The following is a 72,089-nucleotide window of genomic DNA, read 5'->3' on the forward strand; positions in this document are numbered from 1 at the left end:
ATACCCTCTATTTTAAAAAATACTTTTTTATTATCATAAAGTTGTTGTTACTAACCTTCTAATTTTTCTCACATGCACCACATACATTACTTCCTTTCTCAAAAATCTGAAGCAGAAAGTAGCATCATCAAAACTGGGATAGTACTGAATTCCAGGTCTTCATCTTTTTATAAAAGCAACTAATAATGATAATTATACCATGAAAATAATTAATGCCAATGAATTATGCTCTTTCAAAGAGTTAAAATGGCAAGTTTTATACTATATACATATATATAATTTTAAAAATTCTAAAGGCTATATGAGATGAAAAAGCAGCTGAAAAAATGGCAAAAGTTGTCCTAATCCACATGAAGAACTCTGGAATCTAGTCAAAATGTACAACAGCCAGGGCAAAAGTAGCAGTGAAAGAAGCTGCTACACTGACATCCCGGGTTGCTCCTGTACCATCTCTTATTCCCCAGATCATTAGTGGTCACAAGGATGGTAGCATGCATTCCTGCTGCACAGGGAGCAAGATGGATATTATTCTCAAAGAATTGTGGTGTTTTGTTTTGTTCTCCCTGTAGATGCAAGGGTTTGTCTTTGTTTTACTCAACTGAGAATATTCCCAGGGCTTGGGAAGCTTCCTGGGCAGCATTTTGCAACAACATTTAAAAACAAAGTAGTAGCTGGTAGAGCCTTGGGTGGGATGGTTGTCAAACAAGCAATAGACTTGCTGAAAAACCAGGGAAGGCAGAGTTAGGGAAAGGGCATATGTGGAAAGATAAAGGCTTTTCAGCATGTTTAAAGCTCCTATATACTAGGGAATTGATAAGACTAGGCACTTGCCTAGATCAAGATAAATGCCTATGCAAGTCCTGAAAAGACCCTGGGCTTTCACCTCTGCCTGACCTTAGGACTCTGGACAGGCTGGAACGGAAAGCTAAGGCAGAGTGGAGCAATCGTCTAACTAAGCATTGAAGTTATACCCTCACACCGAGCCAATCTACAAAGACTAGAAGAATTTTTGGTTTTTTGTTTGTTTGCTGTTTTTCGTTTTATTCCTATTTCCTTTTTCTTTTTTTTTTTTCCTTTTTGGCTCCAGGCATTTGTGGAAATTCTTTCAAAACATTAGCCAATTGCTAAACAAACAGAACATGGATTTTGGTAGTCAAACATGACAAAGAATACAGGCTCTACAAAAACAATTTAGAAGAATCACTGACTAAACAACAACCCAAAAGTGGCAACATTAAAACCCAAGAATGGGTGAGAATCTGATTTCCAGAGCTTCTATGCTATACTATTCAAAACATCTATTTTTAAACAAGAAAACGTACACAAAGAAACAAGAAAGTGTGACCTATTCACAAGAAAATATATATAGAAACTGTTCCTTAGGAAGTATAGACATTAGACTTACTAGATAAAAACTATAAAACAACTTTCTTAATAATATTTAAAAAAAAAAAGATAAAAGACACAATTGACAAAGAACTAAGAGAAACCAGGAAAACAATCTCTCACCAAAGTCACTGCAGATTCGATGCAATCCTCACTTTCCAATTTCAAAAGTACTACAAAGCTTTGTGATTTAAACAGTTCAGTATTGTTATAGTTTAGAAATGAGAATTCCCCCAAAAACTCATATGCGAGACAATGTTAGAAAGTTTAGAGGTGAAATGATTGGGTTATGAGAGCCTTAATCTAATCAGTGCATTAATTCTCTGATAGATATTAATTGGGTGGTAACCTTAGGCTGGTAGGGTGTGGCTGGAGGAGGTGGGTTATTGGGGCAAGCCTTTATGGGTATATACTTCGTCTAGGGTGAGGGGAGCTTTCTCTTCAATGTGATGCTGGAGAACTGTATATCAACAGGTAAAATAATAAAATTGAACTCTGACCTCATAGCATATACAGAAACTAATTCAAAATGGATTAAAGAACTAAATGAAAGAGCTAAAACTATGAAATTCTTAAAAGAAGAAAATGGGTAAATCTTTATGAAAATATACAAATAGTATACCTATTTCATAAATAAAAAATGAATTTCTGTAAAAAAAAAGAAAGAAAGCATAGGAGTAAATCTTAATAACATTTGATTTAATAATGGATTTTAGATATGACATCAAAAGCCAAGAACAACATCAAAAACAGAGAAACTGGACTTCATCAAACTTAAAAAAATTTGAACATCAAAGGATGCTATCAAGAAAAAGAAAAACTGGCTCACAGAAGGGGAGAACATATTTGCAAATTATATATTTGAAAAGATTCTGTAATACAAAGCCGATCTCCCGCCCCTTCCGTTGCACCACAACCTAACTTGCCAGTCTGAAAGGTACTCTGCCGGCCCTTTAGGTTACAGGAATTTCCGGCCTACACTACAGCCATTTCCTGCTTTCCACGTTACATCCTAGCTTGTCAGTCTGAACATGCTAGCTAGCTATTGGTTCATCAGTCAGCTTGCAAGTATTCTCCTCCGCTATTGGTTCCTTCCAGCCTGGGAGATTCCAATATCTGGGAGAAGCTTCCACGCCATCTTTCTCTTTCCCTTCTTTTCCAACCCCAGACCAAACCCGCTAATCTTCCACATAATAAAGTCTCTTGCGTGAGGTCCTGTGTCCGTAGTGGATTTCTGGGAGCTATTTTTGAGCCACAACTGAGACCGGGCATACAGAGCACCAGTTCCGTGGAGGGACTGGAACTATCGTGGGTCCCTAGCTGAGCTGCATTTTTCCTTACAGAGTCTAGTACCCAGAACTTATAAAGAACTCTTACAACTCAACAGCAAAAAGACAATCCTATTGAAGAAGAGGTAAAAGACTTGAATAGACATTCCTCAAAAGAAGATACATATATAGCTAGCAAGCGCAGGAAAGGATACTCAACATTGGTAATCATTAAGGAAGGTCAAATTAAAATCACAGTGAGATACCACATCATACCCACGAGGAATGGCTATGATTTTTTAAAAATGGAAAGTAAATGTTGGCAAGGCTGAGGATAAATTGGAACTACTATACATTGCTGATGAAAATGCAAAAACATCCTTCTCTTATGGAAAATACTTTGGCAATTCCTCAAAAAGTTAAACATTGAATTACTGTATGATCCAGCAATTCCACTCCTAATTACATACTCACCAAATCAAAAACAGATATTGAAACAAAACCTCGTACACAAATGTTCATGGAAGTAGTATTCACCTAGCCAAAAAGTAAAAACAACCCAAATGTCCATAAACTCTTGAATGGACAAACAAAATGTGGTATATCTATATAAAAGAATATTATTTAGGCATAAAAAGGAATGAAGTATTGATAGACACTACAACATGGATGAACCTTTGAAATATACTAAGAGATGCAGACCATAAGGTCACATACTATATGATTCCACTTACATGAAGTATCTTTAGTCACAGAAAATAACTTATCAGTCAGGAGTGAGGAGTGGTTGCCTCCTTTCAGGTGATGAAGTCTTTCAGAACTAGATAGGGTTGATGGTTGCACAACACTGAAAGCATTAAATGTAACTGAAATGTATACATGCTTTAAAATGGTTAATTTTATGCTATGTGAATTTTACCTCAATTTTAATTAAAAACAAAAAATCCTGAAGTTGTTCTCTCTTGTCTCTGGAATTAAGTATGAATGCCTTACTTGCTTTCACCATTTTCTATTATCTGGCCCTGTCTCTTTCTAAACTCACCTCCTTGTACATCCTACTTCTACCAGCGATGTACTGTGATTGCTTGAGTTTTCTGTGCTCTCACTCACCCGAAGATTTTGTACATGAAATGTCCTTTTCTCCTTTGCTAGGCTAACATCAACTCTTTCCTGAGCTTTCTCTCTGGAAAGCATTTCCAAGTTCCCTCCCCCAGTCTTATTCCCTAGCTCCAGCTGGAGTATAGATCTCTAACCATGGGATCCCACAACACCCTTTGCATATTACATTTGTCACACTGTCTTCTAATTTTCTCCCCCTCCAAACTGTGAGTTTCTCCAGAGCAGGAATTGTGCTTTTCACCTCTATTAATAGTTCCTGGCGGTGGTCCTGGCACACAGCACATGCTCATGAAGGGTGAAATTGTTAAACTGGATCACAACTCTCTCCAGTATGATTTTTGCTCATGTCCTTCCTTGTTTGACCACCAGCATTACTCTGGGGGTTTTTTGTTTGTTTGTTTGGGGTTTTTTGGTTTGTTTGTAACCTCAGACCATAATCTAATATACTGTCCTCCTGCCTCTGTGAGCCATTGATCACCAGGACACCAAGGGCAGTAAGTATATGACTGCATGTGACAAACACGTGACCTTTGCACAAAGTGCTCAGCATTCATGCCTTTCTCAGGAATGCCATGGACATAAAGGAGGACATGAGGGCCTTGAAGTCAAAAAATAAAGTTCAAGTTCTTGTTGCACAATTCACTTGTGCAACCTTGGCCAAGTCACCCATGCCCTATAGATACATTTTCTTCATTTATAAAATAGGATAAAAATAAATGCCTGGTCTTATTCATGGAATCACTTCAGGATGCATGAAATAAAACAATGTGGTCACATATTTTTGTATTTTTAATATTGTATTTTTATCATATGTTTTAATATTTAATGTTACAGCCCTTAAATTTTCTCCCACTGGTAATTTTTTGCAAAACACAAAGATGTGAATAAAAATTATAGCATGGAATGGAAATGCGAATGATGATTCACCTCCTTAAAGCAGCATTATTGAGACTTATTCTTAGAAATCATAATGTTCTGGGGAGTTTCTGTCCCACAGACGTGAGTTACTGAGGCAATTGCAACAAACTGGAGGATCTGGTTAATCCTGCTATCCTGGTACCTCATCAATGACTTCATTGTTGAGAAATGGTCTGGCATGAAAGAACTAGGCCCGTGCTCATCACACAGGGAAGCTGCTTAACTCCTGCCCAGACAAGAAAAAAAAATTTTTTTAATTCCCAATAAATGCCTCTGTAGCTTGAAATTAGAGTTAAAAGTCTTTAAAGAACATATTTTACTATGTTGGAGAAATATTATTTTATACTTTCCCAATGAGTTACATTTTTTAAAACTCTATCCTTGCACTGAAATATTTTATAATTTCCATTTTGTGACTCTACCTACTGATGACTTAAGGGTCACTGTAACCTGTCTATTGATCATTAAAAACTCAGAGTCAACCAAGATTGGCCACCTTTCCTAGCTATGGTCAGTAATTTTTTTCCCTCCCTGTTAATGGCTAATAAAATGGACACATTATTAAATAAGGACAATAATTAAATTTTATTATAAGGACAATAATTAAGTAGCTAATTTGGGCTTTTTTTGTATTTGTTAGCTATAAAATAAAAATTGAATCCAGTTTAAATTAAGTGATTCTTGTCATGACCTATCACGGGTACACGACGCAGTCTAATAAAAAGTGCTAAGCCATGTGAGTCAGGAGAGCTTAATAAAGTAGAACCACTTCTACGAAGTAGGAGAAATATTGCCTTCTACTTCCAGGTACCAGTTTGAAAACTGTTCTCTTTTATCAAAACTAAGAGTTGCTTATATATCTTCCCACCTCTTCAGTCCCTGTCCCTACCAACAAAGCAAAGCATAATCAGAGAGACAAAGGTAAAAGAGACCCAGAGGAGAATCTTTCTTGGTTTGCCAGCAGCCGCTTACAATTGGCAGAGGATGTTCTGTAGGAAAGCTAACTTTAAGCCCCAGCTCTACCTGAATCTGTGAGGAAGTAAACTGATGATAGCAATATCTTGAGCAATGGAAATACAATGCGTTAGGATTCAATTAAATCTAAGTTTAGACACAAGTGTAAACGTTGAGCAGTTACTGACTCTGCAAAATTAATACTAAATCATTGTGTGAAACTGTACAGAGCAGGGAAGAACAATGAAGTAGAATGACCAAAGATGACAGATGTTTCTTTTGTGAATGAGGAGAAATTGGAAGTTAACATAAAAACTATATCACCTGTTATGTTTAAATAAAATGCTAAAGTAACAAAACTATGGCAGCTAAGGAAGGTTTTTCCAATTGATTCCAATTTTTTTGTCTCTGACCTTCTGTCCTGGCACCCCATCCCAACCAATCTGAGTCACACTGCTGCAAAATGTGCTTTTACTCAGGGCATATCCTTAGCAAATCTCTACTTTTTCTTCATGATCCAATTCATTTGTCATCTATTCTGTAATCCTTCTTTGATTCCTCAGACACTTCACTTAGCGGTATCCCAGGACTTTATTCACTTCTCTGTTTAAGCTCTTATTACATTGAATTGAATTTCCTTGGATTTCTTGACTTTCCCTTGTCTTTTATATTGGTTTGTTCCTTGGACTTAGCAAGCTGCTCAGGGCTGAGAAGTGTCCACAAAGGTTTACCAAACAGATGAGTGACTCTCCCATTCCCCTTCTGAGCAGGCATCTACCTCCCTGACAACCTTGAAATTTCAGTTCTTATTTCCTACACAAAGCTCAAGATTGTAATTCTCTCCAAGATACTAGCATAGGGGCCAGAAAGTGAGTTTTGAGTGGAAAATCTTAACAGCATCATGAACTGAGGTTAAAGGAGAACACGTTAATTGTCTAGCAATGACCTTGCCGATTTTTCTACCAGGGAATTTACAATCAAATGAGACCAAAAGGTAGACAGGTAAGTCTGAAAATACATTTGTATAGGCCTTGCTCTACTCACTGATGATAAAAAACAAATAAAGCAACTAGAAAAAACACAATACTACCCTGTATGTTTTAACATTCCTCAGTAGAATTTTATTGAAGATATATTATAAGGGTTAATATAGAAAATGTGAAGAAGAGATAACAGATTTGTTACAAGTTCCTTTTTGAACAATGACATGCACTCAGTGGGGTCCACTGTTGCTGAAGCATGCTCGTCCATTTCCTGCCCTACTCTCTGCCTTGCTCTCTGCCCTCAGAGGTTGACATGAATCACTGCCACCAGGTCGCCTTGCCTTCTGGCTTCCAGGTGGGTCTCACCAGCTAGGATAAAGGGCAAGGACAGAGACTGGTGTCAGTTTCCGCTGTGTGTTCCCACCCAGGGTGCCAGCAGTATTCTATAGTAGCCTCACTTCCATGGCTCTGGCTCTCTCCAGACTCAGAATCCTATTCCCAGCAAAGTGTGCCTTCTGTTTCTTGGAAAAAGCCTGACTGATATACTGGTCACCCGCCCACAACTGAAAAATATGTGAATAACAGAAATGCTGCCTGGGTGCTTCCACTTCTTGCTCTAGTATGTCTTCCACTGAGCAGTCCCTCTACTAAAACTTATGATACTAGGGGAAACTGTGAGGGTTGAGAAGGGCAATCAATAGCAAGATATTTCAGTTATAAGCCCATCGATTTTTGCCATTTTAGAAAGATCACAAGCTTTCGTAAAACAATAGACAATTCCTGCTGGTGATTGTTCTGAACATTGACGATTAGACTTCACCAGGGGCACTGTCTGAAGTCCACCTCTCACTCCTACCACTGACCTCCTCAGAGAGGAGCTGTGTAACTGCAGCTCCCTTTGGTTCGACTCAATAAATCTGCTTTAAACATCTTCAGTCGTCCATTATTGTCAAAAAACAAAAGCAAGAAAAGAGTGAATGTCTAGGGAGGCTTGGAGAGCCGTGTGTTTTCTGTGTCAGATTTTACTTGTGCTCTTTTGTTTGAAAACACTTAGGATTCCCTCAAGATTATTATGCTGCAGAACCATATTTTCAAAAAAGATTCCTCACTTCTTGCCAGTAAGAGTAGCTCACCTGATCTCTGCTCATTTTCAAAATGGCTTGAGTTTCCTCGTTACTGGCATAATCTCGTCCCTCCCTCTCTGGTTGCCGAATGCTCATAGCAGATTCCGCAGGCGTAAGGAGAATGTTGTCTGTCACTTAGAGAAAGGCAGATTCTTCTGGGAGTTAAAGGCAATGAATTCCAGAAAATGTTTTTCAGATGTTTGGGATTTAATGAAACACAGGATGTGCACTGCCAGGTAGCACCAATGTTCATTTTCAAGCTTTCCTTATGTTACCATATATTTGCCCAAAACACTGCCTTCTGTTACTCTGCCTTTCTGTTTGCCTACATTTCTGTGCAGCATTCTTAAGACTCCAGACTTTCCAAAACCCTTTTAAAAAATAGCCACTAACAAAAGATAGATTGGAGAAAAAAAAAAAAAAAAAAGAGCCCTCAGGCAACTACATTCAGGTAGGAACAAAGAACTTAATTTGAGGCTCAGACATAATGAGGCTTATGGGAATTCCAAACATGACCCAGTATTGTGTGCTTAAGGATTCCTTTATACCAGTGATCTTGTTGTGTTAAAATAACAGTTTGAGATATAAGTGATATCTATAATATCACTTGTTTTCAGCGTCATAAACTCTGGTCTTATTGAGCACAGCTGTTCTCAACTTTAAGCTTCTGAAAACCTGATTTTTCTGGAGGCTGATGTCTTCAGGTCAGCAGGTACTGTAGCAACCATTATTGCCCCAACTGCCTCCAAGGATCAGAAGACAGTTTCCTTAGCTCTTGGTCTCTCTCAAGTTTACCCTTAACAGTGCTATAGTATGATAAGAGGAGAAGAAGAAGTAGCACCCACTGCCCTTGGGAACATTTAAGAAGTCAGGAGCCTTTCCAAGAGAGTCGGTGAAAGCTGGGTTCACATAAAGGAATTGCCAACCAAGAATGCAGCCTAAAGGGCCCTATTGCATACTCCATACCACATGCCTGCTAATAAAGACTGGGATCAAAATAAATTTGAGTCCACTTTATCATGAAGCCCTTCTATACTACCACGGCTGGAATCATGTTAGTTTACGATCATGAGGTCCACTGGAGTCCATATTATTACCTTTCAACTACCTTACACTGTAAGTTAATTAAGCAGTTATTGAATCTATGAAATAATATCTACCGAGCCCTGTACTAGGTGTCTGAGCGTAGGAATAGATATAAATAATCAAATATAGTTCCTGACCTCAAGTTTGCCACCTGGCTAAGAAAAGAAATCGTAATCAAATGATCATGGGTTGGGGGGATAAATAAGTACATGCCCCTACATACAAAATGACAGCACATGTCAACTCCATTGGAGCTGAAGTAGACAACTACACTGTAGTGAGAGTGGGCTTGAGATCCAGTACCTCTGTCACTGAACCATTTGGTAGTATAAGTTGCAAATCTCAAGCAAAAGTTATCTGTGAAAATTATACCCAGACCTCTTCTAGGCCTTCCAGAGAGGTGAATTAGTACAACTGTTGTTCATTCTTGCTGGGATGCTTAATTTATATAAATGCTTTCTCTCTCTTTTTAAAATGATTCTATGTACTCAGAACCCAATGCCTTTAAAACCTGGTTCAAGATCTTCCAAAGCTAAGGAAATAGTTCTCAAAGTGTGTTTCAGTGACCTCTTAAAAAAAAAAAAAAATCAATTGGATGCATCCTAAAATTCAGTTTTCCTGGCTACCCCACCCCCAAGACCCATTATGATGATTAATTTTAGGAGTCAATCTGACAGGATTAAGAACTGGTAAAGCATTACTTCTAGGCGTGACTGTGAGGGTGTGTCCACAGACTGACATGTATCTATGGACTGAATATGAAAGATCCACCCTCAGCTGGGCACCAGCTAATCAGCTGGGGCCCCAGATAGAACAAAAAAGGCAGAGAAAAATCTCCCCTCATACAGTTTTGGAGGTTGAGTTGTCCCATATGGAAATGCTGGTGTCTGACAAGAGTCTTCTTGCTGTGTCATCCCACAGTGGAAAGTAAAGGGAGAAAGAAGGAGATGGAGAGCAAGAGAGGGCCAAACTCACTTCTATAAGAAAAACACCAAAAATAACAACTTCATCTCTCAACAGTGCTGTATAGGTGATCAATTCCCAGTGCGTGAACTTAAGGGGCCACATTCAAACCATAGCACCTACTACTCTCAAATGTCTAGGGGGAATAGCTCAAGAATCTTAATTTTAATAGGTATACTGAGTTATTTTTGTGTTCCCACCACCATCAATTTAAGAAATACCAGGTTTTTGTTTTTTTTGGTGGTGCTGGGGATTGAACCCAGGGCCTTGTGCTTGCAAGACAAGGACTCTACCAACTGAGCTACATCCCCAGCCCAGAACTACCAGTTTAGAACTGCTGATTTCTGGAGTATGCTCCCAACCTTATTATTGACAATGAAGTCTGTAATAAGAATCATCTCTTCTAGTTATGTTCTTGTATGTATGGCAGGAATTCTTATCCCTGGGTCCATGGATTCCTATGGAATCCCTAGATGAGCTTTGTGGCATGCCTAAAGACTCTAGAATGCATGTGCACAAAAGTTGACAGGTGTGTGCTCTTTTGAAGGGTAAGAATTCATAAATATCCCCATCCCTATATTTGGTGGGATTGAACTCAGGGGCACTCGACCACTGAGCCACATCCCCAGTCCTATTTGTATTTTATTTAGAGACAGGGTCTCACTGATTTGCTTAGTGCCTCACTTTAGCCGAGACTGACTTTGAACTCTCTATCCTCCTGCCTCAGCCTCCTGAGTCACTGGGATTACAGGCGTGTGCCATCACACCCTGCTCTCCATCCATATTATCAGAAGCTCCAGAAGACAGAATTGCCAATCCATGCTCAGCAGGACTGACAGTATACAAATTCTAGATGCCCACTGCCGAAATTACGTTTCTCTCTGGAGTCAATATACACATGAATACTAAGCGACATAAGCAAGAGAATTCATAGGCAAAGTAATAGAATTGCCATTTGTTGACGATCCCAGTGAGTATGATGCGCTGAATACATATTCATTCCCTACAACAACACTTTAGCCCTCTAGAGTGGTATGTATCATTATCTCCACTTAGGTTTCCAACCATAATAACAACAAATATGACCATTAACATTTACTGAGCACTTACTATTTATCGGTACTATTCTAAGCACTTTACATATAATAGCTCATCTAATTCTTACAACACCTCTATGAAGTGGATTCTACCATTACCCACCTGAAGAAACTGAAACTTTTCATAAAGTCCCCTTCTCTCATCTCTGCATTACAAATAATAACTAGCCTTCATTGAGCTCATTATGTGCTCGACATTATTATAAGCACTCATTTTATTGAGGAGGAATCTAAGGCACAGAAAAGTAACTTGCCTAAAATCATTCAGTTAGCAGGAGGCAGAGCTAACACTCAAGCCCAGTCATGCTCATGTAGAGTTCCAGCTTCTACACTTTTTTTGATAATTCTTGATTCTATAGGCCTAAGTTGCTGTGGATACCTACCTTTAATCTACAGATTTCTTTTCTTTCCCTATTGTAAAGCTCTGTTTGCCTCACGGACTTCTGGGCATAGTGCTCCATTTCCGCATGCATTCCCATGGCCACCCTGTGCTGCATGTGGATCTTGGGTGACAGTGTGCCAGGCCACCCTTACTTAGCTCTGTTCCGGTTCCCAGACCACACAAGGTCAACCAGTCACTCAGAGATGTTGGAACTCTCAGTTGCCTTTTATGATCACAGACACAATAGGACCTGACAGCTCTGCTGGCTTGCAGGAGAACTGGGCAGTATCACATTTCAAATATTGCCTCTGTGTAATGTTCTGAGACCATTCAGAGCCCGGTTAAAAAAACACAGTCCTGACTCTCCTCTGTGCTGGGCTGTTGATTTTGTTAGGTGAGATCACTTGAGGAATATAAAACGCAAGAGAAAAAGTGGCAAAGAGGAAAAACAATAGACAGATATATAGGGTCAAACAAAAGTCACCAAGCAGTGAAGGAATTGCCTGACCACTGTGTTCCGCTCAGTTTAAACCTGGGGTTTCAGAACTTGAGGAATTAATCAGTTTCTACTTCTTTCAATTCCTTCCCAATCATAAAATATTTACTTGCACAGTGGCTTTCGACTTATGGTATGTGTGTGCAAGCAAGCATAAAAAAAGCTAAACTATGAATCTCTTTAAAAACCTGACAATAGCCGTGTTCCCCCACTCAGCACACACACATCACAAGGTTTTGTGTTCAAAGCTCACAGCATTTGTATGCCTAGTCATCGATTTATGCCGGGCTTTTAATGTTATGCAAGACTTCTTCCTTCCTTTACTCACCACCGAGTGACTGTGCTGATTCGACATTTTACAGATGCATCAATTTTCCTTTAGAAGCTGTGCCGAGAATGTGTGACTCCCTGGGCCAGTTTCTTATTGAAATCAGATGCAAAAAGCAATAGCTCACATTTCAGTGATAGACTGCCCCCTAGTGAAAATTTTCAGCTACACATGCAACCTCCGAATTTACTGTGACCAACACTGCAGAGGTTTCTTGATACAGAGGATAAATGTCCTTCAGTTGAGAAAGACGTGAAAGTATTGTGTAACTCAAAACTGAACCTGTTTTCTGAGCCCTTCATTATTCTATAGAGTTTTCATTAATAAGGCAAAATGTCTCTGTTTTAAAAATACACATACAAGGGACTGGAGTTGTGGCTCAGTGGTAGAGCACTTGCCTGGCATGTTTGAGGCCCTGGGTTTGATACTTAGCACCACATATAAATAAATAAAATTAAACAAAAGATCCATTGACAACTAAAAGTATTTTTTAAATTACACACACAAAATATATTCTTTCCTAAGGCTATAAAAATACCTTCATGGAACTCAGTGAAGGCCACAGATGACCAGTACCCTTCCCAAGTGAGTTGTGAGTTCTTTCCATTTGCACTTATTACATTTGACTATTTCATGGCAGTTTTTCCTATCCAGGATAACTGCAAAAATGAGTAATTTTGTCTTGTCATCATTTTAAATATTTCAGTGTTCAGTGTCTCTATTTTCTGTAGATATCTGTCCTCATGCAGATCTATGAGATAAATTGTATGAAGCATTTTGCATAATCCCTTACTTGGGATTCATTCAAAATAGTCATTGCCATTATTACTATACAATTATTCATTTTAGACAAGGTTTGTGTTGTTTGTAAAACAAGAATGCAGTTGGTGTTTTGCTCACAGGTTATTCTACATTGTATACAGAGATGAAATAATTTTCATGACAGAGTTAAACATTGTCTTTCTATAAAAAGTTAATATTTAGACACTTGAAATCAGGGAAATTTATCCATCCCCCTCCCATCCATATAACATCAGTAGAAGATTCAGGATGTTGTCTGAATTAACCTTTTCCAAACTTGCATGTGTAAAGGTAAAAAATCAATGACTGTGAACAATTGTTATCAAATCTGTATGTTTGAAAACTCATTCCTCTCTTCTTTTTGCTATTTAATTTTCTATAGATGCCAACATTAGAATCAAAGGGTGCACTTCATTTTATTTTGATGATTGCTCACGAGTTTTAAGCTCTAGAATCAAAGACTTCTTAGTTTCTCCTACTTGTGTACACTAATGAAGGTTTCCTATTTTATAGGTAGCTGAGAGCAAATTTGTATGAAACTCACAACACTGTGAGTTAGTTAGGTGTTAGTATATTCACTATAGAGATAATGAGATTTGGCTCAGAGAAGTTGGATCACTTTCCCAAGGACACACAGTTCATTATTAACCATCAAAATTGAAAATGTGGCCAATAGAGGCCAAGGCCCATGCTCTTTTTTGTCAAGGGTGCTCCATATCTTGCCCTTGGCTTGATGTACGTTAATTCTTAAAGACACAGACTGTGTCATCCTGATGTTAAGTAAGAATATTATGTGGAAAAAGATTAAAAAGCTAGGGAGTACATACAAGGGTCAGCATCTTGCCTCTTCGTCTGTTCAAAGGCTCTAAATTAAGGGAAACTGCTATCCTTGACCCCTGGGAAGAATGGAAGAGTCTATCTCTAAGGAAGTGAGAGAGCTGGCAGGGCCTCTCTCCAGTGAGCCTCCTCAAGAATGTACCCTTCTTCCAAGCCATGAATAAGTCATGAAATGAAATTTCTCTACTTGCACAGAGTCATTGTCATAATGGAAGAAGAAGGGGACTTCAGATAGACATTGCTCGGAGCAGATGGTGTTCTCAGGAACAACAAACAAACTGCTCCTTGTGGGATTACTGTATCATGGGAACTCTTGGAAGCGGCTCAGATGACAATATCCATAAACTGTGATTCGGAAGTGGGGGGGAAACTTCATGGCTGAGGGACTATTGGTAAGATTTTCTTCCTTTAGTTATTAAACCAGTGACTTGTTTTGTTTGGTTTTTGGTCCATTACCTACACTTCTAGGATGAATAACAATCCAGAGTCCTTACTGCTCAAAGTTTTGATATCTTAACTGGAATGCATAATCTGCCTTCTTAAAAAACCATAGCAAGGAGATCTGTAATTACTTTTCTATTTTTAAAAATCTGAATTTACTTGTAAGAAGGAACAGTTTGTGGTCAATTAAGTAATTGTTCAGCAAATATTCACTTACTCTCTTTGGGAAGAATATTCTTCCTTTCTCTGTGGTTGAACTTGACCATGTCGTTTGCTGTGGCCAGTGGAAGGTGGGTGGAAGTAAGAACATGCCTGTGACCAGTCTAGGCCTTTAGAGACAAAATGTTTCTCTGCTTAGCTTTCTTGTCCCTTACTTTTGCCTCAAACAACCATTGATCCAAGAGGACATGTTAGGCGGTCCTGTGTCCAATCCACAGTTTTCAGTCAAGCCCAACTAAACACACTTAAATTAGCAAAGGCTTAGCTGACCAACGGACAAAGAGAAATAAAGGCTTATTATTGCAAGTCACTTAGTTATGGGGTGGTTTGTTACATAGCATTATTGTGTCAACAGCTGCCTCATACAAAGCCTAACAGTACAGAGTGGAATTTGCATCCTAGTGAATTCTACTTTGTGTCAATAATACATTTACATCTCAACTGTTGGGGAATCACCTTGGTCCTCAAGGCCACAAGTAAAGAACAGGAAGAAAGCAAAGTTGATCCCTGACTTACCAAGAGATGCTCCATAGTTTGTTCCAACATCTCAATACTTTATTCATAGGAGGAATTGCTAAGAATCTACCTGCTAGTACTCTAACAGGTTTTGATATTTAATTTTCCAGCTACTTTACCATAGGCAGGAAGAGACTGCTAGAAGCAAACTTGCAAGTAACAAGGGAAAAGATAACTGTATCAGTGAAGGAGAAAACAGGACAAAACACAAAAAGGCAACACAAGAACCCAAAATGATAAGAATGGGTAGACTAATAAGAACACAATATGCCTAAAAGAGTTTCACAATTAATGATCAGTCAGAACAAATTACTTCAATGGTTGCTATAGCTGTAGTCTTCAGTGCTTTTAGATGATAGACGATTTGGGGAGAAAAAAAAACTTATAAAAAATGTGGATTCTTTTATCAGAAAAATGCATGTGAGAAAAAGCCCACAAAATTTTCCATGTAATTTTAAGCAGTTAAGAAACTCTCTGGAACTAATTCTCAAACCTTGGGTCATAAACCACTCTTTTTAAATAATTTTTAAAAAAAATAGTCAGTTTTAGGAGGAATATAATTTAATTATCTGATTTTTTTTTTTTTCTGGGAAATAGCCTATTCCTGTGGAACATCATTCCAGATAAATGAGGTGTCCTGGAATTCATGAAGCCATAAGAGGCTTTCCCCAATCACCACACTATTACTGGCTAGAATGACCCTGAGAGATTCATGATCTTTACTTCTCCAAAGACTCCATGGCATCCTTTACTTGTACATTCCCACATCTCTCAACTTTGTTTTTAATGAACTTTAAGTTTATGAGAGCTTGGTAATTAGATCATTCTTCTACATTCTTTTGATCCTAGCTATCATGTCACCATTTCATTGCTTGTTGGAAAAATGGAAAGTCATTGGATCCATTTTCTTCTTTTTGCTGACATAATAAGGGATTTTTTTCTCCCCACATCTGCTCCTTAGCTTCAATTCCCTCTGTGAAATATGAGACGTCCATCTCACTTTTGTTTATGGAGACCCCTAGTATATGAGTAGTTAAGTTTTTCATCTCAGATCTCTGAACATTTGACAGCCCCTTATTCCCTCATCCAAAAAGAAAGCAAAAGAGCCCCAAAATGACAGTTATTGTTATAAATATCACAACAATTCAATGTTCTGCTGCTGCAGCTGGTAGACCATAGGTTCAAATTTATAGATTTTGAAGAACCAGTGTGGAAGTACAGAATTACTCTTAATAAAACCTGATAACATGGTGCCATTACCAGTAATAATAATATCACATTGCTATCACATTTTTAAAAGTTATATTAAGAAAGATTATGAGCAATTATGACATTTTCAAAAAAAACACAACATTGTGTATCTGTTCTGCACTTAACATTTAATTTGATATCTTAAAAGACTTATTTCATTAAATCTCCACACCCCAAAGCATCTTACAAGGTAAGAATAATTATTCTCATTTTATGGATGAGGAACCTAAAACCAAAACATAAAGTGACTTACCCAAGATTATACTGTATAAATAACTGTGCAAAAACTTAAATTCAGTTGTCCATTCTCACCATTATTATTATTTTTGAGAACAGAAGTGACAGGGACATTTTGACCTAAAAAGGTCAAAAAGATTGTTTTTGAAAAGGGATTAGAATTATTATTTGTAAGTCCAAAAGATGGGATTTATGACAATGTGTGAATATCATAGAAGGCAGATGTAGGTTCAATACTAGAATGTTGATGAGTCTCCTCAAATGGGAATATTATGCCCATCAAGTCCTGAAACTGATGAAAACCACCACTTCATACACAAATCTGGGCCTCTGAGACTGATAGCGTTGACTCATGATAACTATCTTCTCAGCGTCCCCACACCACCACGGCAACCGAAAGGATAGCAGACATCACAACACAACACTGGACATGAGTGGCCAGAGGCAGACTCACAAGTTCCTAATGACCCCATTAAATCGTGGAGAGCAGAACAAGGTCATCCCTCAAGGCCAACTGTTTGGACCCAGCTAAGTGAGAACTGGACAGACAATGGGAGCCTCATAGACTGAAGAGAACTCTATGTTTAGGCAAGCAGGTATCAGCTTCCCAAGCCTCCCAGGGACAACAACACCCTTTCAGGGTATCCATGAGGTTAAAATTATTTTCATAATAATACTAAGATGTTTCATTTCAACCTGTTGATATTTTCACTGATGATGCAAAAGCAAAAGTACATCAAGCTTCTGTCACCTTGGTGTGGAGCAAGGTTGTGGCAGCAAAGGGTACTGGAGATTGTAGCATTCTTTCTCACTACCACATGCCCATGTTAAATCCATGTCTGTTTCCCTGAAGAAGGACTATATGACACAGTACAAGTTATTAATTGCATCCATTCTAGTCTCTTGGGCATATTTTTAATATTCCATGTGATTAAATGTATAGTTTGCATAGAGCACTTAGTTGTTCAAAGAGCAGCACTTGCCTCAAGGAAAAGCAGGAGTGCATCTGAGTTTCAAGCTGAACCAGCTGCACTTTCCAAGGTATACCGTTTTTATTCCCGTGAAAAACCAAAGACAATTATGGTTATTCACGCTTGGAATCTTGGTAGTCTTCAGTATTTCCAAGTATTTTCTTCAAAATGAACCAGTGAACTTCCCTGGCTTGTCAAAGAAAGTAATTGACAGAACTATTTTTCCATAATTCAGTTTGACATCTCAAGTCAAAAGTAGAATTCTAGAAAACTTGTATCCACAGCTGTGAGTTTGACAGCAGCCTACTACTTAAAGCCTTTGCCCATGAAATAGATGATATTAATGAATGTGATTTTTGGTGTTGTATAATGACATGTGTCAACACTTAGAAGTTCTACCAAACTAACAAACCAATTTTTCAAATGACCAGTGCTATGAAATCATGCATGAATAAAAAAGTACAAGAAAATCCAATACATTTTAATGTAACGGAATGTGAAGATTTTATTGCTTTGATTTCAGATTCCACATTGCAACTAACCTTTAAGAAACTAACACTTGTTGGGTTTTGGAATAGTATTGAAGAATAAATGCAGTCATCTTCAAAGCCTATTAAACATTTCTATTTCCAACTACATAACTGTATGAAGCCAGATTGTCTTTATATGCTTCAATCAAAAATAGTATTATCACAAGTTTGAATGTAGAAACAGGAGAATTTACCTCTTTTCTACTAAGCCAAATATTAAAGAAATTTACAGAAATGTTCTTTTAAAAGGTACTCTAATCATTAATTTTTATTTCCAAAATAGTTGTTTTTATAAACAATGGTACTATGAGAACATTTAATAGTTCTTAGTTTTTAAATGAAGGAATAAATAAATGTTTCAAAATGCTCTGTTTTAACTTCTCATGTGATAAATTTTGATAGAACACAAAAAAAAAATTTATAGGGGTCCAGATGATTTTTAGGAATGTGAAAAACTCCTGAGACTAAAACTTTTGAGACTTTCAGGTCTACATTGCTGATCTGAGATAAATGGGAACTTGGACTTTATGGTGGGTGCCAGCGTGATAGGGGCTGTGCCCAGGACCAGACAGGACTGTGTCATAGTAGGTGCCAGCGCAGTGCATTTCTCCAGCACCTGGCTCTGTGTAAGCATGCACGACCTTCAAGTCTCCCACCAGAAAGATAGAAATGGCTGAGTTTAAAACTTGAAATAACTAAGAAACCTGATTTGCCAGGGTTATTTTTTCTGCCAATAGGTAGAAAGAGGACATAAGAGAGAATTTCCTATTCAATCATGAAGAAATGAAAGAAGCTATAGTATTTGCAGGCCTCAATTTACAGCTTTACAATGTCTACTAGGAACCCCTTTTGCCCCTAAGCAGAAGCCAAATGACTACCCAGTAGAGATGCTGTAAGGGATTCCAGCCTGGGCGCAAGTCTACGAGTGTCCACAGTCCTTCCCCAACTCCTTAGAATTCTACATGTTTTCTTACTGGGTGTTACCAAAAGCCCTGTGAAGAAGATAAGACAGATATGATTATTACCAGAGAGAGACTGAAAAAGTAAGAAAAAGCAAAGACCCAGGAGTGTACAAGTGTACCAGAAGTAGCCAAGACAGTCAAAGTCCCTATTAATTAGACAGAAAATGTGTGATCCACTGGAGGCTGCAAAGCCTGTGAAATAACTTAATTCCCTCTCACTTCAGCTCAACAAATGTTCACTCTCTACCTATCAAGAACAGAGAGAAAATTAAGATGGACCAGGATAGTCCCCAACCTGGGGAGACTCTCAGTACAGGTTAGACAAAGGATGAACCACAGAAATGATAGAGTCTATAGGGACACAGGGAAAAGTGGAGTTCATTCTGACACTAAGCACTACACGTAGCTCTCTCCAGTCAGGGTTTTAACTCTCTGTTCTGGGTCAAACACAAACACATGATCACTGCTCCATAATCCTCTTCCCCATGGCTGGCCATGGAGTTGAACTGAAGATTCACACCAGTCTCATGAGATTTAGCAGAACAATGATCATTCTACTGGGCTTCCCTGGGGGGCCCTCCACAGAACTTTACTGCAACCCATCATTCAAAGCCGCAATGACATTGGTGCCCAAGGTATTTGGTGCAAGTAGTTATTTTTCTCTACATACCCATGAGAACTGGAGAAGTAACCAATCGTTAGATCAAATTGCCTCAGCAGGACATCTGTTTCTTAAGAGGATCTCAGGCTTTGTGACCCTGTGGCTGAGCAGTGTGTTCTTCTCTGAGATGAGTAACTGTTTCCTAAGTCCATCTCCCTACAAGAGGGTAACCCACTGCTTTGCATTCTGAAAATAAGTGACCTGCCACCGGCTTGCCCACACAAAATTTGATATTCTGTTACTTTTCCAAGTGCAATTAATATTAAAGCTGTGTCATAGATGACTGATTGTATTAAGCTTTGTGTTTGGGTCTTGGACACAGTAAATAAATCACAAATTTTTCTTTTGTTCACTAAGGCATAATTTGTGTTTGGAACTGAAGTCAGTCATATGAAAAATATATATGTATATATGTATTTTGCAACAGCTGTTATATATTATTTGTTGAATCACCCCACCCATCTCTACCTCTACCCCCCATGAAAGGAAAAAAAAAAAAAAAACTCATGTGTCAGTAACACAGAGAAATGAAGAACATATGTCCATGGTTAATAGTATAGCAAAAGAGCACTATATATATCTGAAAAGAAAGAAAAAAATAACACAAGCTATAGTATTTGACTTTAAATGAGTATTTGGTTCCCCAAAGGTGTGAACTATAGTTCAATTTAAAAAAAAAAAAAAAAAAACCTTCTGAGAATGGTACCTTCTTTCTCCTTCATATGTGTGAGAATCTAAATGGTTTATTTATACCGAGTGCTATGTAAATGTATTGGTTACATTATGTTGAATATTATGGGATGCAGTAAAACTTATTAACACATTCTGATTTAGTCAGGTTCTGTTTGGTGTCAAAATAATCTCTAATTTTTGAAATCATGATGAAGAAATGTTTTCAAAGTTGAATTACGTAGTTGAGCTACAATTGAATATTTAGATTCATCTCAGAAAGAAACTATCCAAAAGACTGTGGTAAATGACAATTGTGTGAGTGACAGTATCCTCATCCTATGGACAGATAGTACAAGAAATCAGGTGTCTTCTTTCTCCAGGTTGTGGTGACAACAGTATAATACCTTCACGGATCATCACTGAGCCCAATGCCTGAGACTCAGCACTCCCTTGGAAGGATCTGGAAACACTAATTCAGCAAGGAAGAGTAGATGCTTATGATGGTGGAGACCATGTTTGTATTATTTATCATTTCATCCCTAGAGTCTAACATAAATGTATACAGGGGTTGCCCAACAATTATCTGTTGAGAGAATGAATGAAAGGAACAATTCAAATGTCAGAGCAACAAATCACAGCAGATCTTTGATTCTGATGGTCCTAGAAGAACCAGAGATAAACAGGTAAAGTGCTGCTAAGCTCTGACTAGCAGGGACACACTGCTGTATACTGCAGTTGCCTCTTGTTAACCGTCATAAGCCAAATGTATCCATCTTTTCCCAACTTTGCAATCAGTGACTTTAAATTGATAGCTTGAAATTAATCAAGAATAAGAGTATTTACACTATGGTTCATCCACATCGTAGTATATATCAGAACTTCATTTCTCTTTTATGAACTAATAATATTTATATATATGTCGGGGTCTTAAGCTCCCTTGCTCTTCTCAACCAGCAACAAGGGAAGGGGACACTCCCCAACAAGGTCAGACCGGGATAGGTAGGGCCACTGACCGCCCGTTCCCAGCCCTCAGGGTGGAGGACAATCAGACGCGTCAGGGAGACCCGTCATAGCAGGAACTCGTTTATTGAGGAAGTCACACAACTTTTATGTAGGGTGGGGGCTAGGCGGGAACCAATCAGCTTAAAGGTCAGCAAGGCAGGGGGGTTCACGCAGGCGAGAGTCCCATTGGACTATATGGCAAGCACGAGCTGATCAGGTTCGTGGAACTGTTGTTAACCAATCCCTGACGGTGGTCCAATTTATCGTCATTAACTATTGAAACCGCCTTTGAGGCCTTGATCTTGCTCACTCGCCAGGGAGTAAGGAGTCAGCCTGAGTTAGTTAACGTGTCATTAGTCCCAACATATATACATATATATGCACACACACACACACACACACACACACACATATATATATGCCACAGTTTATCTATTCACCCACTGATGGACATTTGAGCAGTTTTTACATTTTTGGTTTTTGTGACTAATGCTGCTACAGTGTACGCATGTTTTTGTTTGAATACCTATCTTCGATTCCTTTGGGTACATACCTAGGAGTGAAATTGTAGGGTTGTATGATAATTCTCTGTTTAACTTTTTTTGTGCATGTGCGATGCCAGAGATCAAACCCACAGTCTCACACATGTTAGGCAAGGGCTCTACCACTGAGCTACCTCCCTGGTCCCTATGTTTTACTGTTTGAGGAAATGTTAAACTGTTATCCACAACATCTGAACAATTCCATAACCCCACAAGCAATATGCAAGAGCTCTGATTTCTCCACATCCTCACACACACTTGTTATTTTTTATTATTTTTTAATAGCCATCTTAGTGGGTGTGAGTTTGTACCTCGCTGTGGTTTTGATTTGCATCTCGCTAATGACTAATGATGTTGAGCATCTTTTCATGTGATGATTAATATTTTAAGTCACTAAATTTTTGAGTTATTTATTATGTAACATTATTTGACCCTTGCTCCCCCAAAACAAAATCAGATGGCCCTTTCCTCATGGGGCTAATAGTCCAGACTAAATGAAACATTATAATTACACAAATAAAAGTGATAATAGAATTTAGTAAGTGCTGTGAAGGAGCACAAATAAGACCTAAGATGGAATGTGGGGAAGGCTTCCCTAAAGGAGTAGCCACTGAAATAAGATCTAAGGATGAACAGGATTTAACCAGATCAAGAGGGAGTAAAAGGAGCATGTGAAAATGCTTACTCTGAAAGGGACACTGGCAAATAGGAAGGGCTGAATGAAGGCCAGTATGACCCAAAGGTATAGAATGAGGCAAAACCACACTGAGGCCAGACTACATGAGACTTTTAAGGTCAAGTTAAAGAATTTTACCTATAACCTGGAGAATCGGGGTACTATTAAAGGTTTTTAAACAGTGTGGTGATACGAAACAAATTTATGTTTTGAAAGAAATCGTTCACATTACAGAGTGAAAAATAGATTGGAGAGGAAAAAGAGTATAAGCTTGGAAGTTATTTAGGAGATTATTTTAGTAGCAGGAAAAAAATCTGGGTTGTTGTGGTGAAAAACTCAGAAGATGTTCCCATAAAATCAGGTGGTCTTGGATATGGATTAACAAAAGACAGAAGAAAATATGAAAAATGACACCAGAGAGTATGACTTGAGGAAAAAAGATGCCAGGTGATGTCCCTAATTGAAGCTGAGGACACAGAGCAAGGATGAAGTATGGGACAGATCTATAAACTGGGTTTAGACACAATGACTTTGAAGTCTCAGGTAATTGGAACTATTAAGTAACCCTTGATGCTGAGATGAAAGCTTGTGTTAGAAATACAAATTTGTGAGTTATGTCCACGGTGGGGATAATCAAAGCCAAGGGTGAGATGAGCTCTCAAAGGAAGAGAATATGGAATACCAACAGAGAAAGGCCAGGACCGAACTTTGGGCTACCAAATATTCATTGACTATGTAGAGGAGGAGAAACCTGAAAACATCTGTTACAGGGCACTTGGAAAGATGAGTGTAAATCTGGGAGTCAGAGGGGACAGGAGAAAAAAGTGTTTGAGATGACATCAGTATTTATCAGCACAAAGGTAGATATGAATTCAAGTCAAATAAGGGCAAAAATACGTCTATGGGTCTGTGATAATTAGGCATTAATAATCTCATCAAGAACATTCCTTGTGGGTGGTATGGTAGGACCCAGATGGGAATAAGTTGAGAAATGAATGGAAGGTGAGTAACAAACTCTCTAGAAGTGTTGCTTAAGTAACTGCATCATCTTCCTGAGCACATGCATGTCAGCCACCCCAAACCTACTGGTCAGGGTTTACTCTGAGATTTCATCTTCGAATCCAGACTGTCCTAGGCCTGTCCAGAAGACTGATGGATAATCCCACTCGTGTCCTGGGAGCAAGTAATTTTAGAATAAGAAGAGAACTGGCCTAAAAATGAATTTCATCTAAATAGTATTTGGCTAGAAAGAGCACAGAACTCCTAAACAAAACATCATCAGTCAAATAAATTACCTTAGTATGCAAAAAATTATCTACACTAGGAAAAATTCTAGCCAAATATGAATTATCTCTATTCGTCAAATGAGCACTTTTTGTGTGCATGGTATTGGGGATTGAACCCAGGACCTTGCTCATGTGCTCTACCACTAAGCCACATCCCCAGCCCCTCAACAAACACTTACAGAACCTCATTACTCTATCTCCTAGGAGATAGGAATACTCATTAAATAAGACATGGACCCTTCCCCAAGGACTTTATAACCTGGAGAGGAAGGCAGAACAGTAGACCAGTGGTTACAGTGTGGAGTCAGAACTTTTTTAGAGAGCAAACAAGGAAAAGCTAAATCAGACTGAGGTTTCAGGGAGTTTCTGAAAACACATCATTCTTAGGTGGCATTTTGAATGGTGAATAGAATAAGATGGGAAGATAAAGGAGGAGAGTAGGATGGCGGCAATCTTTGCAGAAAGCACAGCTTATGCAAGGGCTCAGAGGCATAAACAGCAGGATGCATTGGGGAACTCGACATAGTAAATCAGCAGTACAGGAGATGAGTCAGAGAAGGAAGCCTGGGAAAGAACATGAAGAATGTGGTAGGTACACCAGAGTGAGGCAAGAATTTTTCTGGTTTCAAGTCATAGAAAAACAACATGACTAACTTAAACAACAAAAATTGTGAGGCAATAACTTAATGACTAGAAGGCTTAAGAAGTAAATGAGTTCTCCACTACGGCTGGATTTAGCTGATCACCAGGAATCTCTCCTCAACCCAGGCCTAACTTGTATTGACCAAACTTGGACCATCTGCCCTTCCCTGAATGGATCTCTAGTGATCTGAATACCCAGGCCTGGGTCATATGCCCACACTTAGTTCCAAGAAATTCAGTCCAATTCACCAAATCTGGGAACTGATGATGGGACAGGAAGAGAGTACATGTCCAGCCTACCCAGCAAAGTGCTTCAAACTTTATCTTAAGGACAAAGAAAGTCAGAAGGTTTGTAAGCAGGGCAGCGGAATGATCAGATCTGCATTTTAGGGAAATCTATGTGGCAGCAGCAAAGCAAATGGGTCATAAGAATTCAGACTAGAGACAGTCAAACTCCTGTGGTTGTCCAGAGGATACTTGTTAGCACCTGAGCAATGGCCATGAGAACTGGAGATTACTTGGTTACTTCCCATGGGTCACTAAAAAGCCCGTCAGCCAGACACAGTTTCCCTGCTTTTTCTATTTTCCAAATAAATTTTAGGCAGCAGGAGTCTAAGCAAGCGGAGACATAAATCAGAAATGGTTTATCTTTGCTGGCAGCCGCTTCGAAGAAATAAAACAGATTTTAAATCTTTCAGATTCCTTGACCCTGTGACATACGTGTGCCCAGGACAACTCAAGCACATACACATATGCTTTGTGTTACCAATGTGAGGATTCTTGACATGTAAGACACGGTGTTTCTCTGCACACATCTGAAGTGTTATCTTCTAATTTGTCCAATTGGAAATAGAAATTGGAGCAACTGAGAGTCATTGCATATCATCCAGTTTGCCTCCTGACTTTTGGTTTAGGGATCATCTCACACAATGCTGACTTAAATTTATGGAAAAGGCCCACACATGACGGTCTTAAATATGCACAGCATTTTCAGCTTACAAAAGTACTTTTTTTGTTTTGTTTTTTTGGTTTTTTGTGTTTTTTTGCAGTGCTGGGGATTGAACCCAGGGCACTGCATATGTGAGGCAAGCACTCTACCAACTGAGCTATATCCCCAGTTCCAAAAGTATAACTCATTGAATCTTCCCAGCGACTACATGAGACAGGCAACAGCACCCCACTTTAGACATGAAGAATCAGACAAAGGGGAAAGTGAGTTGCCCAAGCTTGCACACAGTAAGTCTCTTAAGGAGGGAAGTGGGCAATCATGTCTTTGGGCAAAAACCCTACTTCTTCCATGAAGCCTTACTTTTGAGAAATAATTGTGGGCAGACTCCAGAGTCAGATTCCTAAGTTTAAAATCACAGCTTGCTACTGGTGAGTTGGGTATTTAAAGCAATAAATTCCTATGCTTCTCTGGTCCTTAGCATCCTCCATTGTAAATAGAAAGTTTTAAAAAACAATCTGATTCAGAGATTTGTTATGAGAAGTAAATAATTAAATATAAATAAAGAAAGTGGCCTTTCAATTTATTATCCAAAACAATATATCCCTGAAAATGAAAAGAAACACAAAAATAAGTAAAATATATACTATTTTTAAAATATTTATTTACTAATAAATTTTATTAAAATTTGTTGGTGGATCTACAAAATAGTTCTATTCAAAACTATTTCAAATATTTTTCTAAAACAATAGAATAATTCTTAGTAATATACATTAAAGTCTAAAATTTTTTAAACTTTATCTTCTGAACATTAAACAAATGTAAGTAGAATAATTCTTTAGGAACATATTCACATACTTCAATCACTTCCTTAGCCATACTTATCCCTAATGTCTTTCTTGCAGACTGTGTCTTGCAGGTCTTGGCAGATCTAAATGACCCTCTGAGTCGCCAGCAGAAATAACACTGTGGAGTACTTTTCCTAACACCATCCAACCAATCAGGAAGGAGTTAAGGGTCCTAAATTGTTCCTGCCTAGAAACACTTTTTTAACAGTGAACATCCTAATGCAGACAATGAAAACCATGTTATATTTTATCTTGAAGAAGATGGAAAAAAGAGATGGGTTATCTGCCAGGCGTGGTGACGCACGCCTGTAATCCCAGTGGCTCAGGAGGCTGAGGCAGGAGGATCTCAAGTTCAAAGCCAGCCTCAGCAACTTATCGAGGCCCTAAGTAACTGAGTGAGACCCTGTCTCTAAATATAATACAAAAAAAGGACTGGGGATGTGGCTTAGTTGTTAAGTGCTCCCAGATTCATCCCCCAGTACCAGAAATGGACAAACAAGCAAACAAACAAAAAGAGATGGGTTATCTGGTCAATTCTATCACAGGATAGGCAAAACAATGACAGAAATACATTCTGACATACTCTCATATGATAATAGTAAAATTATTGTCAAAAATTTAAAAATTCAGGATCAATGCTAATCTGAACAGGATATATCTGGTCTTTACCAGAAAAACTACAGATGCAGTTTATTCATCTTAAGAACAAAGCTCTAGAACAGGTTAGGACATGCTTCTTTTATAGTTTAGCTTTCTTGTTGTTGTTGTTGTTGCCATTAATATAGTACCACAATAGTACATTTATTGTAAATAATACCCTGAGCTTTTTAAATGCCATCTCGTTTCATTTTCTCCAACACCCACCTACTGTTTATTTACTCTTATCTATATGTCCCTTGAAGGTTTATGGGTGTATGAGTTGGCAATACTTCATTTAGTCTGGTGTCTGAATCACTACACTATTTTCTCTTCCCCATCTCTATTTTTGCAGTATTTTTGGTATACAGCATGATCTATTTGATGTAATCTGATGCACTAGCATATATATTCCAGCTGTTTTGTTTGTGTTACCTTGACACAAAGATTATAAATCCCTTGGGGATATGGGCCAATATGTTAATTTCCATTCTCATACTACCAACAGGAACCAATTCTGGCTAATTAAAGCAGAAAATTAATTCATTGAGATATATTACATAACTCAAAGAATGTCTAGGATGACCAAAGGATTAGGTTTAGAGTCTGTGCAACCAAGACCTAGGTCCCAGTTCCCAATAGAACTGGTTGATCCCCTGAAGACAAACTACCAGCATTAGTGGACACAGCTCTCCCAGCCTGCATCTCCATCAACCTCTTTGCTGGACACTTGGACACTGCAAATAGAACTGTAATCACAACTACTTCAGAAACCTCTGATAAAACTTGAGTGTTCTGAGTTTCTTTGTTTCATTAGCTTCCATAAAAAGGTTGAATGCACCAGTTGGTGGAACCTAGTCACATGCCCTGCTGTAGCTGCAAGAAAGGCCAGAAAAGCAAGTGTTTGGGTTTTCCAGCTTTGTTGGTGATAGGAAGCCTTGAAAATTCCTGCAAACATAGACAGGCTATGGGTACTCAAGAAACATGACCAACGTCTACCATATCCAAGACTTACATCTCATTAGCATCCCTTTCAGAACTGAGCACCATCAAACCCTGGAGACTTACATCCCATTGACATTGTAAATCATTAAAGCAGGACTTCAGACAATGGGGGAAAATAGTAAGGCAACTATTCGCACTATAGAGCTCCTTCCATTCAAGTCTCTTTGGCAATATGGGGATTCAACATAGTCTACAAAGTGATTGATAAACTGGGAACAAAAGGAGATGACTATAACTACTATAAATTGCTCTGGTCTCCCAACCTCAAAGCGATATGTGAAAAAATAATAAAAGAAGGGAAAAGATGTCTCCATATCCATTCGTCAAGTGACTGCTTCCCAGTAGAACACTTGACACCTTAACAGTCATTGTTTGAGTAAGCTTCAAATCTTTCTTACCAAATCCCACTGATTTCAAGACAACAGAGTTTACAGAAGTAGATGTATGTCATCTTTAGTACCACAGTGCTGAACAAAAAACTGAAAGAAATAATGATTAAAAAAAAAAACAAAACCCAAGGTCCACAAATCTAAAGAGAAGCTAGAAAAGAAGACAAACACACAAGTTGACCCAAATAACTTGAAATAAAAGGTTTCTACTTCTACTCATCAGACCACCCACTGTTTCAATCCTGACTGAAACATGAGAACTTGACAGGGAGTTGGGAATCGCTCCCAGACACCAGGCACCTGCTCTGAGGCAGATGCTGTTGGGTTTTTGTGATACCTGAGCTGGACTCCAAGAATCCAATTCCCCAGACATTTACAGGCCAGGCACCTTGATTGGTACTTCCATGCAAAACCAACATGAATAAAATGCCATCCCTGATGCCCCCAAATGTACAACCTTATAGGAGGTGAGAAATCAAGGCAGCACATGATAAACACCCTGAGACTGGATGAAGTGTGTACAGATTACCTGGAGGAAAAGAACAGAAAAGTCAAGAAAGGCAAATGGCAGGAAAAGAACAGGAGGCCTGAAACCTCCTTCTCAACTGCAAACCGTTTTCACAGACTCTTAAAAACAGCTGAGGCTAAAACAGACTCTTCTATGGACCACCTAATGCAAACCCTGCTTTTCTGTACTTAAAGAAAGCCAAAATTGGAACCCAAGTTTCCAGACTTCAAAACCTGTGATATCCCTTTATAGTCATTAGACACTTAAGGAAAAGAAATTTTCCCCCTCCTTTCCTGTGCCCGTTTACCAAGTATGTCTTACATCCCAAATATGGAGAAAGGCCATTTGATCTTGTCACTTGATGGTATGGCAGTGAAGTGTGTGTTTGGGGGAAGGAGAGGTCCCAAGGACACAGAGACTGTGAGGAAATGTGCTGGTATCCTGCAGAGACGACCGCTTAGCTTAGCTGACATGCTGACCAGATCCACTGTTCTAAAAAAGGTGCTAGGCACATAGGGCCTGGGGAGGGTCAGGAAAGGGAGAAAGACTGCCAATGTCCCATCCAGGGGACTGAACCTCCAAAGTGAGAACTGAAAAACTCAGAGCCGGCTTGACTGTAGCTCTGTCTGAGCAGGTGTGAACTCGGTGTCAGTTTTGGAGTGCTATCAAGTGGCACCTGAGGACACAGTGCAGCAGTGTGGAGTGAACAGGATGCCACACACTTTGTGCACAGCCAAGAAATCAGAGCTGTGGAAGCCTAATCAGGCTTTGAAATTAGCACTTTGTGAAGGAAAGATTGATTCTCCTTAGTTCTGTTTTCCCCCCACTCTGGCAGCAGATTCCAACTAATAATTAGTTGGTAATAGTCCATATCAGTCCCTTCCCAGGAAGCTCCAAACTTGCATAAAGCCTTGATGGACTCATGCTAATTTTTCTTTTCTTCATCTTTCTGGGCATGGTGTTCTCATTCTTGTTTTGGTTTGGTTTCTTGTTTATTATTGGTACCAAAAATGTTAGTTGGCCTCCTTAACTAATTTCATGAGGTCCTCTCTTGATTTTTAGATGTTGTCTTCCCTTCAATGTCAAGACCAAGAACCGCCTATGAGCAAGTACCTTGACCTCAGGATGGAGTCTCTCAGTCTTCATGCTATCTCTGAGCCACTTGTTGGAATCAGTAGATGCCAAAATGATTTGCCACCCTTCGACTTTCTGGTGGAACCTATCAAGGCTTTCTTGTGGGAACCTATTTTCTGCCAATAATGGGCCCACTGCAGTTAAGTGTGACTAGTCTTCCTAGCACATTTGCTGCCCCCAAAACCACGAATGATTCTCAGAACATCATAACCTGCTTCAATTATCCCACCTGCCAGTTCCCACATCTTTAGCTACCATAAACTTTGTGAAGATGATTCTAATAATCTCTGCCTTGTGCTGATGTTCACAGGTCAACTCTTTCTATAGAATCACAATCGAGTTTCTTTCATGTTAATCAGATCGAGTTCAAGGAAAAAGGAAAAGCAGATTCTTTGTGAATCCTAAACATTCCTGAATTGTGATGACTGACTACAGTGAAAGAAGCAGCTTTCTGAGACAATAGTGGAACATCATGGCACTTTCTAGTTGCTAGGACTATGCTGGATGCCCTGGGAGCACCACATAATGAGATAAATCCTTTGTCCTTGAACCTTGGAGGCAATCAAGAAGCAAACTGTTGGCATGACTGGTTCCGTGTCTGACAAAATGAGTGTGCCTCAGTTTCCTCTTTGATCAACTTCTCTAGGTGCAAATAAACTGAAAAATATCCTACCTTAGAAACACTAGGGTATATGCAAGTACAAGAATTGTTTATACAAAACATTTTTTCTTTAGTCCATGGCAATGAATGCGTGTTCTCATGACTTTCAAAGGGAGATTGTCCAGGTTCATAGTAAAGAGGAGAATCACCAGGGTACTCCCTCCTGAGACCCTGGAGGCAAGGACAGCTTGTCTTGTTGTCAAAAGAGAGTGCACCAGCCATGCCCCTTCTCTGTATAGGCTTTACTGTGCTCAGTCCCCACACTGATGCCTTTAGGGACAGCCTGATCAGAACAAGAACCAATGTTTTACAGAATAAGTCTATGAAAGATTCTTTTTTCAACTGCTTTGGGCCCCATATGACACTTTTCCTTTTCATACCATTCTCAGGCTCTTCTGGGTGCTTTATCTCTTCCTACCTTCCCTCGTTCCCCATATTTCCCTTAACTCCGTTTCCAACATTATGAGTGTACTTAATGAGACAAGATGTTCTTAATCAGACACGGAAGAACAAGTTCCCTTTTCCCTCCCAACTTCTATAGTCCTGCATTTGCAGAAGTTTTCAAATCTAACATGCCATAGTCTTTCCAAAACCTACAAAGTCTCCAAGCCTCCTATTTCCTCTGCACTCTTTCTTGCAAGAGACGCCAATACCAGAAGCTATTTGGGCCTTGGCAACACCAATCAATTGGCACAACAGCAATTCTCAAATCCAAGAAGGGTTGGGGGCCATAAAAGTGCCAGGAAGTAGAAGAAATTATCATATTCATACAGATCTCAGTTCTATGTCACCCTTCCCCTTGCTCCTTGGCTTGTTCCTGGTAGTTGCCACAGAATTCTCCTGAAGGATATAGGGTAGAGGTCACACTGCAGAACACAACAATCATGACAATCCCATGGTATTTGTTTTTTACCTCCTTCATGTAATATAGACTGGATTTAGTAACTTTTTCTTCTTTCAATCATACATATATGAAATAAGTTAGTTTGTGTGTATACACACGTATACACATACCCACTTCTCAAGATGAAATCACTTGTGTGGTAAGACTTGCTGCCTTCTTCCATGATTCATTTCCCCCTTTTCCATATGCTCTCTGCCTACATAAATACCTTTAGCCTGTTCATTAATTCCCTGGTAAATGTATTCAATTCTTCCCTCTGTTCCTTTTTCCAACACTCCAGTTGCTTTTGAGAAGTTTTAGCTCTAACCTTATGCTCTCTGTCTCTCTAGCCCCGCAGTGATTGTCACTATCTTTCTGTGTTTCTCTTTCCTCAAAGTCTTGTAAAATATAACATACTGCAAAGCAGTGGTGTTCCTGGGATTTAGCATTTGGGATGGCAGATGGGGTGGTAACAAATCTGCTTGTGGGGGCTGGGTACATCCCCCAGCACTCCCAAACCATGGCTTACATTTCGAATTAAAAATATTAAAGATAATGGAATTAAAAACAAATTAATATGCCATTTGATCTATTTAGGAGCAGTTGAGACAACAGATTCTTTATTAGTACTTAGTCCAACACAGCTAATATATAGCTAAACATAATCTCCTTGATTAACAAACAGATATGAGAAATTACACTTTCATGGCCTCACTAAACTCAACCGCTGAAGAAGAAGGCACTGGCAAAGGGGTAGCTCCAGTACAAGGAACTGAGGTTGCTGTCAACCAAATTTCTTTCGGCTCTTTTCTTGGGTCCTGGTTACCACTCCCTCTTTTTATCAAAACTTTCCACAGACTCATTATTTTAATAAGACCAGAACAGCTGTTGCTTAAGCTTAGTGCCATAACAATTCCTTTAATATACTCTCTTGAAGAACAGGACTATATAAATCTGCTCAATGGGATGCCAGTTTGCACAACAGGAAGGGAGTTATTTATGTTGACAGAGCATCTCCTATCAAGGAGCAGGATGCAGGTCAGATCTTTCAGTGAGATGTCAATATGGAAACTCATGAAGGTGAATTAATTTTATGAAGGTCATGAAACTATAAGTGATAATGGATGTAAGGAGTCTGTGTTCCTTACACCACACTGTGGCACTAGGTGCTGAATGAATGCACAATGACTGAGGAATAATCAAGCCAGCAAGCCTGGACCAAGGCACTTCAGATCTGCCAGCTCAGTTCTCTAATTGCAAACTAAAGTGTGGCCACTTAGCAGTGGATGTGAAAAATAAGAGTGTTTTGTGGAAAAAACAACATTGAGCTCTAAATTAAACTTTGCATCATTTAGATGTAAAAAATTAACAGCAACAATTCTCCATGTGAGACTTAGAAGCCACAATCCATTAAATGGAAACAGAGACTAAGAGAGACCTGGTTCAACATCGTACAGACTATTGCTGTCAATCTGGAGTTTGAACCAAGAGCCTTTGAAGGTTGCATTATTTGTTCAGAAATCCATGATTTTTCAAATACTAATGTAGAATTCTTCATCCCGAGCCCTCTCATGGAAGCAGTGCAAAAGGAGGAAAGCTTTATTATCAATCATCAAGTATTGAATACCTATTGCAAATAGACCATGTGTAGGTTCTATTGGGTGTTCTGGAGTAGAAAATCAGCCTACAGCTCCAAGCTTTTTTGTGATGTGACCATAGTGAAGCTAGAGAATTACATCAGACCCTGCAGATGGTATAGAATATCCTGATTACAGTTCCAAATTGCACTAAATGCTTTTCTAAATTGAAAAAAAAAAAAAAAACAAATTAATCTAAAAGGACATATAAAATTGCTGTCATGGGGAGATAAATCTTTCATTAGCAAATCTTTCCTTTTTGCCTGACCACTGCTAAGTAACTTTTAAATTGCTAAGAACACACCACACACACACACACACACACACACACACACACACACAATCTTCTATGGTTTATGAAAAAAGAAAAAGCATCTCCATTATGTTCTGTTTCTTTTGAAGAATTCCCTGAGGAATTCTTCTAAAGTTGAGGCAAATCAGCATACACAAATACATCCATTTACAATCTCCTTGGAAACCAGACTTGCTGGCAAATTTAGGCAGTAAGCAGCAAAATGTTTTCTCCAAGTTTACTTGAAAAGAGAAAAATATTGTGAAAAATTCAAAGGCAGGTATATATTGAGTTGTAGAGTCTGATGTGCTGTCCTCCAGGGGCCTACGTTTCCATGCACCGGGAAGACTGCTGCTTTCTGCCAAGCCTACATGCTGTGCCATCAAAATGAAATAAGCCAGAGAAAACTGATAATGAAAGTGGCTACCATTTCTATCACTTAGCAGGTACAGGCACTACACTAAGCACTTAACTTACATTGTGTCATGTCTCACAGCCACTGCTAGGAAGCCATCTTCATTTTCCTCATTTTATCAAATGGGAAATGGAGGTCCAGAGAAGTTAAAGAACTCACCTAAGGTCACACAGCTAACACACGATGAGGCTTGGTGGACCGCGGTGCCTGTGTTCTGACACATTCCCACAGGCACAACTGTGGGGTCGACAAGATCACCATGACTTTCGCTCTTCAGTTCAAAGTTATAGCTAAGGCCAAACTTCAGATAAATTGTCCACTGAAAATGCTTTAAAGGAACCACAGGTTTGCAGTAATGACACAGAATTGCTAAAATAAAAGCACAGGAACTGTTCCCACAATCTAATGGATCTAATGGCCATTCACTTGCCTATTCTCCATGAATCACCTCAGCACAAATTTATGCCATAAGGGAAAAATTCACCACGAGGAGGGTAAATTATTTGTGCTTTACCTCTAGATGGACAAAAAGATGGAGAGGCGTGCCGACACACTCACGCACACACAAGCAGAAAACACAGATTTGTTTTGACAGCCTATTACACTACAAAAATATTTATGAATGTAAGCTGCAGTGAAGTGCATCTATCTTCCAAAGGCGCCTCCTGTCCCCCACCACAGGCTGCCTAGATTTGGGGAAGGTGAGAACACCCTCTCAAAATGAATTGCCCAGGGAACAAGGGGCACATGAGAGAGAAGCCTCCAGTTCTCTATTATTAGAATTTCTTGTGATGTCATTCTTTGAACTGAACACTTAGTTTTCACATCCACTGTTAAGTGACCACCCTTTATTTTGCAATCAGAGAGTCACGCTGGCAGAACTGAAGTGCCTTGGCAGCTGCAGAGATGAAACTCAACTGAACAAACAGATCCTTAAGTGATACTTAGATGGAAGAACTTGGACATGGTTCAGATTTTTTTTAAATTCATTTAAATGTGTGATTGAATCCTGCTCATTACCCTCTCGGCAGTATATTATATATTCAGCTTTTTATTGCATAATAATATTGAGAGTGGAAAATAAGAAAGGTACAATATTACCAACTCTTCTTATTATAGAAGAAGAGCAGCTTTGTTTATGTTATAAACAATAGTCAATAAATGCATATAACAAGTTAATTTTTCACAGCAATCTATACCCAGAACTCAAAATATGCTATTTTGTTCTTTGGTCCAAATTCTTTGAGACAAATAAATCCTTCTGTATGGCAATCACTAAAATCTTGGAGTCAACAGTGTATAAGAGCTTGCAGATCCAGTGTTAGAATGTTGCTTAATGCAGACTGAGGCAGATGATTTTACTATGACCTTGCCCACCACCTCTCTGACCTCGTTCCTAAGCACTCCCTTTCACTCACTGGCTCTGCTTCAACCACGTTCTGTCTTAGTCCATTTTCTGTTGCTATAACTGAATATCTACAAACCAGGTAATTTCTAAAGAGGTTGTTTGACTTGTGGCTCTGGAAGTCCAAGGGTTTGGCTTTGGGATCTGTTTGGCATCTGGTGAGGGCCTTTCTGCTGGGTCATGACATGGTGGACATGATGAGACCGAGAAAATTGGCTTTTTCAGACCTCTCTTCCTTCCTTATAAAGCCACTAATGCAATTATAGGGGCTTCACACCACAACCTCATCTAATCCTAATTTCCTCTGTGGGTCCTATTTCCAAACATTGTTAACATATGACTTTGGGGATTAAGTTTCTAACACAAGCAATATGGGAGACACATTCACATTTGGATCCATTATTTTCCATGAATATTCCAAAGAATATCTCAAGGTCATTTTATTCATTATTTCCTCTGCCTAAAATACTCTGAGCCCAGAAAACCTCATGGCTTAAACCCTCTTTTTCAGATGTGAACCTCTGCTCGAATGTAAGCTTACATCTTCACCCATCATTCTCTCTCCTAACTTGCTTGAATTTTTTTCTTCATATCTTCATCATCTGATATGTATCTGATCCTGGATCATCTTCTCCCACTCAGAGGTAACTCCACTACAGTAACCCTAGCACCTGGAGCAGTACTGCCAATAATAAGAGTTCATGAATGAATGAGTAAAACTACAGAGGAGGTTTAGAGATGGGAGACAGAGTGGACACTGCCCAATATGTGAATCTACATAAGGGGCTCAAACATCACTGGGAAGGCAATGAAATTAAGAATATTTATTTTAGAACTGCTCTGAAGAAAAGTCTTACAGATGTTTAGAAAGAACACTTCAATAAACCACATGGGGCTGAGGGAAGATGAGAATTGTACTCCGCAATACCCCAATAGAGTAAGCTAAACTGCCTTCTAGCAAAGATGAACAGTTAGTTTTAAAGATTTTCTTTTATGGAGCAGGGTTTGCAAATTTGGGTCAAAGCACACTTGCTTGGGTCTAAGAGACAAAAAGAGCCACTGGTGGTTTTCCTTCTCCCCCTTCTCAGGAACAGTAATGAACAGTTCAGCAGCGCTGGTTGGAAGGGATGCCACATTACCAGCCTTCGCCATGTGCTCACATACCACTCCTGTCCAAGAGCTGACAGTGCTTCTCAAATGCCTTTTGAATGGCGTTCAATCTCAGCTTTGGCACTCACTTCCTGGAACTCGTGAATATGTGCCCTTACATATCAATAGGGACTTTACAGACAAAAGCGAGGTTGAGGGTGTTGGGAGAAATCCTAGTTCTTGGCTGGCAGCAGTGAACGGTCTCAAGTGTGTAAGGAAAACCTTCACACATACAGGCCTGACAGAAAAACCTGCAGGAAGGAGCATTCTGCTTGGGCCATCTAGGAAAGTACACAACTTCCCCAAATTGACATTAGTGTTGCCAAGGGAACCAAAGGGCAGGGCTTGAGAGACCTAAGGAAAAGATGTCACTTCAGATAGGACAAAGGTGTAACAGTGGCAAATGATGATTGGTCAAGGTATAACCGTGGCAAATGATGATTTGTCAAGAGAACTGTAAAAGTCTTGTGTACTTCCACAATAAACGAGTTTTCAGGCTGCTCGCCACATGCCTGCTTCCTCCAACTCCTGGAGTCTGAGTCTTGACTCCACTCTGCTTGCCCCGTGTCCCAGCTAGCCCAGCACAAGAAAAGCAAAATGAGGGCCTTAAAATAGGGAGTTAAGGAGATTAAGCTGGATTATCTGGTTGGGCTCAATGTTATTATCTGGACCCTAAAATGGAAGAGAAAGGAAAAAAAAAAAAAAAAAAGAGTCACAAAGCTGAAGAGGAAGACATAGGAGTTACAGAAAGTGTAAGAAAGACACACCACCACTACGGGCTTTAAATGTGGAGGAGAGGGATGTGCCCAAAGAGTGAAGGTGGCCTCTGGAAGCTGAGAATAACAACCATGCTACAACAAGCAAGAAAAAAGGCATAAAACTTAGCCTATAACTGAATACAAGTCAATCCTACAAACAATCTGAATGAGCTGGAAGCAGATTTCCTCCCAAAGTCTGACTGCACTGGCACCTTAATCTCATGAGCTCAAACCAGAGAAACCAGTCGCACCCACAAAACATCTGACCTTCAGAACCGCAAGGTAATAAATGTGTGCTGTTCACTGCTACTTTTGTGGTAATTTTTATGGCAAACTAATGCTATAGCTTTAGTTTTTATGGAAAACTAATGCTATACCTTTAGCAATCTGGATTCAATTTATGTATCCAAAACATCTCACGTGAATTCTGAAGCACAAATCCACTACTCCAGCCACCCTGGTCTCCTTTCCATCCATACATGTGCTCATTTGTTATTGATCCCACACTGTCCCTTTACGCAGGATCTTTCTCCTACCACACCAATTCATCCCAGCCTTCTAAAATTGGGTCAGACCCAAGTCCCACCTCTTTCACCCTTTAACATGATTGTACAACAGAATTTTCCATCTTCGGATTTCTAAGGGTCACAATATGCTTCAGAGAATTACATACTTTTGTCAAGCATCTTTATCATTTTATCTCCCAACAAAACTTTAAGCCCTTTATGAGCTGAAATCTTGTCTCCTTGTGTCTACCAAAACACAAAACGGTTGATGTACAGTAAACATTTCCTAAGTACTTGCTTACTTCACTTTAAAATGTCCCATTGGAGATTTTCACATGTAGAATACTTTCTAATTTGCTTCAATGACAACTTTTTTTTTCAGCACAGTTAATTTCAGCTCATATCACAGATTACATGGGCACAGTTCTTACAGATGTGACCCAGGGACAGGAGGCACTTAATTTCATTTATATCTATCAACTGGATAGGGAACAGGACAGAGTTCTCATCTAATGCCTACTTTTCCACTTCATCCTGTTTCCACGGACTTCAGTGATAACAACATGAAAGTCATAATCACACCGTGTGGAGACAGTTCACTGACCAGAGAGACAGCAGCATTGTGTCTAATTGCCTAAACAACATCTCCAATTTTCATTGCAGTATAAAGACCAGATAAACAATGACACCTGCTGTCTTCTCAAAAATAAGCTCTCACTTTTCATAATAAAGAGAATTCGAAATTTTTACTTTGATACTAGGAGGATTTCATTTATTTTTTTAAAGGTCCAAAAAGAGTTATATTAAAACAATGGCATAAATTGGGTGGGGTGGTATTTAAAAATCAAAATATAGTATCATCATGACAAAGACCAAAAAATTTCTTGCTTTGCCCTTGAGCAACCAAGATAAATTGGAGTTTGTTTTATATCCCCCAAATTAAAAAGTGACTTACTGGAAATAACAGTGCTTAGTGCTTGCAATCCAAGTCAATATATAATTTTGTTGAATCAGTTCAAATTCAAAAACCTACAAAAATTCCTTTGTTAGAACAAAGCAAAAGAATTTATTTAAAGACAGTTATCTAAGAGGAAAGGAAGGTGTATCTTTAGTAAGAGAATTGCCCTTTGTCACATGATTTCTTGTGATTTTTTTTTTTTTTTTTTTTTTTTTTTTTTTTTTTTTTGTACCAGGGATTGAACTCAAGGGCACTTAACCTCTGAGCTACATTTCCAGTCCTTTTTATTTTTCACTTTGAGACACTTTAGGTTGTTTAGGGCTTCACTAACTTGCTGAGATTGGCCTCTACCTTGTAATCCTCCTTCCTCAGCCTCCCACATTGCTAGGATTATAGACATGTGCCACCATGCCCAGCTTGTGAATGTCTTTAAAGATTGGACTTTTCAACTATTTTAGTTTTCTGGTAGCCAAATCCACTGCCTTCTCCTCTCTTTTGATGCCTGCCTTCATGGTTGTTCACATTCATATCAACAAAAGAAGGTACCTCGAAGTGGAATGATAGCAACTTGTGGCAAATTCAAGTTATTAGTAATAAAGATCTGTTTCAGAGAAGGGGAATCTTGTACTGGCATATATGATTCATATTTTCTGGGCTGACATAGGAAGAAAGTAGTTCTTTTTAGTCATTTTTTTCAATCTGAGACTGAAGTTTGAAATTTTAGACCAGGAAAACTCAAATTCACATAATGAAATCTTGAATGGCTTCAAGTAATGAAGGAAACCTAATTCTTTTGTATGCAATGAGCAAGGCATGCCCTCTTTTGTTTAAAACTCTATTTACTCACATGATGAATATATTCCTTAAGGTCATCAGGAATGTCATATTGACCCATCCAGTCATCTTCAGGAATATCCAGCCTTCCTGCTGCTACAACTAACTGTACACAATATTCCTGAATTTACATTGCAGAACTGAAAGAAAGTAGTTGTAAGCATATTTTGTTTCTGCTTTTCATGGTCAGCCAGGATGTGCAAATTAATGTTCAGCAGCAATTTATAGTGAGTGGTATTTCATGAGCTTTCAAGATGACCATCAATTTCTTCTTCTTTTTTTTAATGAATGTAAAGAACAGAAAGCAGCTCTTAAGAGCATTCACTGTTGCATTTGTTTTATCATAATCAACATCAACATACATGGTGACTTGACTTTTCCCACAGAAATCATTACCAGGTCCTCAATTTTTCAAGTTTTTATGGCAGAAAAGAGAATGCTATGTAGGTTGACAGAAGTTTAATAGTTTGCTGTAATTGCTCTTCAAACCCAATATCCAGTATATGATCAACTTCAGCAATGACCAGTCACTATAGGATTTTATACTGGAGTATTCTACAGATAGTCCAGGAGTCAGCCTGGTGTGGCCACCATGATGTCAACCCCATTTGCAAGCTTTTGTGCTACAGCAGATCTGCTACCACCACCTACTACCAGCCCATGCACCAACATGGGGAGTCACTGGCTCCACAAGAACACCCAAAGTCTGCAGGTCCAGTTCTCTAGAAGGTGAGCAAGCAAGAACTCCTGTTCTATTCCTGGGCATGTACTCTTAGTTAACAGTGAGTTCAACAATACAGATGAGAAATGCCAGGGTTTGGGCACTGCTGATCTTCTCAATGCCACTAGTCAGAAGTGGGCTGACTTCCATTTCTTTTATTGCCCTTAAAATATTTTCATTGACAAAATTAGTTAGAGAAGCAAAGGAAGCTTCCTCAAAAGCTCCTTTTAGCAGTAGACTGGGCACCTCATTGCCATTTTCCTCCCTGCTTCTTGGCTTCTCCATATTTTGTGTTCCTTCAGCTCTCTCTCTCCCTCCCCCCACCCCCGCCCACCAGGTCCAGTATATCAGTATATTCACCATTTTCCCCGTCTTTTTTTCACCTCTTCTTTCTCCTCCAGAGATTACACTGCTGCTTCTCTCTGGTTAAAATGGTGGATATCTGGGTTGCAATTTTTTTTTTTTAACTTTCATGCTCTCCACTGTGTTTTTAGACACACCTCCATTGGGGATTTCTGACAAGCCCACATTCATCAGATACTTTAGGGATTTTTAACTTTTCCACCTCCCACTGTTTCTTCAGACACATCTCCACTTTGAGTTTCTGATAGACTCACATCAGAGGCACCCTGTAGCTTTAGGTTTCACCGCCACGATTTGTTCTGCTTCTCCATCTTGACCAGGAGTTTCCTCAGTAGGTGAGGTGTGTTGGAGAAGCACCTTCAACCTCAGAGCCACCACAGGGCTCTTCAGATGTCCAGGAGGCTTTTAATTAGTACACAAGGTACTGTGCAAGTCCATTCTATGGACCTCATGAAAACAATCTGAAAGGTATAAAGTAGTGAACTATCCTTTATACCATTCTGTATTTAAAAACATGTATCCATAATTTTATTATCTTTAGCACACTCTCACAGATGATAACCAACCAATTTAGACATCCACTCAGTATTACCTTCTTAATAGCAATGCTTCTAGTTTTTATTATAAATCATGTCCATTTTAACACAGTAATTCAAGGAACATCTATGGAGTGCCTACTATATGGTTAGCACCTCCTATCCACTGTGTGTGATTTAACTAAGAGATTAAAATTGTGGGTTTTTACCTGTTTCCAAAAGTGGCTCCCATCAACCCCCATCACTGCCACCAGGGTTTGGCAATCCCAATACCCTACCCAGGAAGCTCATCATGTGGTCTGACCTCTGTGACCTGGTCCATGCTGTCTTCCTAACCAAAAACAGTTTGGTCTTCTAACTCCTCAGCCTAGTTAGTTAACCCCAATTAATGTCTGGAACTCAATTCAATGTTGTCTCCTCCAGGAAGCGTCCACCCCTCTCTTATTCTTTCTTTTCTCCTCTAAAAATTATGACTTTCTTGAGGTCAGAAATGAGATCTTAACCATTTTCATAACCTTGAGGCCCAAAGCAGTACTGACACACCATTGAGTCTCAACAAATATCTGTTGAAAGAAAAAGTTTTCAAGCATCATGATGACTAAATCCTCAAGTTGCTCATGAGAAAGTCAAAACACAGTGCAAATATTAAACACCAGGATAAGCTGTGCTACAGAATGGGATAAGCGGTTTAGTTTCCCGGAGCAGCCATACAGATTGCCACAAGTGGACAGTTTAAAACAAATCTCCAAGACCTGGGGGCCACAAGTCCAAAATCATTGTGTTAACAGGACCATGTTCCCTTTGGGGGCTCCAGGGTAGGGTTATTTCCATGCCTTTCCCCCTGCTTCTGGTGGTGGGCAGTGCTGGTGTTCTTTGGTTTATATCTCCATCATTCTGATTTCTGCTTCTATCTGCACATTGACTTTTCTGTGTGTCTGTTCTGAAAGGATATGCAATGGCATTTAGTGCCCACTCAGAAAATCTAGGACAAGAGCCTCCTCTCAAGATCCCTAACCTGACCACATCCTTTGCCATATTGGTATTGGTTTTCCATATTATCTTATATGGTAAATGAAAAACACTAACCTTATGTTAGGTAAACGAGAATTAGGATGTGGACTTATGTTTTCAGGACTACCATTCCCTCCATTACAGTAGGTGTCAGTTGGTGGGGGTCCAAGGAAAGCCATGAGACATCAGAAAGTAGAGTACAGTGGGCTGAAGTGATGCCCACATGTTTGTAGCACTTTAAATTGTTGAGGTCATTTGTCACTATCTCCATGGCTCCTTTTAGGTAACATGGTAATGCCAGTTCCCTTGAAGAAGCAGTTGTGGAATGGAAAAGATGTAGGTGTTTTACAGAAAGTCTCATGATGAGGACAAGATCAGATTTAACTCTCCTCTTCAAACTGACTTGTTTCCTATTCTCTTTTACCATTTAAAAAAAAATTTAAGAAAGATTAAATGACACACAGCATCCAACCATTATTTAAATGACAGCTTTTCAGTTTTTTCATTTATTCCTGCTGCAGTTCTTTCAGTGAAGAGATTAATCCAATTCATTGAACTAAAGAAATGTGAAGCTTGGGGCATTCCTTAGTCAGCAAATACAGACTCAGCATCTATCCCAGGGAAATATTATGAGGAATATGGATAAGAATTGGATATACGGAGTTTCAAGATGGCAGACTAGAGGGCGGCTGCATTTCACGTTGCTCCAGGATGCAGGATTCAAAAGAGGAGATAGTGAGAGACTTGGGACCAACTCAAAGCCGCCGGGTGAGTCTCTCCCATTGGGGAGGCGTCCCGGATGGGGCGGTAGCCACGGAACGCAGGGAACTTTGTGAAGTAGAGTTGCCCAGCGAGACGCCCCTCCCCCCACAGGAGCGGTAAACACGGACAACTGGGATCATCGTAGAGGAGGCGGCTCAGCACAGCACTTGGACTCGGAGCAACCACTGGGGCTCCGGGCGGCTGCCTGAGGAGGAGCTGCATGGCAAGCTGTTTAGACGCAGAGTGATCGCTTCTGAACACCGGGGGGGTTGCCCGGAAGAGGAGGAGGAGCGCGGCGGGTCACTTGGTCTAGGAGTGACTGCATCAGAGCCACAGGTGGTTGCCAGAGGAAGAGGTGAGTGGTGAGTTGTTTGGACTCAAAGCGACCGCTCCTGAACACCGGTGGCCTGCCTGGAGGAGGAGCGTGGTAGGTCCCTTGGTCTCCGAGCGACCACTACTGAACACCCGGGGGGCTACCCCAAGGAGGAGGAGGAACACGGTGGGTCACATGGACTCGGAGTGACTGCCTAGGGCTACGGGCGGTTGTTGGGAGGAGGAGACGTGAAGTGAGTTGCTTGGACTCCTAGTGACTGCGTCGGAACACCGGGCGGCTGTCCGGAGGAAGAGGTGTGTGGTGGGTCTCTGGGTCTCGGAGCTATTGTACGGGGCTCCAGGTGGCGGCTCAGAGGAGGGGCCGCATAGCCAGGCAATTAGGTGCAGAGCAGGGTCCCAGGACCGGCGTCTTGGTGGAAGAGCCGCACAGAGACACGCCTAGGGGCGGAGTGAAGTTTCCAGGACTGCGGGCAGATTCTCTGAGGAGAAGCAGCCTAAGGAGACTCGTCTGCGAAGGGTGAGGCTCCCAGGCCCAGGGGGTAGGTCCGGGCCCCTGGGAATGTTGCAGAGGAAGACAGCCCAGCCCAGGCGGTAGTTGTACATTGAGGGGAACCTCTAGGAGGGGACCTGACCAGCGAGACCTCCCCACCGGGTGAGTCTTCCCCGCCGGATGAGGTTTTCCCACAAGGTCGGTAAAACCAGAGACACAGGAACAAACAGGCCATACCTCAGCCCGCAGCCTAGTTCCCCTTTGGATGACCATTGGTCAACAAGTGGAGGCACCTCTGCCCACTAGCAGGGAATATACCCCACCTGAGGGTCACCAACCCTAGAGAGGCAGCTTCCTTGTGGAGCACCGCATTATCAACTTCCTCCAAGACTGCAGGCTACTGAAGGATAAGAGGGGATATAATAGCAATCTTCAGGGACATTATAAGTCAATAGAGGAAATCTGCAATATCTTAATGACCCACTGATTCCTGAACAATATGAGAAAACAAGGGAAGAAAATGCCCCAAACAAATCTAGATGTTACATCAATAAAATCCAACGACAGCATGGCAGAAGAAATGACAGAAAGGGAGTTCAGAATGTACATAATTAAAATGATCAGGGAAGCAAACGATGAGATGAAAGAGCAAATGCAGGCATTAAATGATGAGATGAAAGAGCAAATGCAGGCATTAAATGATGAGATGAAAGAGCAAATGCAAGCATTGAATGATAGCACCAATCGACAGTTAAAAGAGCAAATACAGGAAGCAAAAGATCATTTCAATAAAGAGTTAGAGATATTGAAAAAAAAACAAACAGAAATCCTTGAAATGAAGGAAACAATAAACCAAATTAAGAACTCCATAGAAAGCACAACCAATAGGATAGAACACCTGGAAGACAGAACCTCAGATATTGAAGACAAAATATTTAACCTTGAAAACAAAGTTGAAAAAACAGAGAAGATGGTAAGAAATCATGAACAGAATCTCCAAGAACTATGGGATATCATGAAAAGGCCAAATTTGAGAATTATTGGGATTGAGGAAGGCTTAGAGAAACAAACTAAAGGAATGAACAATCTATTCAATGAAATAATATCAGAAAACTTCCCAAATCTGAAGAATGAAATGGAAAATCAAGTTCAAGAGGCTTATAGGACTCCAAATACACAAAATTACAACAGATCCACACCAAGGCACATTATAATGAAAATACCGAACATACAAAATAAAGACAGAATTTTAAAGGCTGTGAGAGAAAAGAACCAAATTACATACAGATACAACCAATACAGATATCAGCAGATTTTTCAATCTAGACCCTAAAAGCTAGAAGGGCCTAGAACAACATTTTTCAAGCTCTGAAAGAAAATGGATGCCAACCAAGAATCTTATACCCAGCAAAACTTACCTTCAAATTTGATGATGAAATAAAATCATTCCATGATAAACAAAAGCTAAAAGAATTTACAAAAAGAAAGCCAGTATTACAGAACATTCTCAGCAAAATATTCCATGAGGAAGAGATAAAACACAAAGAAGCAAATCAGCAAAGGGAGGAATTATCCTAAAGGAACTGTCAAATAAAGGAGGAACCAAGTTGTGTCAAAAAAATAAATAAATAAATAAAATTTAAAAATGAACCAAATGACCGGGAATACAAATCATATCTCAATAATAACCCTGAATGTTAATGGCCTGAATTCATCAATCAAAAGACATAGACTGGCAGATTGGATTAAAAAGAAAGATCCAACAATATGTTGCCTGCAAGAGACTCACCTCATAGAAAGAGATACCCATAGACTAAAGGTGAAAGGATGGGGAAAAACATACCATGCACATGGACTCAGCAAAAAAGCTGGAGTATCCATCCTCATTTCAGATAATGTGGACTTCAAGCCAAAGTTAGTCAGAAGGGATAAAGAAGGACATTTCATACTGCTTAAAGGAAGCATAAATCAGCAAGATATAACAATTATAAACATCTATGCCCCAAACAGTGGCTCATCCATGTATGTCAAACAAATCCTTCTCAATTTTAGAAACCAAATAGACCATAACACAATAATACTAGGTGATTTTAACACGCCTCTCTCACCACTGGACAGATCTTCCAAACAAAAATTGAACAAAGAAACCATAGATCTCAATAACACAATCAATAATTTAGACTTAACAGACATTTATAGAATATACCATCCAACCAAGAGCAAATACACTTTCTTCTCAGCAGCACATGGATCCTTCTCTAAAATAGACCATATATTATGCCACAAAGCTAATGTTAGCAAATACAAGAAGATAGAGACACTACCTTGTATTCTATCAGATCATAATGGATTGAAGTTAGAAATAAATGAAAGAGTAAAAAACAGAAACTACTCCAACACCTGGAGATTAAACAATATGCTATTATATGATGAATGGATAACAGAAGATATTAGGAAGGAAATTAAAAAATTCTTAGAGGTAAACGAGAACAAAGAAACATCATATCAAAATCTCTGGGACACTATGAAAGCAGTACTTAGAGGAAAATTTATTTCATGGAGCGCATTTAATAAAAGAAGTAAAACTCAACAAATAAACGACCTAACACTACAGCTCAAAGTCCTAGAAAAAGAAGAACAGACCAACACCAAAAGTAGTAGAAGACAGGAAATAGTTAAACTGAGAGCTGAAATCAACGAAATTGAAACAAAAGAAACAATACAAAAAATTGACAAAATAAATAGTTGGTTCTTTGAAAAAATAAACAAAATTGATAAACCTTTAGCCACACTAACAAAGAGAAGACGAGAGAAAACCCAAATCACTAAAATTCCCGGAATGAACAAGGAAATATCACAACAGACACGACTGAAATACAAAACATAATTAGAAGCTATTTTGAAAATCATTACTCCAACAAAATAGAAAATTTCGAAGACATCAACAGGTTTCTAGAGACATATGAATAGCCTAAACTGAACGAGGAGGACATACACAATTTAAATAGACCAATTTCAAGTAATGAAATAGATGAAGTCATCAAAAGCCTACCAACAAAGAAAAGTCCAGGACCAGATGGGTTTTCAGCCGAGTTCTACAAAACCTTTAAAGAAGAGCTCATTCCAATACTTCTCAAAGTATTCCATAAAATAGAAGAGGAGGGAACCCTCCCAAACTCATTCTATGAAGCCAATATCACCCTGATACCTAAACCAGACAGAGACACATCGAGGAAAGAAAATTTCAGACCAATATCCTTAATGAACATCGACGCAAAAATTCTCAACAAAATTTTAGCAAATCGCATACAAAAACATATTAAAAAGATAGTGCACCATGATCAAGTGGGTTTCATCCCAGGGATGCAAGGTTGGTTCAACATCAGGAAATCAATAAATGTAATTCACCATATCAATAGACTTAAAGTCAAGAATCACATGATTATTTCGATAGATGCAGAAAAAGCATTTGATAAAATACAGCACCCCTTCATGCTCAAAACACTAGAAAAAATAGGGATAGTGGGAACATTCCTTAACATTGTAAAGGCCATCTATGCTAAGCCCATGGCTAATATCATTCTAAATGGTGAAAAACTGAAAGCATTCCCCCTAAAAACTGGAACAAGGCAGGGATACCCTCTTTCACCACTTCTTTTCAATATCGTCCTTGAAACTCTAGCCAGAGCACTTAGACAGACCAAAGAAATTAAAGGGATACGAATAGGAAAAGAAGAACTCAAACTATCCCTATTTGCTGATGATATGATTATATACTTAGAGGAACCAGGAAATTCCACCAGAAAACTTTTAGATCTCATAAGTGAATTCAGTAAAGTAGCGGGATATAAGATCAATGCACATAAATCCAAGGCATTTTTATACATAAGTGATGAATCTTCAGAAAGAGAAATTAGGAAAACTACCCCATTCACAATAGCATTGAAAAAAATAAAATACTTGGGAATCAATTTCACAAAAGAGGTGAAAGACCTCTACAGTGATAACTACAGAACACTAAAGAAAGAAATTAAAGAAAACCTCAGAAGATGGAAAGATCTCCCATGTTCTTGGATAGGAAGAATTAATATTGTCAAAATGGCAATACTACCAAAAGTGCTACACAGATTCAATGCAATTCCAATTAAAATCCCAATGATGTACCTTACAGAAATAGAGCAAGAAATTATGAAATTCATCTGGAAGAATAAAAAACCCAGAATAGCTAAAGCAATCCTCAGTAGAAAGAGTGAAGCAGGGGGTATCGCAATACCAGATCTTCAACTCTACTACAAAGCAATAGTAACAAAAACGGCAGGGTATTGGTACCAAAATAGAAAGGTGGATCAATGGTACAGAATAGAGGACATGGACACAAACCCAAATAAATACAATTTTATCATACTAGACAAAGGGACCAAAAATATGCAATGGACAAAAGATAGCCTCTTCAACAAATGGTGCTGAGAGAATTGGAAATCCATATGCAACAGAATGAAACTAAACCCATATCTCTCACCATGCACGAAACTAAACTCAAAATGGATTAAGGATCTCGGAATCAGACCAGAGACCCTGCATCTTATAGAAGAAAAAGTAGGTCCAGATCTTCAACATGTGGGCTTAGGACCAGACTTCCTCAACAGGACTCCCATAGCACAAGAAATAAAAGCAAGAATCAATAACTGGGATAGATTCAAACTAAAAAGCTTTCTCTCAGCAAAGGAAACTATCAGCAATGCAAAGAAAGAGCCTACAGAGTGGGAGAAAATCTTTGCCAATCATACTTCAGATAGAGCACTAATCTCCAGAATCTATAAAGAACTCAAGAACTCTACACCAAGAATGCAAATAATCCAATCGACAAATGGGCTAAGGAAATGAATAGACACTTCACAGAAGAAGATCTACAAGCAGTCAACAAACATATGGAAAAATGTTCAACATCTCTAGTAATAAGAGAAATGCAAATCAAAACCACCCTAAGATTCCATCTCACCCCAATTAGAATGGCGATTATCAAGAATACAAGCAACAACAGGTGTTGGTGAGGATGTGGGGAGAAAGGTACACTCATACATTGCTGGTGGGGCTGCAAATTAGTGCAGCCACTCTGGAAAGCAGTGTGGAGACTCCTTAGAAAACTTGGAATGGAAACACCATTTGACCCAGCTATCCCACTCCTTGGCCTATACCCAAAGGACTTAAAATCAGCATATTACAGAGACACAGCCACATCAATGTTCATAGCTGCTCAGTTCACAATAACCAGATTGTGGAACCAACCTAGATGTCCTTCAATTGATGAATGGATAAAGAAACTGTGGTATATATATACAATGGAATATTACTCAGCCATAAAGAATGATAAAATTATGGCATTTGCAGGCAAATGGATGAAATTGGAGAATATCATCCTAATTGAGATAAGCCAATCTCAAAAAAACAAAGGACGAATGATATCGCTAATAAGTGGATGATGACACATAATGGGGGGGTGTGAGGGGTTAGTGTTATGGTTAGAGTTAGGGTTAGGGAGGGGGGCAAGAATGGAGGAAGGAAGGACTGTATAGAGGGAAAAGAGGGGTGGGAGGGGTGCGGGGGAAGGGGAAAAATAACAGAATGAATCAAACAGCATTACCCTGTGTAAATTTATGATTACACAAATGGTATGCCTTTACGCCATGTACAAACAGAGAAACAACATGTATCCCATTTGTTTACAATAAAAAAAATTTTTTAAAAGGCTGAAAAAAAAAAAGAATTGGATATACATTCATACTCAAGGGACTACCATCTCATAGGAGGCATGTGGCCAAGTGACAAGCACAGAGCAGGGTGTCTCACAGTGGCCCTGATAGAATGCTGTGAGGGGATAAAGCAGGAGAGATCGTCCCTAGCTTCTAGAAGTCATCAGAACTGGTTTCATGGAGTAGGTGGCATGTAAATAGGGCATTGTAAACAGAGCACTTCAATAAATAGAACCGGAATTGAAGAAGGGGAAGTGGGCTAGGACAACTGAAGCACAAGAGACAACATATTTTAAGAAAGGGTAGACATAAATGCCAATAAAGCATTCTAGGGAACAACAAAATATTGGGGCTTATGTAGGAGAGCCATGGAAGATAAAAATGAAAAGAAAAAATTTTATATGTGGTCCTTGACCATGAAGCAGTGATATGAACTTTATTAAATAGGCATAGAGTTGTCATTAAAGCCATTTAAAATAAGGAAAGACATAATCACATATAATCAGTTGCTTGAGATTATTCCGGCAGTGGTGTGAATAATGCATTAGAAGGTAGGGCAAGATCGATGCTCAAAAATTATTGCAACAGTCCAGACAAGAGCTAAATAAGCATCCTGATTAAGGAGGCAACCATGTGAAAGGAAAAGTGAGAACAATTTCAAAGGAAAAGCCAATAGTATGTAATGACTTCCTGGGAGTATGGGATTGAAGACACAGAGACATCAGAGATGAGTAAGATTGAAATATGGTAATGAGAAATAGCAATGCTATTGGAAGAGTTTGGAAAGTCAGGAGGAGGAACAAGTTTAATAGCAAAAGTGATTTAACTTAGTTTACAAGTGTTAAGTTTCAAGAATCAGCAGGATGCAGAGATGGTAAGAAGAAAGGACATGATTGAAATATAAATGGAAGAATCATTCCCAGGGAGAAAATAATTGGAGTCATAGAAATCTGTAACATTACAAAGGGAGAGAGAGAATGTCCTAAAGTATAAGGAATGACCCAAATTAATGAATGGTAGAGAGCAGAAGCTAGCCAAGACCAAGACACAATTTGATTAGAGAAGTAATCAGAGTGCAAATGCTGAAGTGAACAGATTGAAGGGAAAGGAGAATTTCCAGGAAGGATCATCAATATCAAATATGTGTTATCAAGCATTGACACTGCGTTCGTGTTTAGAATCTTGTGTTTTTTCAGTGGGCACAGAAGTCAAATTAAAAGGAAAGTCTAATTGGTAATGAATAAGGATTGTAGATAAAATTTGAAGAAGTTCAATGATGAAATATCAGAAAAGGAAATTGGGTCAAAAGGAAGTGTACATGTTTAGGTGTTTGTTTCTATTTTCTCCTTAGAATAAATGTTTTTTTGCCAATTGACATCTATTTAGTGTCTGTATGGTACCACTGTTCTAGGTGGTGAGATCCAGAGATAATTAGAACTTGATCCTAATGTCAAGCAGTAAAAAGACAATTTAGTAGAGAAAATAGAAATAGCAATGCATTGGTCAGCATAGTGTAGTAATTATCGTGTAGAGGTGAGCAGAAGGCCACGGGAGAATACAGAGGAGAAATAGCTTCATCTGGGGCAAAGGGACAGGTGTGTGTTGCAGGGCCTCCTGGACCTGAGGTCCTTTGGGTCTTAAAGGAACACTAGAAGCTAGACTGCACAGTTAAACAAGGAGTCAGGGAGGAGAGCATTACATTGTTTCCTGGAAAGACGATGATTCTTACAGGAGGAAAAAAACTGGAATTCATGACAAAAAGAGTAAATGAAAGCAGCTTAGTCCCATGTGAGTCGGGGGAGGATGAGACCCACAGGCCTGTAAAGGAAATTAGCCTTTCCCAGGGGGAGACAAGAGGGAAGGAGACAAAACCTGACGAAGAAACAGGGCAATGTTCAGGTAGTAAAGGAATAGGCTGAAGGAACCAGGTGTTCTGTCTCATTCCTTTGTAACAAATGGAAGGGTGACCATCTGCCTAGAGCACAGTCAGGGCTGGGGGTGCAGAGATGTGAAGATTACTGATTAATTGTCTTTCATCTCTTTAATGAAAACATTTATTTAAATTAAAGGTGGTTTGGGGCTCCATCTCTTCCCAACACATCTATCGTAAGAAGCAGGAGATGCAAGGTTCAGGCTCTGGAAACAGACCGCCTGTGTTTGTCTTGTCTGTCCCGCATATTAAGGATGCTGTGCAAGTAACTTTGTGCTGTAAATAGGCTCTCTGTGCCTATATCTGCTCAGATATAGCTCAGAAAAATAACAGTACTGACAAAATAAAACCTTTAGACAAATCAAATGTAGCAGAGTTTAATTGAGTCAAGAACCATCCACCCATCAGGCATTCCTCAGAGCCCAAAGAGGTTCTGAGAACTCTGCTCCACATTGATGGACAGCTCCTGCATGGAGGAACAGGAAACAGACGCAAGGTACAGAAACTTATGGTGGCAGCTCTGTCTTTGCCTCCTTTGAACATAGTTTGATCTTTGGCTGCCTGTAATTGACTAAGGCTCAGCTGCCGTGGTTGGCTGAGACTCAGTTATTTGTTACAAAATAACTTCCTGTGTTAGACCTTTAGTTAGCCTACACACTAAGATTGCATTTCATTACATAAGCTCAGTATGAGTAGGGAGGGATGAGTATGCAACTTATAGGTTTATTATTAAGGAGTAAGAGAATTCATATGGGTCAAGTTCTGGAACAGTGCCTGGCACACCACAGGTACTCAAAAAAAAAAAAAAAAATCATGTAATTAATTAGACCAGTGCTATTCACTGGAGTTTTCTAAGATGATGAAAATTCTGTTGTCTAACACACCAATTACTGGCCACATATGGCTACTGAGCACTGGAACTGTGGCTAGTGTAACAGAAACTTTAGATTTTATTCATTTAAATTTAAAAAGTCACATGTTACTTCCACAGAAGATGGAGCAACCATTTTAAACAAGACTTTATTGGTACAAAATAGACACTGAGTTCTAAACTCCAAGGACCTTGGTCTTAAAGAACTATAGAATAAGCCCAACCAATTAAATGTATGGCTGTAGCTCTTAGGACACAACTTTATTTTGTTGGCACTGATAATCACAGATAGCATGGAGAAAAGATGTGCATACAATCTCTGCGCCTCCAGAGGAGGTTTCCATATCCAATAGGATATTTGTTTGATGAGACGCAAGTGGCTTCCTCCAAGAAAACAGAACAGAGGTCCAGCCAGTTCTGCTAAACTGGGTCAGTTGAGAGCCATTAAAAAGAATGGATGGAGTTCTAAGCAAAACCAAGAGCAGCAATACAGATGCATTCTTGAGCTCTGTTAATGTTGGATAATGAAGAAATTTCACATCCGGAGCCACAAAAACAGCCAATATCACAATCTGCAAAAACGTGAAACTCACATAGTCTACAGACTGATAAAACACAAAGGGAGAGGGGATAAAGGTTACCTATGAATAATGCATTTCCTTTTGTGGAAGCAGGAGGAGAAGAAACAAATGGATCATTAATGGACTTAATGCGATTAAGTTCCACCATGGAAGGGGGCTTAGCACCAGCTCCTGCCAGCAAGGCCACCAATAAAGGTGGCTGCTACGCACTGAAGGGAAGGCAGGAGATTGTGGTGATATTATTTGGAGTTGCTGCTTTTTCTTTCCAGCATTTCAAATCCTCTTCTTGAATCTAAGATTAGTTGTATTATCACTTTGTTTCTACAACAGAATAGTCTAGTGATGAAACAAAGTCCTAAGAATTTATGATAAAGTTTTATCACATTTGAAAAACTTAGTTAAGATGCTAGTGTAGGAAAATGAAGGATAAAGCAGCCTAAATAAAAGAATGGGAAGTAATTAAATGAAGAAAATAATTACTCTTGAACATTGCCCAAAAAAAACACATGCAAAAATTGCAAACTGTAGTTTACTTTATGCAGTAAAATGAATTACTGTAAAGTAGCTTGTTTTGATCTTTCCAAAATTAAACACTTAAAGTTCACTAATAGATTTCACCATGTAGGAAATTGTGTGTTTTATGTATATGTACATGAAAACAAACCTTTTTGATATAAATAACCATATCTGATCACCATCACACTGCAGGTATTTCTCCTCCTGTTCTATAGAGTAGTTGCAGGCTTTGAAGTCCAGAAGAGCTGAGTTCAAACCAAGCTCTACTTCTTATTGGTTTTATAGCTTGGATGGGTAAGTTTACCTCACTGAGCTTCAGTTTCCCTAATAGTAAAATCCTGAAAAAGAATTTTCAGGAAGGGACTGGTGTGTGCATTCTCTTAAGAGGATTCAGACTTCGCAGAGGCTCGATACAGTCAAAGGCAGAATTGACTCTAGTTCAGACACAGAAACCACAACCCTTGGTTCTAGGATTTCTGCTCCCAGGGACCCACACTTTTCCAAGTGGCTATTTTAGATGTCTGGGATAAATTAAAGATCAAGGTGAATACAATAAAGGATAAAACCCTAACTTCAAAGAATGCTTCCTAAGGTTATGACCCTGGTTCAAGCTGGCAATGACTGGCACAGACCTGGGACCTAAGTGACTTCATCTCCCTCCCATTCCTCCCTCCAGTGTCAGGCTAGTACCACTCACCTTGAATTCTAAACTGGTCAACTAGGCTTATTGTTTGTCATCTAAAACAAGAGTACTGCCTAGTTCATCCAAGTTTGGGTTTTCATTTTCAAATATCATCTTTCCATTTTCACACTGAACAACGTGTGCTTTATACTATGAAAAAAGAAATAGGCGCATGTTTTAGGGAGACAAATAGCTAGTTTTGCCTGAGGTAGGAAATGAAGATAGACAGGAGTCAGGGATGGCAGTAAGTGGCATTAAGGTTTGACATAGGTCAAAGAAGACTGGACACAGCTTGGAACATTGAGTTGCCCTGGATGAGTGAAGTCAAGTAGGAGCTGGGTTAGGACCTGACACCAGAGCAGACAGAGACCAGGGGGCAGATACTGGCCCCCCAACCAAGGAAAGCTCCAGGCAGAGACAGCCCTACTGTCACCCTAGGTTTTGTTAGAGAAGTTGACCTGGAAGCTTGTCAGTCTAGACTTCTAACCACAGTCTCAACATTTTCCTGCATTAGCTCAGATTCCTCTTGTCACTCACTCTCTGGATCTTAGAGGAACAATGACTGTGGTCTTTGTATTCCTGGTCTAGTATCTGTGAAGCTGGAAGGCATGCATCCCCATGCCCCTGTGAGTTCCTGATTTCGCTCAGTAGGAACAACCCTCTAGCCTTACTGAAGCCATTCAAAGAGAAACTGTATCTTCATGAAAACACACCCTCATCATTCTCAGAAGATTTATGAGCATTCAAATTTTCCCAAGCTCTCCTCTTCCTGAGGCAGATTTCAGGCTAGAATTCCAACGATTTAGAAAATAGATGGTTAAAAGATGCTAAAAACTGACTTTCTGATGTAAAACAATTGTTGGGATAAATATGGGGAGTGTTTGGGAAAGATACAGAAAGCAGAGCAGCCTTGAACATAAAAGAGGCTTCTGTAATTCAGCCATCAACATTTATCTGCGGTTAAGATGCCATAACACAAGGACACATTCTGGTTTTAGGATCTGGCCTTAACAGACAAGCACATTATCAGTGGTACAGATCGAGGGGAAGAAATTCCTCTGGTACTGATCTGTGAGGATGAAACCCAGTCTTCCCATGAGAGTTCCATTAAGAAGGATTCTCTTATACTAACATAATTCACTTTAAAGTCTTGGAATTCACTAAGAGATATAAAGACATTTGCAAGAGCTGATGTAATCATCTGAGAATGATGTATTCCACTTCTATCCAGGGCTTCAGTATTCTTCATAAGTATCCAAAAGACCATCACCTTCCCCACAAGATAAATAAAAGAGATATTGAAGATCTAAGCTTTCTCCCATTCCCCACTTTCTGCCAGGACAATTTAATGAAAATTTGCGTCTTATGGTGATCCAACAATGAGTATCTGATCAGGCAAAAGACTCCCATCTCCCCTTTACTTTTACTATTGGAAAATGCATACACAATCTCAGATGTCCTACCAACAACACCAACAAGACCTGAGAATTGTTAAAACTCTCCAGCTCTTTGTATTCCTGTGAAATACAAACAGCTAAGAAGAAATGTCCTAAACCATATCTTCTTTCCATTTCAAGAGAACTGGAACAAAAGATCACTACTTTGAAATGTTAGAGCAAGATAAGGGGGAGGGGGAAAATAGCTGCCCAATGTTCTATTTCCCTTTCAGTTGTAAATGCCTACAGCCGCTCCCTAGTGCTGACTGCAGGTGAAGGCTGAATTACAATAACAGAAAACACCTGTGGGATGAAGCGTCTTAACTCTGGCCCCAGGTGGGTCTTTATGGGGGAAGCACTGGCTCTTCCCCTTTGCTATTAGAATAGCATAAGCAGATGTGGTCAAAATAATCTCCAAGATAAAATTAAAGCCTCAGGATTATTCCAAGGGTGCCTATCTGTCACCCCACCATGTCTGCAGCCTATAAATTCTTCTTTCCTCTTCTCTCTTTTCCCTGGTTTGGGTCTAAGCACAAAAGTGGACTTGTCTGGGAGGAAGAAGCCAATGACCTGGAGCTGAGAAAACATCAGTTGCTTCCCACACACTCTTCCCCAACAGAGACCATCTTTTCTCATCTGCATCTCAATCCCTACTTAATTGTATTAATCATAGGTGGTACACTTCACAACCACATGTAGGAGAGTTCCCTCAGAAAGAGCGCCTTTGATTCATTGCTCTAATTACACATTTGTTGAACATCTCTTATGACAAATCAATATATTAAAATGTTTTCTCCAAGTCTGGTTTTATAGCATACACACAAAATATGCCAGACCCACTGTCTGAATATTACTCATCTCTGGGCTATAAGAACTCAAAACAGCTCCAAGGGCAAATGACAATTTCTTATTCACATCTCACCTGAAAAATCTTTTTGTTTTAGAAATGAAACAGGCAATCTAGCCAGTCATTTATCTCTGAATTGAATTATGTGTTATTTACTAAAACTTGGCCCAAGTCCCCCTTCTTACATTTCTTGGCTTTGCTTTTTTATTCATTCATTCATTCATTTGCTCATTTTGGCATTTTCTTCTTGAAAATTATAGACACAGCAAATAGCTCACAATGCACTGAGAATCTTAATCTGGCACCAGCGTTACGGTAAATTGCTTCCCTTTAGCAAGAGATGGGGAAGCTTGCACTTGCTGCAATGGATAAAACATCCATTTTCATGCTTATTGACAATAATAAGCTGAAGTTTTTTGTTTTTTTTTTTTTTAACAAAACATGATGGTTTTTCTTAGAATAACAAATGAAAACATGATGGTTTAATTTGGAGGTGGAAGAGCGAGAATCCCAACAAACCACCATAGAAAAGTACCCTGGTCAGTGTGAATATTGTGCTTGCAGAAGAGAATCATTACCTCTTCATTATCTCTCTATCAGATTATAACAATTCACTGACTAAATCCAAAAACCCTTAAATTGTAATTGACGTTGAAAGACAGCCAGGGTGACTAAGTATCTGAAGACTTAAATAACAATTTTCCATATTAATTCTCTCTCTTCTGTTTCCTAATTATCTGGTAATGCCTACAGTTGAACAACTTCTTTCTGTCACTTACTATTCTCATTTAAGTGCCTGGTGGTTGCAATATTTTCTTGGCAATTGGTGATGGATTGTAAAAAACAGCCTCAGAGGTCTGGATTCTTCTTGTCCTGTACCTATTTGCTGTGTGTGTCTCTCATTTAGAGCAAGTTTCAGGAGCTGAACAAAGGACAAGAATCTTGTTCATCAAGAGCTGCACAATTTTTGAACTAAAGGTGTTCGTAGCTGTGCCCATACAAAAACAAATTTGCTTTCTTTATGTGCCTAATGTAAGGACCTGGGTAACATCCTAGCAAAGGGTTCTATTGCTAGTTTATACTGATTTTTAGCAGCCAGAATTTCAGCAGTAATATGCAGTTCAACAGACACATGTAGTATGTCATCCTGTTATTTTCCAAGTAGTTGATATTTTCAAGTGTGTAAGAGATCCACCTTCAAACCTTTCTGCTTGTCCTTTTTGATGTTTTGATTCTGGCTATCAAATCCACAATTAGGCCACCAAAGATGAACTTGTTACTGCTGTGGTCTCCCTTCATTTTGGAAGACCCTTGCCTGTTTTCGGCATTACTAACTGTAGATTTCCAGGTAGAAAACTGCTGGGGTTTCCTCTGAAACAGACAATGCACCAACATGCAATCACTGTCCCTCTGCCCCTTCTCACAGACATGTTTATTGCTGACCTAGTGGCACTCCCTTAGATTGCCTGTACCAGTTCTTATTCTGAAAACCAGAATCTTCACATTTCCGAGAGAAATGCCCCCTCTTGTGGTGATTGCTGCATACTGCAGTTCTAGCTTCCATCAGGAGAGCTCCAAGACTCCCAACAATTTCCTGTGGGAGATAATATGAATTCCAGTTGGCCCCATGTTGAAAACCTTGAGTTTCTTACTGTGACAGCAGAATCCTTTCTAACTGCACCCATCTTTCAGATAGGCTGAAACGTGAAATTCCTGATAGCCATTTATTACCTGTAAAATGGCAATTTCATACAATTCAACATAATATCAGGTTGGGAAAACTTCATAGTCACACCCTGTGAATGCCAGCCCAAAATGGAAATGCTTACACTTCTAGTAACTTCAGTAAGAAGTTTTAAACACAATAAATAAATGTTTTTCAAGACCTAAATGCTACATACTTCACCAAGCTCCTACAATAATAATAATACCCTCAGGTTTCTCGGTCATTTGGCAGTTATTTATAAAGAGCAGGCTTAGAAAGTTGACTTCCCTAGATCTGTCATTTACTTGTTAAAAAGCATTAGGCAAATAAGTGACAGAAGTGCCTTTACTCCAGCACAAGTTGCTAGTGTCCAAAAGGCTTATTTATCTGACACAAAACAAATAGAGCAATGCTCAAAGAAATGCTATAATTCTTTTCATGGATGTAATTATTTTTGTAAGAGTTTTACTTTTTTTTTGTAATATGAGATCAATGATGTGTGATGAATTGTTTTGCTTTTCAGCAGTTAGTTCATCATGCTGTCAAAATTTAATATAAAAATTTTATGTTTAATTATTCCCTGGTTAAAATCACTGATGTCAAATGGGAATGAACACCTGTAACTTCATATTACAGATCCTATAATAGATAAATAGCTTCTAGAAATCAATAAGAGAATCAACTCAGTATTGCAAAGGATACCATCAAACAATTCACATTTAAAACAATAGTTCTAAATACATGAAAAGAAGTTTGCACTCAGAATTAGAGCTTGGAAAATTATTTTCATCTCTCAAATTGGAAAAAAGGAAAAACCTGTTAACACATTCTTGATTAATTATGAAGATATGAAGGACAGAAACTCATAACATTTCTGTAGTAAATGTAAATGGTCAATGTAAATGTAATGTAAATGCTTCCTAGTTAAGATAGTTTAACAAAACAGTCTGCATCACAAAAACATTCCTATAGGCCCCAACAAATTTCATGTCTGGTTATATATCCTATAGAAATGTTTATACACATATTTACCACACAGATGCTATTAATCAAAGAATCATTTATAATAGCAAAAATTGCAATAACCTAAAAGTCAGTCAATAAGAATATAGTTAAATAAAGTGAATTCATATAATGGAATATAATCCAGTTGTTAAGAAACAAGCACACAGGAAGCTCTCCACATACCAATAGAGAACACCTCCAAGACAAATTATTTGGGGAGGGAGAAAGGACACAGAATATTGTGCATGATATGCCACTTTCTAATTACAGCAGGAGAAAGAAAAATGTTTTAATTTTTGTCTTATTATCAAAAAGAAACTTTAGAAGAAAGTCCAAGAAAACATAATGTTTGTCAGTGGAAATGGGTGAGACCAAATACATTGTGGGAAGACAATATTTCACTATATTCTTACTTGAGGGAGGTGTGAAAGTATCACATACACAAAAGTTAAGTGGCTGGGCTTATGGTGCATTGAGCACTTGCCTAGCATGTGTAAGGCCCTGGATTCAATCCCCAGCACCACGAATTAATTAATTAAATGTAATAGTAAGTTTTCAGTAAGTTTTAAAAATTCCCATTTTCTATCTTCAACAAATTTAATGAGTTACATGTTGATGTATTGGAAAAGGGTAAGTGAAACTGTTTAAGGGCTTTATAATACTTATTCCTTAATTGTAATGTATAAAGCTGTTCTCCCGCCCATCAGGTGCAGCTATTTTCCCCGCCTCCCAACCACTTGTCAATCTGTGAACATCCTAGCTAACTATTGGTTCATCAGTCAGCTTGCAAGTATCCTTCTTCCATATTGGTCCCCTGTTATCCCGGCAGAATTCAAGTGTTTTACTGTAGCTTCCCCGCCATCTTTTCCCATTCTTCTTCTGTCTCTCCTCATTTTCTCTATCCTCCTGGCTTTCCACTCTCTAGCGCACACCCTTTCTTTTCCTTTCTCTTTTCCTCTCATTTTCTCTCTTACCCTGCAGGGAGACACTCTGTTTGCTTAATAAATTCCCTTATGTGATTTCCCGTGTCTGGGCGTGGTTTCATGGAAATTCCCTTACATTAATGGTGAACCTGCTGTCCAGCCCCAAACAAACTAAGGGAATCACTTACCACACTAATAGCAACAGCATTTGAAACCCAGTAGAGGACTTGACCCCAAAGTTCCACTAGGTATCTGACTTTACTTGCAGATCCTAGGCCACTTTTAGCCTGAGAACGGATGTCCCAACAGTCAGCAAATGAGTCACTGTTGCTTGATTCCAGGTGAGATGAGCACCTAATTCTTCTTAGGTGCTATTCTAGGTATACCCAGCTGGTCAGATCAGGAGCACCTCAGAACACAGCAGCTTGAATGACAAATTCCAGGGTCAAAACTTAACCTCAGGGCTGGTTCACTCCCTGATATTGATCTCTAAGAAGTTGAAAGTTAATTATCACCAGGTACTCTGGGGCATGCCTGTAATCCCAGCGGCTCAGGAAGCTGAGGCAGGAGGATCACGAGTTCAAAGCCAACCTCAGCAATTTAGCAAGACACTAAGCAACTCATCGAGACCCTGTCTCTAAATTGAAAAAACACCAAAAAAAGTGGGGGTGGGGCTGAGAATGTGGCTCAGTGATCAAGTGCCCCTGAGTTCGATCTCCGGTACCAACAATAAAAAAAAAAGAAAGTTAATTATCTATGGATTAAGGATGAAAGGAGTACATAAATAAACCCACCCACAGACCCAGAGAGAAATCAGATAAAAAGGAACACATCCTGAGATTTCTGAACTTGTCAAAGTGATAAATGGTTCTGGTGTCTTTTTGTCTCTAAAAATTGTAGATTTTTTTTAAAGAGCACACATGCATATGCACCACTATAGGAATGGGGCAGTCATGTCCACGCTCTGATTTTCCCTAAAAATTGAGGGAGTTGAGTTAGATCAGTGTATCTCAATATTTTCCCATTATCATCCTCCTAGGCATCCTTCTTAGACTCTTCCCCCAATCACCTCCCACCCTAAGATGTTGATACTGCATATCCAGGGATATACTGCATCTATGTTTGTATTTAATGCAGAAAGAGTATGTTTTTGCCCCACCCCCAACCAATGAGACTTAGTGAATTCTATCCCAAACGAACCTCAAAGAGACTTAGTGAATTCTATCCACAAGAAGGATACACAAAATTCCTTCTAGTTTAAAAATCAAGGGGATGGTGCAGTATTATGAGAACACACTCATATTTAGATTCCAGATAAGTTTGAGTGAAAATCCTGTCTGCTGCTTGCTTATCATATGATCTTGAATTAGCTATTTAACTTCTCTGATCCTGAGTATCCTCATGTATGGAACCGATGTAATGATAACGCTACAGGGTTGTCCTACAATTGACCTGAGGCAAAGTGGGCAAAACCCTGGTGCTGGACATGGTACGCAGCAAACCACCAGCAACTGGCATCTTTGCTTCTTCTCAATTTAAAGCAAATCTAGTGTGCATGTGCAAGTATGTAACAACAAATCTCATCAGTATGTGCAACTATAATGCACCAATAAAAAATTTTTAAAAAGTGGATAAAAAACCAAATCAATACCTTACTCTGAATATTTAAAAAATAAAACACTGCTCCCAATAACATATATAATAATCAATGCTTCAACAACCTCTAGTACTTTCATTTGTGCCTATAATGTAGCCCTAAATGCCAACTCCTATTATCACTTTAAAAGTCTTATGCCACTTTCAAGATCATGATTAAATGTCCCTTAGTTCAATAAAACTTGCCTCAGTTTCACCAAATTTAAATATCTCCATCCTTTCCACTCTCATACCATTCAGGTGTTAAACATATTCTGCTTTATGATTTACATAGATTTTTAAGTACCTTAAGGATAAGAACTGTTTTATTTCTCTAAACACTTCTCTCTCTCTCTCTCTCTGTCTCTCTCTCTCTCTCTCTCTCTCTCTCACACACACACACACACACACTCTCAACATACTATATCTTCAGTAGATATTTTTTGGATCAATGAATTAATGCTGCAAAGTTAGATCCCAAAGATACAATGCAACATCAGTGCTTAAAAACAAGAGAAAAAAGTAGTCTTAATTTTATATCTATGCTAGTATAATAATCTAGAAGAGTAATAACAATTCAGATAGAACCACGTTGTCTTTCATTATTTATTCCTAAAATCATAAACAACGGTTCTAATTAAAAGTTCATCTTCTCGAATTTTAGAGATTGGTTTTAAGAATACTTCTGGTGATGGTCAACTTATGAGGCATGAATTTTTAAAAAGAGGCTCTTCAGGGAGGGTTAGGCTGCTTCCTGATACACATCCAGCCTGAGCTCTGTTAAAAGTGTGTGGAATGCGTGTGTAGCTGCAGAACAGTCTGGATCTCCTACTCTATTAACAATGGTCATTCTTTGTCATGCTTCTACCTCAATTGGGGAAATCTGTGATAAAAGAAGCACATACGTCAAATGTAATAGCAGAAAGCAAAGAAAAGCCAGAAAGAGAGTGACTATGTGAAGCATTTGTTTTTTAGACCCTATGATGTTTTAAGCATATACCTAATGCTTTTTACACATGCTGAATAACCAGGCTAATTAAAAAGCCTATACAGCTCTGGTTAAAAATCTGTTCAAATTTTTTGGAGCACCTGTTACAACAGAATGCCCACAGACTTGATAGTTTAGAGCCAAGACACCTGCTACCTTATGTCTCACAGTATGTTCAGTTTTATACTGTTAGCAAAAAAATAAACACTTTTTGACATTTAGCAATCTTATACAAGTGATGTGAAATTATCAGGAAGGAGTGATAGTTTAACCCTTCCTGTGCTGCTCTGGGAAACCACACCCTTTCTTCTCTAGAAGGAAATGTTTTCTAATATTGTCCCATGAAGCTCCTGACAGTTTCTCTAATCATCCCCAACCATGCAAGGTTGGCTAAAGGATATAGGTTATCTTTTGGAAGTTAGAAACAGGAATTTCCTACTTTAAAGAAGTTCTCAGTGAGCTTACTTGGAAATAAGCATTTAAATGATGGCCATTTTACAAGTTAGTTTTTCAGTGAGTCCATTAAAGAAGCATATTATTGTTTTGAATTTGTCAACTATTTATGAAACTCTACAAAAGGTTTGATATAATTATGCCTACTGATATTTTTACTAAAACTTTGCTTTCAAATGTGTCTAATTTTGAAAGAAAAATATTAGAATAATTTTCTATAGTTAAGGAATTTTCAGAATCCAGACATATGTACACAGGAACATTTGAATATATCTCGTAGATTCAATTTTAGAGTGGATAAACAAATCTTATGAAAATGATATTAAAATGTTTTTCAAGATATATCCTATGAAAATGATATTAAAATGTTTTTCAAGATATATCCTTCCTAAACAGCTGCTATTTTATCTATAATATATAAGTCCCCTGAGGTATGGAATTATATTTTATTTGACTATGTTAACCTAGAGGTGAAAAATTGAATGAACAAATATATCAGCTAGGTTTTAAAAAAATTCTTCAATTTTATGCCATCATACAGTTTTCAAAATTTAGCTCACGTTAATGACATTTCCATTAAGAAAATCCACCTTGGTGTGGCCATTCAACTTATGCATATACTTAAGGGCTTAAATATAGGAATATAATTTCCAGGATTGTTTAAACAGCAAATAATTTGAAACAATATAAACACCCTTTGATAGGTAATCAGGTAAATAAATTATGATAAATCAATACAATAGATTGTGAATAAAGCAGTTCTGTATATGATAATATGAAACCATCTCCAAGATTGGCTGTTAAATGAAAAACACAAAATTTAGGAACAGGTAACTGAATACACACACATGAAAATTCATAGCAATATACGGTATCTCTGAAGGAAACTACAATAAATTGATAATAGTAGTTATCTGGGGGGGGGGCTCCAAGGAGAAGGGCACAGGGATAGGAAGAGTACTTATTTTTCACTAATTTTTTTTAATGTTAGCAATTTATTTCATATACATAGTAATTAGTCGAATTCTGCAAATTAAAATAGTGCTTAAATTTGGGAGGAAAAAAGAATATGTAACACATTAAAAGCATACTTGAACATAGAATTCTAAAGTACCTCTGAATTTCCAGACTGTTACTGAGTTAACTCTAAATCAGTATTTAACAATATAAATCACTATTTAATGTCTAATTATCATGATGAAAACAGCTTTTGCATGTTGATTGTGTATAGCTGTATTCAAATACAAGCTGTTTTGACTTTTAACCAACATACCAGAACTAGGAGTGATTTTATTGCATAATTAGAAAACAACCTAGGATTTATTTTTCTCAGATGTTTTTAAAGATAATGGGATGTAACTTTAATGTTTAAGAGAAACGTTTTAATTCCTGCACTTCTATTGGAAGAGAATTTCTATTTGTACTGGGAACCAGAGAAACTAAGGTTCAGCAGGCACTTTGTAATTCTGTGTTGGAAGCACCCCGTACCTGAGACTCCCAAGGTCTAGCTCCTAAATGGACAAGCGTGAACCATGTGACTTCTCCAGGGTTTACGTGGTGGAGCCATACACCATGCACATTGCCCTCTAGTGATCGTCAGGACCTGCCCTGGAAAGGGGAATAGAGCAGCTGACTTACCTTCACACCTCATTTCTGCCCTGCATGAGAGAAGGTTCTAGTCTTTCAGAAACAACCTTTCCATCCTCAAGAACAGTCATCCAACAACTCCCTCAAACCATTGGGCGAACACTCTAAAATTAGAGTAGATTTAATGTGTATTTGTATTTTAAAGGTGAACATGAAATTATGACTAGCATTAGCACAAAGAATAAATTCTGCTGACGAATAGCAGGCTTTAATAAGATTGGTTGGTGAGAGGGAGACTGAGACCAACTAAGCTGAATTGACTTTAAAGACTCACCTCACTACATCATGTAAACACAGTGATGTACCAATATTTCCAGGTCTCCCTTTTTGGACCACACCAGGATTCTAATTTTGGCTCCTTTGCCAGATGGGATCATGTGACTATCCTCTTAAGTGAGAGAAGGGGTTATGGATGACACTTCTGGGCTAGAAGCATTTACTTGCTCTAAGCTGATGTGAGATCCTGAAGACCTCTCTTTCCCTCTGCCATAGACACCAGCAATCTTCCAAAAGCAGATGTTCTGTCAACTGGGTCCTGGAGGAGGAAATAAATTTATGTGAATGAAAAAATAAACCTGTGTAGTTTTAAGCCACTAACATTTGGGGATTATTTGTTACTACCATATAATTCACCCTCTCTTTACCCAACTTATTCTAACAGATACTTGTGAGAGACAGAGTAAGCCTCCAGAAATGACTGAAAATAGCCTTCAAGTTTACAAAGGTAGTAATTAATGACTGCTGGATTGTTAGAACTACAAGTGTAACACACACACACACACACACACACACACACACAAATTGTATACAGTATTTTTCAATTGCTCATTAAAATATTTTCAGATATTAATTTTGACTATTTCCTTATGAGGTGGTAGAATTACACAATTTAGAGAAAGAGGAAATGAGTCAGTTTCTTTCTCTCTCTCTCTACCTCTATATTTTATTTCTATTTATTTCTTTCTCTTTCTCTCTTTATTTTTAATGAGGAATTCTCATTTTTAAAGAAATAGATACCAAAATAATTTTTCACAGCAATAAATTTTTTCACAAAAATCTTACTTATTTTAACTTTCTTGTTTTAAAACAAGTCATCATTTCTTTTATTTAACAAGAACTCTAATAGAGTATAATTTTTTTAAGTTTATTTTTATTGTAAACAAATGGGATACATCTTGTTTATCTGTTTATACATGAAGTAGAGGCATACCATTTGTGTAATCATACATTTACATAGGTTAATGGTGTTTGATTCATTCTGTTATTTTTTATATATCTTATTTAATGGAAAATTTTCTGTTCACATGGAAAGGTTACATAATTCCACAGTCCCATAAATTGCTCTATTCTCCATACTTACCTTATGAAGGTCACACAACCTTGGGGTGAAGTTTTGTAGTCAGAGAATGTCTAGGAAAAAATATAGCTTGAGGTAGGACCTGGGAAGAGAAGATTTTCCATGATGTTTGCATGTATTATCTCATTCAATTTCCAGGAGAATTCTGGGGGAGAAAAATTGGTTAGTCAATTTACTTCCATTTTACAGATAAAGAAATGGAGGCCCTTGCCTATTGCTAGAATTATAAAACCATGACTGGACTCTTGGACTCTGGAGTCCTTGCTAGGGCTCCATATGTATATTACAGTCCCTCTGTTAGATCTGTCTTAAATGTCTTTCAGTACATAGTGAACTGTAACCTAACTTGATGTATCAACAGACTGTAACTTACTCTGTAACAAGTAACTGAATCTTAGCCAATCACAAGCAACTAACTATTCAAACTGTATTTAAATAGGAAAGCAGGTGATTTGTTCACAATCATGCTCTATCTATACCTCACTTCCATTTTTTGTATGTTATTTGATCCATGTGGTGGGATATGGAGCATTGTGAACCATTTTTAGTCCAATTTGTCTTTATTTGTAGAATCCCAAATAAAGTCAATTAAGATCTGAGAGGTGGGAAGGGCTTGATTCTAAGAGTGTCACCATCCCACATTTGCATAGCACTTTCCAATTTGAAGAGTTCTTTTTTAAATATGACCTTTCCCTGGCTCTTTATCATGCATGCAGCTCCTTTTTCTATGTATATGTCCATGAAACAACACTGTACATTTTCTAGGACAAGTTCTCCATATTATTGGCATGGAAACCAGAACTCACTGAGTCTAAGTGAATAACATCCAAGATCTCATCAGCAGTAAGTGACAAAATTAAGATTCAAAATCAGATTTTTCTGGCTAAGTCCAGGAATTCACTTACTGTTCTACTCTGCTCTGTGTAAATAAAGACAATGGAAAGAAAAGACCCAGAGGATAAATCTACAGTCAAGGAAAGAAACTGTGTACCTGTCTGTCACTGTGTTTCAGGTTCCTGTTTCTCCACTAGTGAGTGATTACCTTTAGATCTTTAGGATGGTGTTTTATGCTTGTTGAATGAATAGGTAAATGTATTGATAAGTAAACTTGATGTTATTTTTAGATATACTTTGAATTTTTATTCACAAGAGAATGCACCTTTTCTTCCTGAACTCAGAGTCCCAGGCCTTGACCCCAGGCTCACCCCTCCCATTTCAGAACCAAGGACAAAAATACAAATGGGAGCCCATATACAATATGACCAGTTATTTTAAAAATGGAAAGCAAGCTAACAAGCAGAGAAAATTTTATTCTATTTCCCTACCTTGATAAATACATCTTCATAATGATTTTTAAAATATTTAAGTATGTGAAAAGTTATGGACTTTAATCATTGAAAGTTAGCAAAACACAAAAAATGAATGAATTGAATTTTTATCACACATATCTATTTGGAGGTCTGTGATACTGGGATAAGAAATAAAATAAATACATAATTTATAAATTATCATGTTTTTTAAAAAACTTTTTCTTGCTTTAATTTTAGTAGGATTACTAACAATGTTGTTATGAGATTTTCACATTACTTATGCTTTATTGACTGTAATGCTAAATTAGACAAATCTCCATTCATTGTTGTTTTTAAGTAGCTTTTTATTAATTCCAGTTTGAAGAAACTGCTCTGCTGAGGCTATAAAGACAGAAATTGTCAAATTACCTAAGCAATAATTAGACTTAGAAATGAGTCAGATCTACATATCTTGTTCAAATATTATAATAGTTATATATGATAATTTACTATCATTATAGAAAATATTTTAAAATATTTTTTATTTCATCATAAGCATAGCTATCACTTATATTACCACTTTACTATCTCTTATGGCAATATGTGGATCCATTTAATAATGTAAAGAATCGATATTCTTTATTTGCTTCATGAATTTTAAGTTTAGACTTGTATACATATAGGCCAAATATTCCTTGTCCAAAATGCTTGGGACCTGAAGTATTTTTTATTTCGATTTTTTTTTTTTCAGATTTTGGAATATTTGGGGTTAGGACCCAGATCAAAACATGAAATTCATTCTGTTTCATATCCACCTCATACATATACCTGAAAGTCATTTCACACAATATTCTTAATGCACCTACATTTTGACTGTAACCAATCATGTGAGTCAATATGTGGAATTTTCCATTTGAGGCATCATGCTAGATTCTAAAAATGGTTTGAGGTTTTAAAGCATTTTGGATTTTGAGATGCCAGATTAGGTATGCTCAACCTGTACAATTTGAGAAATATGAATTATTTAAAACCCAGACTTCTATAGCTTCGTGTAACTATTTCAAACATTGCACCAGTCTACGAGTACCTCTGGAAACACAAATTAAAACATGAAGTGAAGCAAGAAAATAGACATTCAATACTACTGGGATACTTCATCATAACAAGAGTCTATTTCACTCATGTTAATTAAAAGAAAGAATTTGACAAGTTAATACATTTATATTTTCACTTCTCTAAGTGTTTACATTGTTTAAATTGTTGCCTGGATTCTAAGCAGTGTGCTTCTCCAATATCAGTGGTGACTCAACCCACACAACTCCATGCCATTTGAACAGTTGACTTTTGCTTTGAGACAATCAAGCAGATTTGAAGAAGCATTTCTTTGAGGCCTGAACGATGTTAATCTTGATCATCAGTGTTAAAGTTTACCATGTGACAGTGATATTCATGTGCTCTTTAATGAAGTTATTTAATGTGTGATATAATGGACCCTATAAAGTATGGCTTCTGGGCAGGAATCCCTCTTTCAGGAACTAAGAACTGCACCCACTGAAACAATTCTGAAGGATATGCCAAAAGTCACTTATTTTACTTTACCTGTTCACAAATTACTTACGGGTAAGGAAATGTAAGAAAGACAAAATAGTATTTATTATTTAGCACTTATTTTATTCTCAAGCATTGATGAAAGTATTTAAAATAAGTTATCATATTTTATCCTGTAAACAACCTAGGAGATAGCTAATCTTACTCTTATTCCTTTCATAAATGAGAAAATTGAGGCTTACAAAAGTTAGGTAACTTGCCTCAGGTCACAGATTTGGGAAGCAGGGAGCCAGGGGCCCCCAGAATCTTCACTCATAGAATGTAAATTGGTCACAATCTTTTCATCCCATGACTTCCTCATTCATGTCTTAATTTTGACTTGCTTTTTAAAATGGTTTTTAACTTAAATTTATTTTGAACTAATAATATGAAACATAAAAATTGTACTTATTTCTGGGGTACCATGTGATGTTTCAACACACAGATACACTGTGCAGTGTTCAGATGAAGGTAAACATATCTGTCTCCTCAAACATTTATTTCTTTATGAAGAAACCATTCACAATCCTTTCTTCTAGCTTTTTGAAATATGCAGTACATAATTGTTATCTATAGCCACCCTACTCTCCAACAGCACACCAGAACTTGCTGCAGTTTAACTGTAGCTTAGTACCCAGGATCATCCTTTCCCACCTCTCCCTCCTCCCTACAGGCCTCAGCTTTTGGCAACCACCATTCTACTCTCAACTTCTATGAGATCAACTTTTTTATATTCCACATATGAGTGAGATCACTTAAAGGTTTTTCAAAAAATTACACATAAGGGAGCAATAGAGCAATGTGTTAAAACTCCTTGGCTTCCAACCTCAGCTTCACCACTTCCTAAACGGGTCACCTTGGAATTCAGACTCCACGAAGTGGAAAGTCATAGTACCAACATCGTAGGTAAAATAAATATAAGAATAATGATAAAATTAATAGAAATATAACTCAAGTGAGTTAATAATGTAAAGCGCTCATAACACTAGGTATCATATAAATGTTTGCTTTTCTTGTTAAGTACGGTTGATTTTCTGAACTGCTCATAAGTACAGTATCTTTCAGAGCTTTGTTGAGCAGAACTGAGATATAGAAGACAGAACAACGCCTGACACAGAGAAAATGCTGTGTTAGCTAACCACATCATCACCACCATCATTATTTTTAGCAGTAATAGTAGTAAGTGCTAGTAGTGTGTTTTCTGAGCCTCATAATGCATGAAAAAGTCCTATTTTCGTTTCTTTTACTCAGGAATGATAATTGAGCTTCATATAAACAGCTAGGTCACTTTTTGTTTCTCAAAACTTTACACATTGGTGGGGTTCATCCCCACCTTGCTTCTCCTCCTAGTGCACTGAGACCTGAGGCACACTTCCAGAAGTAGCAGTGTGTACTCCTGGGACATTTTGACACTGTAGATGATAAGAAGAAGGAAAAAACATGAGAAGACAAAGAAAAGACAAAGTTAAAAATGAGAGAGAACCAAAACGGAGAAAATTCTGAGGACTTGGAGGAACGGTGGAGAACAGAATTCCAAGGAATTAAAGAATTAACCTTAGAAAGGAACAGGAGCACATCACCCTTTGTAGCGCAGGGTAGCGAAGAAATGGTGAGAATGATGTGGTAAGAATACAACTAAATTTACATGTTTGCTGATAGAATTTCTGGAAATTTCTCGCTAATGATTTCAATTTTTCCTATAAATAGGAAGTGAATTCATTTGCTCGTAGTGAGAGTGCATATGATGAGATCTGGGTTTTGCAGAAGAGAATAGAGGAAGTTTGAAGTCGTAGCTGTAGAGAAGGTAGAGAGGCCGGGACGGCACCAAGAGCCTGAGCTGACTGTTGTGCAGTGCGTGACGTGGCCCTGTGGTTTCCTTCAGCAGTGCTCAGAAATGCCACGTGAGTGCAGGGAAGAGATGGGTGGGTGGGGCTTTGAGAGGCTGTTAAATGGAAGGAAATAGAAGTTTGAAGATATTAACAAGACAGAGGAAGAAGTGATAAGGGAGAAAGTAGGGGGAGTCTGGGGATATGGGAGAAAGATGGGGAGAGTTGCCTGATGTGTCCTGTTATTGCAAAACAGGGCAACTATGGCAAGAGATTGGTACACAGCACAGATTGGAAGGTAACAGTTTAGAATGTAGCAGGTCTGCATTGCGACAACATCAGAGACTACTCTGGGAGAGAAGCTGAAGAGGAAAAAATAAGGTCCCTGGAGAACAGGAATTAGAGAAATGAGACATTAGGCAACTAGAAAGCGTATTCAAAGCAAGGACTTCTGTTTTAGTCAGCTTTTTCATCTCTGTACTCAAAACACTTGATGAGAACAACTTAAGGACATCTTTTTGCTGGTGGGACTGCAAATTGGTGCAACCACTATGGAAAGCAGTGTGATGATTTCTCAGAAAACTTGGAATAGAACAACCGTTTGACCCAGTTATCCCACTCCTAGGTTTATACCCAAAGGACTTAAAATCAGCATACTACAGTGACACAGTCACATCAATGTTTATAGTAGCTTAATTCAGAATAGCTAACCTATGGAAACAACCTAGGTGCTCTTCAACAGATGAATGGATAAAGAAGTTGTGATATATAAACACAATGGAATATTATTCGGCCATAAAGAAGAATGAAATTATGGAATTTGCTGGTAAATGGCTGGAACTGGAGATTATCAAGCTAAGTGAAATAAGCCAATCCCAAAAAATCAAAGACTGAATGTTTTCTCTGATGTGTGGATGCTAACAAACAATAAGTTGTGGGAAGTGAAGAATAGAAGTTCACTGGATTAGACAAAGGGAAGGGAAGGGGGATGGGAATAAGAAAGACAGTAGAATGAATTGAACGTAACTTTCCTATGTTCATATATGAATACATGACCAGTGAAACTTCACATCATGTACAACCACAAGAATGGGACCTTAATTAGAATAAGTTATACTTCATGTGTACATAATATATCAAAATATACTCTACTGTCATGTATATCTAAAAAGAACAAATAAAATAATTTAAAAGAAAAAAGAAAATGTTTATTTGGAGATCATGGTTTTAGAGGTGTCAGTTGGGGTAGCCGACTCCATTGCTCTGAGCCCAACTGAGCAGCATGTCGTGGGGAAGAGCCCAGCAGAAAAGTATTGCTCTTCTCATGGTGGCCAGGAAGAGAGAGAGGCTGAGGAAAGGGGCCACAGGGAAGATGCACACTTCCAGGACAAGCTCCCAGTGACCCACCTCTTCCAGCACCCCCCACTGCCTCCAGTTACCACCAGGCAGTTCATTCCAATCAGGTTGGACTGATTAGGTTACAACTCTCATAATCCAATCACTTTACCTCTGAATATTTCTGCATTAACAG

At 38.5% G+C, this 72,089-nt stretch overlaps 1 pseudogene; it reads right to left on the reverse strand.

Moving 5' to 3' along the window:
* Window positions 1–31,264: 31,264 nt before the first annotated feature.
* On the reverse strand, window positions 31,265–40,718 carry LOC124979471 (ATP-dependent RNA helicase DDX18-like; annotated as a pseudogene).
* Between the last annotated feature and the right edge of the window lie 31,371 nt (window positions 40,719–72,089).

The sequence above is a fragment of the Sciurus carolinensis genome, chromosome 3, assembly GCF_902686445.1.
Source record: "Sciurus carolinensis chromosome 3, mSciCar1.2, whole genome shotgun sequence".
NCBI lineage: Eukaryota > Metazoa > Chordata > Mammalia > Rodentia > Sciuridae > Sciurus > Sciurus carolinensis.